This window comes from Pongo pygmaeus, chromosome 20, assembly GCF_028885625.2.
Source record: "Pongo pygmaeus isolate AG05252 chromosome 20, NHGRI_mPonPyg2-v2.0_pri, whole genome shotgun sequence".
Classification (NCBI taxonomy): Eukaryota; Metazoa; Chordata; class Mammalia; order Primates; family Hominidae; genus Pongo; species Pongo pygmaeus.
Window position 1 is genome coordinate 64,139,433 of NC_072393.2, and position 60,211 is coordinate 64,199,643.

At 44.9% G+C, this 60,211-nt stretch overlaps 2 protein-coding genes across 6 annotated transcripts; one reads left to right on the forward strand and one right to left on the reverse strand.

The window, feature by feature from the left end:
• Positions 1-9,256: 9,256 nt before the first annotated feature.
• On the reverse strand, positions 9,257-18,457 carry ZNF416 (zinc finger protein 416). Its single transcript, XM_054464575.2, has 4 exons — positions 16,382-18,457; positions 15,767-15,808; positions 13,489-13,615; positions 9,257-11,391 (listed from the first exon to the last, which is right to left on the reverse strand). Exons 1-4 carry the CDS (start codon positions 16,412-16,414, stop codon positions 9,809-9,811), a joined length of 1,785 nt encoding a protein of 594 aa, XP_054320550.1. The 5' UTR covers positions 16,415-18,457; the 3' UTR covers positions 9,257-9,808.
• A 21,396-nt stretch (positions 18,458-39,853) lies between these two features.
• ZIK1 (zinc finger protein interacting with K protein 1) lies at positions 39,854-47,542 on the forward strand. 5 transcript variants are annotated; one of them, XM_054464579.2, is made up of 4 exons: positions 39,854-40,123; positions 40,689-40,727; positions 44,270-44,396; positions 45,727-47,542. In XM_054464579.2, exons 1-4 carry the CDS (start codon positions 40,091-40,093, stop codon positions 46,989-46,991), a joined length of 1,464 nt encoding a protein of 487 aa, XP_054320554.1. In that variant the 5' UTR covers positions 39,854-40,090; the 3' UTR covers positions 46,992-47,542. The 5 variants fall into 5 exon arrangements, with proteins under 5 accessions (XP_054320554.1, XP_054320555.1, XP_054320556.1 ...); XM_054464581.2 differs by having other exon boundaries at positions 39,882-40,349; XM_054464580.2 differs by lacking the exon at positions 40,689-40,727.
• The last annotated feature ends 12,669 nt before the right edge of the window (positions 47,543-60,211 follow it).

A 60,211-nucleotide genomic window follows, 5' to 3' on the forward strand; every position in this document is an offset into this window, starting at 1 on the left:
GCTAAAGAGTAGATTCGTGCATTGAGTTCTTTGTTGTGCTTTTATTTCAATGCTCAATTTACAGAAAACCATATAATACCCTTTTGAATTTAGTCAATATGTTCACACAGAGTTTCCTTTGCAAGATTAATTCTTACAGTTTTTTCCCCAGTTTGCTTAAACCTTCAGTTGTATTTTATCTACTTTAAGACAATTCTTTATCCCTAGGCAAAATGTACATTGCCATGCCTTCTTATAATTTTTTACGAAAAACACATTTTACTGTTTTTACACACATTGCATGTAAATCTCTTCAGTAGTCTCAATTACGTGTCATAATGGTAACTCTTAGCAATTTTTTTTTTTAAATGGAATCTTGCTCCGTCACGCAAGCTGGAGTGCGGTAGCACAATCTTGGTTCACTGCAACCACCACCTCCCAGGTTCAAGCGATTCTCCTGCCTCAGCCTCCCAAGTAGCTGGGACTACAGGCACATGGCCACCATGCCAGGCTAATTTTTTGTATTGTCAGTAGAGATGAGGTTTCACCGCATTAGCCAGAATGGTCTCAATCTCCTGACCTCGTGATCTGTCCGCCTCAGCTTCCCAAAGTGCTAGGATTACATGTGTGAGCCACCATGTCTGGCCCTACCTCTTAGCAATTTTTAACTTTAATGTAAAACCTGGTAAGTTGTTTTAATTATTTGCTGGTTGCAGATAAAGTTTAACTCCTTCCAGAATAAGTTAGGGGCATGGTTACTTCCATATGTTCCCAGACTTTACCCATTGTGAAGCAGGCAAGTTGAACAGTTCTAAAGGCCAAAGGAGCAGTACAACCTTAAAACATTTAGCAAACCTAGTATCTGACCTGCATAATTTAGACCACATATTTACATCTTGAGTACATTTGTATTTTGCCAATAATCCCTAAGACTGTTTTATTTTTAAAGATTAAAGTCACATGAACTAAGAGAAATTATAATTTTTACTATTCTTTCAAAAAATATTTGATCGGCCAGGTGCGGTGGCTCACGCCTGTAATCCCAACACTTTGGGAGGCTGAGGTGGGTGGATCATAATGTCAGGATATTGAGACCATCTTGGCCAACATGGTGAAACCCGATCTCTACTAAAATACAAAAATTTAGCCAGGCATGGTGGCACATGCCTGTAATCCCAGCTACTTGGGAGGCTGAGGCAGAGCAATTGCTTAAACCTGGGAGGCGGAAGTTGCAGTGAGCCAAGATCGCACTACTGCACTCCAGCCTGGTGACAGAGCAAGACTCCGTCTGGGGAAAAAAAATTTTTTTTTATCTAAGTGCTTATAGGCCAATCAATTACAGCTCTTTTTTATAGACATCACACAACACATATATGACTACACAGACAGACAGAAGAAGATCCAGCAGCTCAGGGTGGAGCCCTTTAAGAATAAGTCTACAAAAGCATGTAGTTTCTGGGGCCTAAAAAACAGGCATAGCTTGAAGGCAAAAACAGATTTTGAGAGGGATTTATCCATCTCTAATTCTTGGGGTTCCATGAGGAAAACAGAGATTTCCCCCAAATTGAGTCTGTGGCACCTTGTCTGTTTTCTCAAAGAGTCCAAGGCCACCAAAAGTCATCCTTGAGCCTTTCATGCATGCACCAAGATTGGCAAGACAGAGTGGAGAAAAGTAATTCAGTTGACTGAGATACAAACCTTTTCCAGAAAACCAAGATGTAAGAAGATAAAAACATAAAGGGGTTTCAAGTACACCTATAACTTGAATATCCACTTTTAATTAAGCTGAGTGCTCTTTCAGAAAATTCTTCTTTATTAATTAAAACTTTACAGATAATATAAACAATGATCCTTATCTTTTTTTAACTGGTTTGCATCACTCTTTGTTCACAATCATGTTCAGGTTCTCCAGTTTACTTTTGGGGAAAGTGGCTGGGTTCAGGCAAGGACAGGTTTTTAACTGGACTATAGATCCCTCTAACAGCAATTGTCTGTTAGCCAGAGACTCCCCTTAGGGGATAGCAGTCCTGCTATATTATGTGGGGTCTAAACAGTTATTTTCCAGCTGGGCGCGGTGGCTCACGCCTGTAATCCCAGCACTTTGGGAGGCCGAGGTGGGTGGATCACAAAGTCAAGAGATCAAGACTATCCTGGTCAACATGGTGAAACCCCATCTCTACTAAAAATACAAAAATTAGCAGGGCGTGGTGGTGCACACCTGTAGTGCCAGCTACTCAGGAGGCTGAGGCAGAAGAATTGCTTGAACCCAGGAGGCAGAGGTTGCAATGAGCCGAGATCACACCATTGCACTCCAGCCTGGTGACAGAGCGAGACTCTGTCTCAAACAAACAAACAAAAACAAACAAACAAGCAGTTATTTCCCATTATTAACTTGGTGGCCTCTGGCACGAGCAAACCACCACTGCAACTTCTTGGAGGAAGGCTGGCCATCCTTTAACCACCAAGTCAAGTTCCTTGCTTAGGTAACCCACTGGCTGTTGAGCTGGACCTTGAGCCTTTGTTAAAATTCCCTGGGCCGTTTCCTTTCTTTCTGATACATACAGATTAAATGCCTTCCCTATGAGAAGACTGAGGGCTGGTGTTTTAAGTAATGCTTGTTTTAACTGGTTAAGGCTTTTGAGTTTTAAGATTCCAAGTGTTAGTTGCTTGAGTTTCTTTTATGAGGTGGTATAAAGGGCAAGGTATTTCACCATATCCAGGTACCCACAGTCTGCAAAATTCAGTAATGCCTAAGAATCCCCTTAACTGTTAAAGGAAATGGGCTTAATCCTTTCCTTACCTGGTGCTCTCATCCCTTCTGATAAGCCTAGACCTAGGAACTTTACTGAAGTCTGACAGAGCTGAGCTTTAGATTTTGAAGTCCTATATCCCCTTTCAGCCAAGAAATTGAAGAGCGCCTCAGTGCTTTCCTGTTACTTCCTCGGTTGGAGCACAGAGGAAAGTGTCATTTATATACTTCAAAGTTTAAACTTGAGGGAGAGAAAAATTAGAAAAACATTTGGACAGGGCCTGTTTCAGCAACTTCCTTTTGATATCAGGGGGTGCCTAAGTAATAAACCTGCTCTTTATTGAAGTGGGAGACAGGGAGGTGTGTTTCACTAAGGCCTCTCTCAGCCTTTCCATAACGGCTGAGGGATTTTCATCTAATTTTTGATTTAACAAGGATTGTTTAGAGTAATTAAGAGGTTTGGTTTTGTTTTTTGCTAGCCTTTTAATATGAACATCAGAAAGCGTATTCCACTCATCTATGCGATAACTAGTCTCCACTTAGGGTTTTCAAGGGGCACTGTTTATCTTCTTATTGGGAATGGGAATCCTGTCTCTTTTTTACGCTCTTTCCCCTTTTGACTGGGTTTCTTTTTTGACTGGCTATAGGATACATGCTGTTTGTTTCTGAATCTCTCTGCTGCCTTAGGGCTGCCTGTTTCTCAACAGCAGTTAGAGTTTGGCTTAGGAGTAATATAACATCTCCCCATGGAAGATCAAACATTTGGGTTAGATTTTAGAAAGCTTTTATGTATCTATCAGGGTCATCAGAAAACTTGCCTAAGACCCCCTTTATTTGTCTAAGGTACTGCAATGATATGGGAACTTGAATTCTAGTAGCACCACGTCCATTGGGCGTTTCCTGCAGGGTCAACAGTGAAGTTGGGGTTTCTTGTGTGGCACAGCTAGAGGAGCTGATACTTGGCTATTGGAGGCCCCAGATAAGGGATGGGGAGGTAGAGCATCCAGAAGCTGCATTTGAGGGGGTTTTCTGACTTTGGGGTGTTGTCCACTGTGGGCTTGTCTGATATGACTGTTAAGAGGGCAGAGTCAATTTTGCAGTGCTTACAAAGAGCTGGGCTGTTTCACAGGGCAAAGAAGGCTTGCATATAGGGGACCTCAGACCATTTGCCCTCCCATGTGCAGAAAAGATCTAGTTGTTGGATATTATTGAAATTAACACTTCCCTCAGCAGTCCAGGCCTACCAATCCTGGAGCTGGTAAGATGGCTATGTCCTTGTACAGAAGAATATAAGCCATTTTTCTTCAGTCTCAGAGTTAAAAGTCTCTGTCTCAGGATGCACTCAAGAGGAGTGCAGACTGAAGATGGTTTGTTACCTGTTTTAAAAACAGTAGGAGAAAAGGCGTCCCTTGGTCTTTTTCCTTTTTTTGGTGTGACCCAGGGTGGAGAGAAAGATCAAAAGTGCATCCCACTTCTCTTTCTTCCCATACTCTGGGTCCTGGCCACCATCATAGGTGTCACCCATGGATGCAAGCATGACCTTCACCCGTGGATCTGGAAGAGCTAGTTGGGTGTAATAGTCATGCTTACCTGTATGAGGACCTAACTCTCCACCCTGCTGGTTTCCTAGTCCCAAGTGGCCCATAAGGCTCCCAGGGTACCCTAGCAGTCTGGGAGATATTGTATTTGGGTGAGACCCTTTAATGGAGGGAGTGTTTTAATACTATCTCTGGCTTCCCTTGCTATGGCCCTAGCAAAACATTGAGATCCCAGAGAATGGGACCGATTGACTTCCAAATATGAAATCTTCTTTTTATTTAAATGCCAATGTAGTTCAATGCAGAACAGGTGACTCAAAAGAACATAAGGATTGAATGGCTGTTCTCCTGACTGTTAAAGGTACAGCTTTGCTGTTAACAGATGGAGCATGGAGATTAGTCCCTAACAGAGGCACACAGGAGGGAGAGGAATTGGGGAACTAAAGGTTTTGCACAAAGGGCAGAAAGGGCTCCTTATGGAGAAAAAATCCTATTTCACTTGGTGGTGCTGTAGGATCTGAAATGTTAAATAAGAACTCTGACCCCAAATTCTTTCCAGGAAGAAGTTAGAAAGAGAGGTTTGGGCTTAATAGTCTGTCCCCATTGTATGCCTCTGAGAAGAAGAAAATTAACCTGTCTCATAATGGAACTGTCTAGATTCATTGGGCAGTCCTGAGCTTTTACATGGAGGAAAAACACAACCCAAATGGAGAGGGACAAGGGTATTCACTCAGCGTGAAATATCCCCCCTATACAGTGCCATGGATGTCTGTCATTAGGGACAAAAAGCTCTCACTAGTTGAAAGTTTAGACAGAAATCCTCTAATTGTTCTAATTAGATCAAACCTCTATAGTAAACAGTTCAAAAATTATAGTGTCAGGGAATCATCTTCATGGTTGCTGGACTTGTCATCAACATGCCCAGGATCTAGAGTTCCATCTTCTGGCCTATCTGGAAAATCTCACAGCCATCTACCCAGTACTTCTAACTAACCATAGCAATCCCAAAGTACCAAAACCCCTACTTATTCAGTGGAACTCTCCTGCACTTGATTCCACCTGAATGTCCCCTTCCACAGTTGCCATTATACCTGGACTTGAAAAGTTGAGTATATCTCCAGTGCATTAATGATTCTTTTGCACCCACTACTGTGTTAATGACACAAAAGCAGACATTTCCCTGTGATGCTCCGATCTAACTATAGTTACCAAGTTTCCAAGGCAACAGCAAGGTAAATGGTATTTCACGTGTAGGCAAGGAGACCATATATAGTGTCTTCTCCCAGACCAGAACACACGGGAAAAAATGACTGCCTAATCTGGGTGGGTGGGAGTACTGTTTGCTTCTGGAAAACAAGGTTTGTTTGACCACCCCCACTGGAACAGGGGAAGAATATCTCTATAGACCCAACTTGGCAGCAAAGGATAGACATTACACCCTGTAGGGCCTCTATTTATGCTTCAACTGGACTCATTTTTGTTTGTGGCCATGAATGAGAAGTCACACACTGTAACTACTACTGGCTCCCCAGGGAGTCATCTGTTCTTTTAGGAGTAGCTTTCCCTTAAATATCAAAACCTTGGAAGAAAGATAAATGTATGTTGACCACCCTTGCCCCTTCAAGGGTCACAGTCTATAACCCAATAAGGCCCAGGAACACCAGAAGTCAACAAACAATAGGATTAATTCTGGTGGGAATCAGGGCAGCCATAGGACAAGCAGCACCCTAGGGTGGCTTTGCCTACCACAAGTCAACCCTAAAGAACTTGACTCAAACTCTAGAATCCTTAGCCACCAACACAGGTCAGGCATTACAAGCAATTCAAGAATCTCTAGACTCTTTGGCAAATGCAGTTCTTGATAACACACTGGCATTGGATTATCTACTAGCGGAACAAGGTAAAGTCTGTGCAGTTAATAAAACCTGCTGCACATATATTAGGCACTCTGGACAGGTTAACATTCAAAAGATCTATGAGCAAGTGACCCTGTTACGTATATTTTCTTTGGCTCTTGCTTGTTTAACCTCTTAGTAAAGTTTGTGTCTTCTAGATCAATAGTCCCCAACCTTTTTGGCATCAGGGACCAGTTTCGTGGAAGGCAATTTTTCCATGGATGGGGTATGTGGGGCTGGGGCTGGGGGCTGGTCTCAGGATGAAACTCTTCCACCTCAGATCATCAGGTACTAGATTTTCATAAGGAGTGTGCAACTCCAGTCCCTTGTGTGCACAGTTTATGATAGGGTTAGCACCCCTATGAGAATCTAATGCTGCCGCTGATCTGACAGGAGGTGGAGCTCAGGCAGTAATGCTCGCTCACCTGCCACTCACCTCCTACTGTGCAGCCCATTTCCTAACAGGACATGGACCAGTATCCACAGGAGAGGGGTTGGGGTATCCTGTTCTAGTTCCAGGTAAAGACAATGCTGGCACAAGGCTTCCAACCCATCCTTGTCTACTATCCCAGAGAATGAAAGTGTCCTTCCTTTGGGGACCTTAGATGTGGTATCCAGGGATTTTTACTCCTTTAGTGCTAGGCAGGGCCTAGGCCCACAAAATCAACAGCAAGCAGTCACAGAGCCCCCTTAAGATTAAAGAGGAGTATCTAATCTCTGATGGGAGAGTGAGATAGGAGGCAGGACTCCATACCAGACTGAAGACTGGCTGAAACAGGGAACAGGCACCGAGAGCATATCTACATAATACACACCCACCATGGCAGTTTACCATCACCATGACAACACCTGGAAATTACCATCCCTTTTCTAGAAATTTCCGAATAACCCACCCTTTACTTTTCATGTAGTTAAAAGCAGGTATAAATATGATTGCAAAACTGCCCCCTGAGCTGATATTCTTGACACAGTGCCTATGGGGTTGCCCTGCTCTGTAGGAGCAGCCACAGAGTTGTAACCCTGCTGCCTCAACAAAGCTATTTTCATCTACCACTAGCTTGCTCTTGAATTCTTTCCTGAGTGAAGCCAAGAACCTTCTTGGACTAAGCCCCAATTTTGGGGCTCACCTGCCCTACAATGACACCTGATGTCATACCTCTGTGCTTTCTAAAACCATCTCCCTTACCACTGGAAGAATATAACTTAGGCCTCAGGAAATGAGGACAATTCATGCTGACACAAGGAGCTCTTTAAAAAATAAAAAAGCAGCTGGGCGCAGTGGCTCATGCCTGTATTCCCAGAACTTTGGGAGGCCGAGGCGGCTGGATCACCTGAGGTCAGGAGTTTGAGACAAGCCTGGCCAATGTGGTGAAACCTCATCTCTACTAAAAATACAAAAATTAGCTGGGTGTGGTGGCACATGCCTATAATCCCAGCTACTCAGGAGACTGAGGCAGGAGAATCGTTTGAACTTGGGAGGTGGAGGTTGTAGTGAGCCAAGATCATGCCACTGCACTCCAGCCTGGGCGAGAGTGAGACTCCATCAAAAAAAAAAAAAAAAAAGGCAGTATTATTTAATAAGATACCTGGGGGATATTGATGGACATGTTACCTTGGAGGCCTGCCTAACTCAGTCCCTTCTTTGAGAACAATCCACCATCCACAGTCCTGTTAACCGATCTCGGGATACCTGACCCAACCAGGCAAGATCAAGTTTTCTTGCCTGAATTCTGGAATAAGGACCTCACACAGAGGGCAGAGTGTGCTGGGCACTAGGGTGAGGATTTGTGTTTAAAGGGCTGCTTCTACCCCAGTGATCCCCAGTGCACACACAGGGAGACCAGGCAAATGCATGTGAGACCAAAACAGAGAATACAGCAGGACCTGTGGGTAGAAGGAGAAGGGCTGGAGATGCCTTTCTCACCAGGCAGGTATGTGCAAGAGGATGGAATCAGAGGACTAGGGTCACCCACATGGGACAGAAATAAAGCTTTACCCAGCAAGACCAAGGGTCCGCAGTTCTCCAGCCTCACATCTTGGTGCAATGTCCTCTGGGCCAGGCCCAAATATCCACATTTCTACCAGACGAAGGTCAGGGCCATGACCTTGAAAGGCACCAATGCCTGGCAAGTCAAACAGAAAGTTAACCTCAGACTGTTGGATATTAGAACCTATTGCTTGGTCACTGGGAAAGGTGCAGAGAACCAGGACATCTGAGGGTTGAGCTCCACATAGGGCACAAGGGTGAGGGACACTGCCTCTGAAACTAGGGTAACTGTGGCAGAGGGTAAATCCTATGATGGGGGATGTCATTTCCAAGTTAAGGTTTCTGCTACCCAGGCTCCTTCCGATTCTCTACCTCCCACATGTCCTCCTGCACTCACATTGAATCGTCCCAAGTAAGCTTCCAGGTTGCTTGCCTGGCTCCATGCTCTGACAATCGTGCTGCAGAATGCAGCTGTTCCTTCTAAGCCAGACTATGCCTACACTGTCACACCTTGTACAAGGAGATTGTGTGTTGTGAAAATAGACACAGCCAGTTACTAGATGTGTAGATGCACTTTTACCACAGGTGCATTTGTTTTGCTACTAGCTCCTCCACTTTCTATTAATCATACCCCAAATTTCTGTACCAATTATGTCCCATGCTTAGCTCTCATCAGCTTGAGTACCACCATCTATGGAATCATGGGCATCAGGGCAAATGGTTCCTTTGCAGAAGCTGGGGAAAAGCTTCGTCTCAACATTGCTGGGCATTACAGCCTGTAGGAACAATGTAACAAATCCATCTTATTCCCCAAAGCACAGGAGCCTGTCATAACAGCCGACTTGTCCTCAGGATGACCTCTGGTCCAGAGAAAGTGTAGGGATCCAGGCCACAAATTAGGACAATCAAATTCTTGCATTGTTTCCTCGGAGGCCTTGAGCAGCAAGGCAAAGTGGACTAAAACCAGAACAAGAACTACTGTCATTTTACTTTTCCTGCACAGGCCAACAACACTGGGGCCCCACAAAAGCTGTCCATTCCTTTATGTAACAGCCCAAATGTGTTTTCCAGCCACCTCACACAGTAAACCAAACCCTAAGACCACACATAGATTTAAAAATAAGGCCTTTATTACCACGCAAACCAGAGAAATGTGAGGCAGCCAGTTACTAGGTGGTGACTTGGAGGCTGGAAAAACTACCAAATGTTGTGTGAGAACAAGAATTTCCACGAAGGGAAGCCTTCCACATCAGCTTCCAGCAGAATCCAGGCTAGGCCCTTCTGGCCAAAACTGGTCAGATGTATGCTGTAATCAGTCAGAAAAGGGAAGGAATTCCCTTTAAAGGCTCAGACTGCTCAAGGAATTTCCTCCAAGGAATGGGAGAACACAGGTTATCTGCCTCACCTTAGTATGCAAGGGTGACTAATGATTTAACTCTGGCAAAGGCCTCCAGCAGTTTAGAACATGCAAAGGAGCTCCTGCAAGACACATATGCCTGGAACTCATGGGAGTCTGACCCATCGGAAGGTCTAGAAGTATGAGGTTTAACTTTAGGCAGATGGCTCCTTCACAAAGGCTCTCTATAGCCATAACACTGAAGAAAGAGATGGCACATTCCCTGCAGGTCTAAGGCTTTTATCAGGTGTGGAGTTTCAAGAGTTAAACAATGTTAGCTCTTGGGCTGTAGGGTTTTCCACATTTGCTGCTGTCACGAGGCCTCTCCACAGTGTGAGATTTTCGGTGGAGAATGAGGCCAGAGTGTTGTGTAAAGGACTTCCCACATTTGCCACACTCATATGGCCTTTCTCCTGTGTGAACCACTTGGTGCTGAATGAGGCTAGACTTTTGGATAAAGGATTTCCCGCACTGTCCACAGTCATAAGGCCTTAATCCAGTGTGAATTTTCTGGTGTTCAACGAGGGTATAGCTTTGTCTAAAAAATTTCCCACATTCACTGCACTCAAAAGGCCTTTCTCCAGTGTGAGTTCTCTGGTGCCTAACAAGTTTAGATTTGAACATAAAAGCTTTCCCACATTCCCCACATACATAAGGCCTTTCTGCAGTATGAACTTTGTGGTGTTTATTGAGGGTGGTTCTTTGGCTAAAGGATTTTCCACACTCATCACACTCAAAGGGCCTAGCTCCACTGTGAATTAACTGGTGCTGAATGAGGCCACACTTTAAGCTAAATGATTTCCCACACTGGCCACACTCATATGGCCTTGCTGTAGTGTGAATTCTCTGGTGTACAACAAGGCTGAAGCTTTGTCTGAATAATTTCCCACATTCACCACACTCATACGGCTTTTCTCCTGTGTGAGTTCTCTGGTGCCGAACAAGAGTGGATTTGGACCCAAAGGCTTTTCCACATTCATCACACTCATAAGGCCTTTCTCCAGTGTGAATTCTGCAATGTTCAATAAGGTTGGAACTTTGGCTAAAAGATTTCCCACATTCACCACACTCATAAGGCCTTTCTCCAGTGTGAACTCTGTGATGTTTAATGAGGGTGGCTCTTTGGCTAAATGATTTCCCACACTGACCACACACATAAGGCCTTTCTCCAGTGTGGATTCTCCTATGATCATTCAGATGAGAGGTTTGGCTAAAAGATTTCCCACATTCACTGCACTCATAAGGCCTTTCTCCAGGGTGGACTCTTTGGAGCTGAACAAGGGAGCACTCACAGCAGCAGGCTTTCCCACATTTGCTACATTCATAAAGCCTTTTTCCAGCGCAGACTCTAGGGTGAAAAAAAGTGTGTTTGTGGTTGGACTCTCTCCTGCATTGACTCCACTTGTAATGACTTATTCCAACATGAAAGGCCTCCTCACATTTGCTGATTTTGTTTGGCTTCTCATAGTTAGCAATAGCCTGAGGCTGAAGAATGCCCAATGGGGCTAGGAAGTCCTTCCCAACCTCACTGCTGGTGAAAGGCATTCCTGACTCATGGAATAGGCAGCACTGCATAAATGAGGCCTTGTCCGTGTCACTTTCCAAGGGTTTCTCTGCCCTATGATGCTTCTGGTCCTGGTGAAAGACTGCACATGCCCCAGTCAAGTATGGTTTCTGCCCAGGCAAATTGGTCAGGTGCAAAATGTCAGTCAGGAATGGGACACACATGTCACAGGATTGAGTCTTCTGGGTGGATGGACTGGCCTCTGGAGTCCTGACCTGAGGTACTCCTTCTACAGAAACACTTTGCTCAGGTGTCTCTTCATCCTCCATCCCATGCCAACAAACTGAAAGCAGAGAAACACTGATGAAATGCATGTTGACTATGATGGGAGTGTATTAATCATTTAAAAAATTATTTTCTGAATAATTGGTGTTCTGACATCTTAAAAACTTTGCTGGCCTGAGCTCAGGAGTTCGAGACCAGCCTGGGCAATATGGTGAAACCCTGGCTCTACTAAAAATACAAAAAATTATGCAGGCGTGGTGGTGGGTGCTACTCAAGAGGCTGAGGCACAAGAATTGCTTGAACCTGGGAGGCAGAGGTTGCAGTGAGCCTAGATCGCACCACTGCACTCCAGCCTGGGAGACAAAGCGAAACTGTCTCAAAAACAAAACAAAACAAAATAAAAAACGTTGCTAGCTGGGGAGAGAATGGTGCTTCCAGAGTGAGCCAACTCTTAAGAGATAGCAAAGGGCTCAGCAAGGAGTGTAACAAATACACAATCAATCCAGAGCCCATACTCCCAATCACATTTTCTATGTGACTTGGATGCTTCAGGAGCTAATATTCCTCTGCTCTAGTCATCCCAAGGTCAGGCAGGAGACAACTACGCCTAGTAAGCCCCTTTGCCCCAAAGCAAACTACTCAAATTACCCAATCCTAAACTGTTTATCATGTCTTGTGTTACCTGCAGAAACCCCAATACAGGCTGTGGCTTATTATTTTCCCTCCTCTCTTGCTTCTACCTTCTGACCACTGAGCACTTCCTCATGTGGCCCTGCATGGCATGGTGTTCACATGCTCTTGCTATTGCAGGTGATAAATTCCTATGTCATTGACATTAACCTCTCTGTATTGGCACTCTACTACCTCCATTAATTAAAATCCTGTGGGTACATAACAGGAAATGGGAAGAACCTTCACATATACATCAAGGAATGAATTCATAGGATTGCTTTGAAGCAATATTGAGGAGCTGAAAGCAGGATAAGAAAGAGGCTGCTTGGCAGTAGTGGGCCTCTAAAGATCACAAAATGGGGAGGCCTCACCAAACACACGACATAAGAATGGGGTGCAGCACATAAGGAGAGGCAGGGTCTCCAATCTATTCTTTTGCCAAATCCTGTGGCAAGATCTTGTCAGCTGGTGGCACATGTATGCTGTGCTGAAGGCTGGCATTATTCAGGCCAAAGATAATGCAATTGGAAGTGAGTGGGAGATTCCAATTGCGATCTTGTGTTCAAGAAATATTTAACTGGCATATGCACAACTCACAACACACTGTGAGTGGGTCAGTGTTGGAAAACATGCTGGGGGGACAATGCAGAGAAACTGGTGACACATGGAGGGCAGAAAAATGGGGGCAGCATGAGGCCAGATGTCCCAGATGAAGCAATAAGCCAGCAAAGTGTCAAGGAAGAGAAAGAAAACATAGAAATGAGGTGTGTCCAGTGGCATTAGCACCAAACTCTGGATGACACAGGGCAAATTCCTGGTAAGATTAGAAAACAGGCTGGATGCCATGTCCTCACCCAGATGCCACTGACTGAGGCCAGGCTTCCTCTGAAGCCATATTCCCATCTTCACCCTTTCCAACAACCAGGGCTTTCCCACCACCTCTAGATGTGCCACTACTTGGGACTTGAATGAAGCAAGTCCTAAGGGAAAGCTGGGACAGGTGAGTATCCTGCAGTGGCCCAGAGCGACTCAGCACCCTTGAGAACACAAGAAAGAAAATTAATATCACACAGATCCTTGAAGGAGGTTCTGGCAACAGCAGCTCATGGTCCATGTAAATACTGACAAGCAAAATTCTGCAAATTCCTAACACAGGTAGTCAAAGGAAATGTCATCTAGGAGGCAGAAATTGAGACACAAAGTACCATGAATATGGACACAGCCACCCAAAGAGGAAGTGAAGAAGTAAACTGAGATGCATTAGGCTGACTCAAGACACCTAACAGCCAGACCCATCCCTGTGCGTTTTGGGACAGCAAATGTCAGGGCTGATTAAGGAGTGCAATGATTTCATTCCTTACACCACAGCACATGTGCCAAGACAGTGGGGAAGTCAACAGAGCCCATGGCCCAGCAGAGCTGCCTCTGAGGAAAAAGAGGATAGACGAAGACCAGGACACGAGAGTGGGTGTGAGGGCCTTACCCAGCGCGGTTATAAGTGCAAAGTTCTCCAGCATCACATCGCGGTACAGGAGCCTCTGAGCCTCATCAAGGAGCCCCCATTCTTCCTGGGAGAAGTAAATGGCCACGTCCTCAAAGGTCACACAGCCCTGCCATGATGGGGATAGATCTTTCCATGATCAGATTCTCTCCTAGGACCCCAAGTTCACACCCCCCACACATCCTTCCCCTGCTTACCCCCATCCCTAAGCCCCACCTCAGAGGAGATACCAAGCCCTGGTGGCACTGATTCCTGCCCTCTCCTCATGGTCCCATCATCACTGTGTCTTCCCATAGCACCAACAGGCAGGTGGGCCAGGAAATGCCATTTAAACTCTGGGTCTAGCATATAGGGCTGGATTTTGTCTTGTCAGACAGTTCTCCTGGGGTTTCCAAAATTATGCCTCTCACATACAAACAATGATGAGGTTTGCCATCATTCTTATACCCTCAATGCCATGGCCATGGGTTGTTCAGTTCACACTTCCTCTCCATATGCACATCACTCTTTGAAGCACGCACTCTCTCAAACAATTTCAATCCCACAGCTATTTCCACCCTGTTGCCCCACACCATAGGCATCTCTCTGGCATCCCCACGATACTTGGAACGCAACATTCAGAAAGTGCTTGGCAAACTGAAAAGAGGTCCAGTGCTACTCAGAGGCTGAATGGTCCCCACTGCCAAAGGCAGCCCTTCAGAGCCCCATCCTGCTCTGAAGGCCTCCCTGCCTGACTCTGTCCCTTTCTACAACCTCAGTCACCCAGAAATACCTGGGGATCTGACACCAATGGCCCTCTTCCACTAGTGCTGCACTTGATGTCCTCTCTGAAGTCACAGCCTTCCTCTCCTGCTAACCCTCATTCAAACTCTGCCCCAGAGGACCCCCACACCTCAGGCCCAGTAACTCTCCCAGATGACCACCTGTGCCCCTCAACTTATCCACCTCCCTGAAATTCCTGACACCTCAAGGGTTACCATAAAACCCTGGTAGATAGATCCAGAGTGCTGAGTAAGCACTAGTTCTGGTCTCAGTGTCATTTTGTCTCAATTACTTCCAAGCATTGATCTCATGCCCACTCTTCTCCTAGATCCTTGGTCACTTGCCAGATCATCCTTGCTCTCACACCCTACCATAGCCACCTCTCTCCCATACCTGTCTTTGTGATTCCCACCATGACCAACCATGTCCCCAAGCAGAAGAGCCAGTAGTGACCCCCAACCTTCCTTCCCTGGGCTGATAATAGCATTACCAGAGTGATCACGATTCCACCTCCTAATTGTGTCCCAAGCTATACCCCTAGGCAAGTAGTGGCCACCACCTTTTAAATGTCTCTATCCTGAATCCCTCACCACAGTTCTAGTCCTGTAAGATAAACTATCCACTTGATATCTAAACTAACTGTTCTTTGAAACGTCTCAGACTCTAAAGATGTCCCATTGGGCCATGTTGAGATGATGATTTTTATAAAAAAATTTTAAAAATAAAGATGTTCCATATCAAAATTTCTGATTATCTCTAGAGATAACTGACTCTACTACCAACTTTACAATCCTCACTAGTGGAGCTTCCATATTTCCAGGTGCTAAACCCAAACACCCTGCTTTTACCCCTAAATCCTACTTTTCTATCTCTTGCCTTCAACATCTCAAAATCCAGGCTTCCCTACTTAAAAAAACTGATCTAGAATCCAACTACCACCTCCACAGCCACCACACAAGTCCAGCCACCAGTAACACTCACCTGGACTACTGCAGCAGCCTTCTTCACTATCTTCCTATCTCATACCTCACACTCAGCCTGTTCTCTCAGCTTGGCCACACACAGGGAACCTGATGAGACCTGGATCAGATCACATACCTCCTCTGCCCCCAAACTGTCATTGCTCATCACACACTCCAGAAGAAACACCCGACAACTGAGAGCCATTTTTTGTCTGATTCCTGCATCCCAGCTTTCAGTTCCCATGAGAAAGAAAAAAGCTGTAGTTTCCTAAACCAGCTCAGCCTGACTCTCAAGCACTTGCTCATCTGGTATCTAAGCCTGAGACAACGTTCCACACCTTACTTTACTGGTTCCCAGCAATAGGAACCGTTCTATACCAGCTTCCAGCCTGGATGTATGACCCTGGGATTGATGTTTGTTGAGGATTCCTAGAACCAAGGACCCAAAGAGTGCCAAGAGAAGACTCCCAGAACACAATCTCAGAGACAAACACTGGGGTCAGCACCAGTGAGGGCCCGAAACACTCTCCACTCACCTGTGTGAAGCCCATAAGTTTAGCTTCTGCAGTCATGGGAACCTGCGGGAAGAGGAAGGCTATGAGAGGCAGGTAACTATGGTGGAAGCTCCATGGGCTCATGCCTCCTTGTTTCCCTGCGCAGCCCTGGAGCGAGGTGACTTGGTGATGACTAAATTATCATTGCTCCTCAGTTCCGTGTGACTCTCACCTGCTCTGGGACCTTGCACAAGGACTCAACTTCCCTGTGCCTCGGTGCTATCCCCCTTCCAGGCTGTTCCAACTCTGAATAACTTTAGGAAAAATTTGAAAAGTCTAACTCAGACCATGTGCCTCATCTGTTCACAACCACCCATGGCTCTCAGCGTCTTGAAAAGAAAGAACCTCCCTTTGCCATTCTGGCGTGAACGCTACTGGCTCAACCGTCCCAACAAGATTCACAGAAACCAGCACCTCCGCCTGCCACACCCTCCACAGCCCACGACACCAGGCTTGTAAATGGGAGCCCCACCCGCGAGGGCCTCATAGTCCTGGACTCTGGGGCGAGGCTGCAGGGACGCAAGCAGGCGTCCCTCACGCAGGGTGTTGGATTTCCGGCGGGGAGGGCAGGTGAGGCCCGGGGGACGCAGCACTCACCGAAGTCGAATCCCTAAGCAGGGCCGCCGCCATCGGATTGTGAGCGGAGCGGGGCCAGGAGCGGCGGGCAACCCGGGGCGGGAACCCAGTCACGGCTGCCACCAGCGCCAGCGACCCACGGGCTGCTGCGCAGCGGGGCGACCCCCGCTCTGTGCCGGAGGCAGCGTTTCTAACTCACGCGGCGTGGGCCAAGGTAGAGAACCACCAAAAGGACCATCTCGGAGCGGTGCCGGAAGTTCCGCCTTACCGTATGCAACAAACGGAGACAAGTCTGGTCCTGAACGTTGATTGGCTCCGCGTCTTTGCAGCTTGGCGCTCGGCATTACGGGTAACGTAGTTCTCAGAAGCCCAGAGTTCCAGTGCCCTCCCTGAGATTCACCCGGAACAAGGGCTAAGCGGCGCGCGGAGGGCGCTACGAAAACGCGCGCACCAAGAGCGAGACAGGGACTTGCCGCTCCTTAAAGGGGCCGCTGGCCGATTTCCGCAGCCCCATACTCAGCTAAGCGCCCACGTGGCTAGAGACGTTGATTCAGGTTCAGAAAGCTAAGGCTCGGGATCCACACGGACGCATCACTCCACGGGGCCGCGTAGACACCGCGGCCGCACCGCGGGAGGGAAGGAGACTCATTCCCCTCACGTGCGGGGCCGAGGCGTTTGAGGCCATTTCGGTGACCTCATTGGTTCCGTAGGCGACAGAAGCGACCTACCGGTCAGGCTCAGGAACGCCGGTCCGGGAGGCCACATGGGGGCCACGCCCCCTGGCCGCTCCTGCCCTAAGCCTCCAATGGTCCCCAGGTGCAGGAGGCTGGGCCGAGAGGTTCCTGAGGCAGGGTTCCTGGGTGGCTTCACCCGGCGGACACTTCCTCCAGGGAGGCCCCCCGGGCGAGCTGGGAAAAGGGTGTTTCCTTGACTAGCAGGCCACATGAAATGCAGAGAATCGAGTGTCACCACGAATGAGCACAAAGGTACTGAACGCTGGGAAACGTCAGGACAAAATCATAGAGGAGTCCACCAGCCACTGACCTGGAATAACAGAGTCATCCAAACGTGCAAAAGAGAGGAGAGTGAGTAAAAGGAAAAAACGGTCCTCAAGGACCAAAATGGCTCTGACCTCTTGAGCTCTGAAGAGATTCTGTTGCTGTGAATGTGTTGGACTCACTGCTTGTGTCTGTGCAGGAAAAGGACCATGGAGCTACTGGCCCAGCCCATGAGGCCCAAACTCATGAAGTCAGTTGCAGAGAATATGAATAAGACTAGAAACGTTAAACATCTAGCTGGTTTGAGCAAAGAACAGTATACATAATTTATTTTCACACTTACATTTTTGCTGTTTATTTGACTAGTTACACTCATTGGAACAAAGATATTTGCCAACAGTTGCAGGATTCAGCAGAGAAAACAACAGAAGCCAATGAACTTTGGGGGATCTCATTCTGAGTTTCAACCACCTAGAGAAACTGGGACAAAGCTTTATGGCCTGGAAGCCACTGAGGAGACAGGTGCTGCTGAGGGGAACCACTCTGGCCACTGTGAAAATAGAAGAGAAGTTTGCATCCAGCCTCATCCAGGAAATAGTTCAATCCAAAAGCTACTATTGTATGAGGGATCCCTCTAGAGAAAAGCACAAACAAATTGGCAAAGGCCAGTTGGTTGAGAATAAGGTCCGTGGGTCTAATCTTGTGTCCAGTAAGCAAGGTGAAGTTACAAAGACAAGGAAGGAGTTTCCAAGGATTCCCACTCCCATCTGAGTGAGAAAGGCAAACCCCATTTGCAGATTGGCAGGAGCCATCACATTAATATCTATAAGACATTGATTTTAATTGGTGCCAGAACAATGAGGAGCTCAACAAACAAAAATATGTTGGCCGGGTATGATGGCTCATGCCTGTAATCCTAGTACGTTGGGAGGCTGAGGCAGGAGGACTGCTTGATGCCAGGCATTCAAGACCAGCTTGGGCAATATAGCAAGACCCCATATCTAAAAATACAAATTGCTGGGCATAGCAACATTGAGGCCAATGAGCTATGATCACACCACTGCACTCTGGCCTGGGTAACAAGGCAAGACCCTGTCTCTTTTTTAAAAAAAAAAAAAAGAAAGAAAGAAATTATCATACCATGCCCAATAACCTCCAGTACTAAACCTAACAAGTATTTTTCTAATTTAAGTGGGCCTTAAGTATGTGTGCTTATGGGTGCAGAAGTTGTCTCTCTTTTAGTTATAAAAATGTCTCTAGCAAGTGGTTGCTCCACAGCCTGCTTGAATTCCTTTCCCAAAAAAAGCTTTTTCTTCCTCTGCCACATGTCAAGGCTGCAAATGTTCTAATTTTTTTCTTTGCTTCCCTTTTAAATATAAATTCTATCTTTTGGTAATTTTTTTGCTCTAGCATCTAGTACAGGCTTTTAGGAGTAGCCAGGCCACATCTTGAAAGCTTTGCTGCTTAGAAATTTCTTCCACCAGCTATCCTTGGTCATTACTCTAAAGTTCAGACTTCCACAGATCTTTAGGGCATAGGCACAATGCAGCCAGCTTCTTTGCTAAGCCATAACACATCTGACCTTTGCTCCAGTTCCCAATACATTTCTCATTTCCATCTGAGACGGCATCATTCTGAACTTCCTGTCCATATCACTATCAGAATTCTGGTCACAACCATTTAACCAGTGTCTAAAAAGTTATGAACTTTCCCTCAACTTCCTGTCTTCTTTTGAACCCTCCAAACTCATTCAACCTCTGCACATTACCCAGTTCCAAAGTTGCTTCCACATTTTCACGTGTCTTTATAGCAATGCTCCACTCCTCCGTACCAATTTTCTGTTAGGCCATTCTTGCATTGCTATGAAGAAATACCTGAGACTGTGTAATTTATAAAGAAAAGAGGTTTAATTGGCTCATGGTTCTGCAAGCTTTACAGAAAGCATGCTGCGGGCATTTGCTTGGCTTCTGGTGAAGCCTCACAGAGCTTTCAATCATAGTGGAAAGTGGAACAGGAGCAGGCACTTCACATGGCAAAAGCAGGTGAGAAAGAGAGAGTGGGGGTGGGTGCTGCAGACTTTTAAATAACCAGATCTCACAATAGGTCACTATCACAAAGAAAGCACCAAGCCATGAAGGATCCACCCCTATGATCCAAACATCTCCCACCAGGCCCCACCTCCAGCATGGGGGATTACAACTCAACATGAGATTTGGGTGGGGGAAAATATCCAAACTGGTTTCCCTGCAAGATATCCAAAAAGTTTAATCATCTGGAAACATTACAGATACAGTGTTTCAGGGTAAACTCTCTCTAACTGTATTTTGTCTCTGCTTTCATACCACCACAACAATCATAGACACAGAAGATGACTTCTGTGACCATATGTGCAGGGTTTTCCCTACACATCAAGCAATGGAAACCAGCTCACTATCCTCCAATTCAATTCTGACACTTTCTACCTGTTGATAGTGTCAGATCCCACAGGTTGGGGGGGTCTCCCCCCAAGACTGCCTCCCACCTTCAGACATTGGGGAGGTCTCCCCAAGACTGCCTCCCACCTTCAGACACCAGTTGCAAGTCTGAACCTCCAGACCTTTTGACCCATCCAGCTTCAAGTTGGGGCCCCCACAGTCCCCTCTTTGGGTTCAATTAATTTGCTGGAATGGGTCAGAGAACTAAGGGAAACACTTATGTTTACCAGTTTATTATAAAGGATATTGCAAAGGATACAGATGAAGAGATGTGTGGGGTGAGGTATTCGGGAATGGGGCTGCGGCAGTGCTCCTCTCGAGGGGGCACCAGCTGTGGGGAGTCTGTCCCTTGCAGACCCTGGAACTGGCAATGGATGAATAAAGTACACTGAAACACAGATATTCTGCTCTGCCAGTCCAGCTGAGGGTCTGAGCCATGTACAGGCTCTCTGCTGAGTCCTGTAAACAGTTGCAACTCAGCCCTGATCAGCTAGTCAGACTCGCATTTATTCAGTAAGATTAATTAACAAAAGCTTGAGTCAACACCATTAGAGGGTAATTGACATTGTGGACTTCCCGAGTAAAAAGCACTTAAGCACCTGCGGTACATCAAAGGTTAGTTTTAAGATCATGTGAGTAAACAAGCTAGCTAGGTAAACTACTCTGCTTTCCTTTATTACTACTTTAATTTGTTTAACTAAAGGTCAAGATCAGGTTGCCTTCAACCGTATCTATTACCGAAGCTAATGCAAACTTCTCACCCTTCTAAGAAGATTTGTATCTGTCTCTGTAACTATCTCTAATATTTTTCCCACCAGCCTGATTGAATCCTAACAGGGCACTGAGCGTCCATGCCCTCCCAGGTGCACCACCCTCCAGGAACCTCCACATGTTCAGCCATCAGGAAGCTCCCCAGACCCTGTCCTCTTGGATTGTTACGGAAGCTTCATGATGTTAGCATTCCTTCCACCATTGTATTGGGTAGGTCTCCCTCTGGGACCACAATCGGAAAGGTGAGCAAAGATTAGAGTCCTGCCTTTGGGCAGGTGAAAGGAGGGAAGGACAGACATTCTTTTTCCTGAATCCAGCCCCTGAGGTCTAACGAACTCAATGTTTTAACAAAAGACTGTAACAATTGCTATAGGAGGTATTAAACAGGAACTGTGTAAGAAAAGCAATATAGGCCGGGTGCGGTGGCTCAAGCCTGTAATCCCAGCACTTTGGGAGGCCAAGGTGGGCTGATCACGAGGTCAGGAGATTGAGACCATCCTGGCTAATCCGGTGAAACCTCATCTCTACTAAAAATACAAAAAAATTAGCCGGGCGTGGTGGCAGGCTCCCGTAGTCCCAGCTACTTGGGAGGCTGAGGCAGGAGAATGGCATGAACCCAGGAGGTGGAGCTTGCAGTGAGCCGAGATTGCACCACTGCACTCCAGCCTGGGCGACACAGCAAGACGCCGTCTCAAAAAAAAAAAAAGAAAAGAAAGAAAAGAAAAGCAATATATAACACCACAGGCCACCCTCTGTTTTTGAACTATGGATCCCTTACAGTAAAACAAATAAATACAAGCTTTTATAATTAGTCCAATCCATTATATTGCATAAATGTCTTGCAGGCTGAGGCCACTCAGGTTTGCAAAATTCCTTTCAGTCTTGTCAGGTTCCAAAAGCAGAAGTGGTCTTGGCAAATATATAGCTTCATCCTTTCAGGCATTTTGTGTAATTAAGCTAAGGGATAATGTCATCTCTTGGTCTGAGACTCTTTTAAAAGAGTTGTTAGTGTAATATAGGATTTCCCTCAATTTATAATTCATTTATTTGTTTTTTTAACCCTCAGCTACTGTTTCTCTTTTTTTCCATTAATACTCAAACTTTTTCATCTTTGAAAGGAACATTAGGTTCAGCCACTAAGCTGGTCCAGATTGTTGGTAGCAATACTAGTCCAGCAAGTGCTTCCCCCTCAGTGCATTCCCACAGTTTGGGAGCTCAGTCCTTCAGACTCCCCCACTGCAGACACCAGTCACAAGTGTAGGACACCACCCTCCAGACCTGAGAATGGTGGTGCGATTGGCAGCTTGCAGCTTGCACAATGGGCCTGGAAAAGTCACAGGCACTCAACTCCATCCTGTGACAGCAACCACAGGGGCTGTTTTCTAAAAAGCCACAGGGGCAGAGCATCCCAAGGCCTTGGGAGCCCACCGCTTGTGATACAGGAGATAGAAAGAAATTATTCAGGCAGATAGTGAAGGTAAAGGAGACCTCAGCAGAATTTCCCTTTTAACAAAAAGCAGCACCCAAATCATTTCTTTTCTAAGATAGAGTGGCGTGAAAAATCGAGCTACAGACATAGATAAGCAAGCTGGAAGCTTGCACGGGTGAATGCCAGCAGCTGTACCAATAGAAAAGGGCCACCTGAGGGCCAGGTATGTTCAACATGGAGGTTCCATCTTCCCTTTTCTTTGTCACCACGTGTACAATAAAGAAAGAGGCAACATGTTGCCAGCCAGGCAGATAAGTAATCTGCATAATAAAATATTAGGGTGGAGATGGCCAGCTTTTTTCACTGTATGCAAGTGGTGCACCTAGCCCTAACAGGTTTCTTATGCCCTATGCAAATGGCACACCTGGTCCAACCAATCTTTTGCACCCTATGTGAATCAGACATCAATTCCTGAAGCTCATCTATAAAATCCCTTGCATGTTGCTGCAGATCAGAAAACATGCTCAGGACCCCTCTCTCTGCAGGAGAGAGCTTTTCTCTTTCTTTTGCCTATTAAAACTCTCCTCTTTTTTTTTTTTTTTGTTTTTTTTTTGAGACGGACCCTCACTCTGTCACCCAGGCTGGAGTGCAGTGACGTGACCTCTGCTCACTGCAACCTCTGCTCATTGCAGCCTCTGCCTCCCAGGTTCAAACAATTCTCCTGCCTCAGCCTCCCGAGTAGCTGGGATTACAGGCGTCCACCACCGCACCCAGCTTATTTTTGTATTTTTAGTAGAGACAGGGTTTCACCATGTTGGCCAGGCTGGTCTTGAACTCCTGACCTCAGGTGATCCACCTGCCTCAGCCTCCCAAAGTGCTAGGATTACAGACATGAGCAACCACATCTGGCCTAAACCTCTGTGCTGAACCTCACTCTTCATGTATCTATGTCCTTGATTTCCTTGATGTGAGACAACAAACCTTGAGTATTTACCCTAGGCAATGACACTGCTTCATTTTGGGAGCCTCACTGGGATCCAAGGTAGATTCATCAGAAGGCTAAGTATAGGAGCAGATCCCAACTATTTTATTTCATTTTGGGACCTTCCGCCCTCCATTTTAAAATCAAGCCAAAGACTCAGGCCCCATCAGCCATTTAAAAATGGTTAGCATAGCTGCCAGCCTTACAAGACTTGGGGGACAGGCTTTCTGGGGAGAACTTAGTGAATCCCCCAGTGCCCTCAGTTTGCTGGGAATGCTGGCTTTCACAGATAGCCTAGTCATCACATGGGGCTGGAAGAGGTCCAGTGGCAACTGAGTGTTCCTGGCCAGGGCCACACCCTGGTGTTACCCAAAGGCTTCTGTACTAACCCCAGCCTTTGAAAGCCTGATGGCTATTGGCAAGAGGATCTCCAAGTTTTTCCTATGGCAATTTTTCTCCTTTCCTGTCCGTGACCACCATGTCTCCTATCCACTCTGTGTATGCAATGCTGTGGGAATTTTTACAGTTCAGGGAAGTAGTCTCATTAGGCAAGATCAGGAAATGACATAGTAACTGGGAATATAGCTGAAAGGATTGCCATTTTTATGACTTTTTAGGAACAGAGGGACATCTCCCCATCCCCCGCTTAGTGTCTTCTCCCTTTACCCTTTGGGCAGCACATGGTATTTCAAGGTCAACAGCACCGCCTAGTGGAATAAAAATCTTCTCCATGAGGCATCTTGTTGGCCCTTTGCCAAAACACTCTGACTTCCCAATTCTCCTTCTTTTTTTCTACTAGAAACCAGGCTTTATGTACCTTCTGTGAATGGGAAAACTCTGCCTTCAACAATGGGGAGAAAAAGGTCCTCTGAAACCAAACTTTAGTCTCGATACTGTCCCATCAGCAGGAAAACCACCATTTGAACCCTACATCCTTTTAAGGTACCTATTCTGCCTCCAATTAAAATGGTACTTAAATTGTAAGGGGATTTTATGTCCAGAAATTAACCAGAGCCACTGCCTAAGAATACTTTAATCCAGGCCATAATAGCAGAATATAGAGCTCAAGCCTGTACACTCCCTCCATTAAGGGGCCTTGCCCAGTGCAACTGTTTCATAGTCTTTCCCAAGATTTATCTGTTGGGGAGCCACACGGATCACACAAGTCTAGGAAGTCAAAGAGAAACCACCAGCGTAGGACTAGAGTCGCATGGGTGAGCGTGACTAATCCAAATCACTTAGTTCCTCCGGTTCCATGGCTGATGGTCATGCCTGCATCCATGTGCAGCACCTTTAATGGATGCCGGGGCTCAGGGAACCAAGGAGGGAGAACAGTTGGCGGGACGTCCCCACTGTCTTCCCCTCCACCCTGGGCCATTCCAAAGGAAAAGAAAAAGACTAAAGGGACTCTTTTTTCTCATTTTTCTTTCTCGATGGGTAACAGACTATCTTTGGCCTGCACTCCTCTGGAGTGCATTTTGAAGCACTGGGACGCCTTTAACCCTGAGACTTTGAAAAAAAAGCAGCTCATTTTCTTTTGCACAGGGCATGACCTTCTTACCATTTTGAACCAGCCTGGCCTGCAGAGGGAAGCCTTGATTTTAATACTATCCAACAATTAGATCTTTTCTGTAGACAGGAGGGCAAATTGCCTGTGGTCCCCTATACACAGGCTTTCTTTGCCCTGTGAGACAACACACACTTTTGCAAGCACTGCACAATCAACTCAGCTCTTTTAGCAGTCATATCAGGCAGGCCCAAAGGGAATGATTCCCTGAAACTAGAGAAGCAACTTCCAAGGGAACCATCTGAGGCAGCTATTGGGTGTCCCAGCCATTCTTGTGCCCTGTATGTGGGTCCCCCTTCAACCATGCCATTAGCTCCTCCAGCACCACCATCTCCAAAACTCTCCACTCTCCCAACTTCACTCTTACCCCTATAGGAAATGCCCAATGGAGGTGATGCCACCAGAGTTCAAGTTCCCTTCTCATTGCAGGACATTAAGCAAATAAAGGGAGACTTAGGCTGATTTTCTGATGACCCTGATAGGTATATAGAAGCTTTCCAAAATTTAACTCAGGTGTTTGACCTCTCATGGAGGGATGTTATGCTGCTCCTAAACCAAACCCTAACCGAAGCTGAAAAACAGGTAGCTCTGCAGGCAGTAGGGAAGGTTGGAGACAAGCAGTATGTCTCCTATAGTAGGCTAAAAAGGAAAAGATAAAATAGGGAAGGTGAAGAAATAGGGGAACCATCATTCCCAATATGAAGAGAGGCAGTAACTCTTGACAACCCTGATTGGAAACCCACTGACAACACTGATTGGAACCCCACCATCCACAGATACATGAAAAAGGAAACACGTTTTAATGGGCATATTGGAGGACCTATGAAGAGCTAGGGCCAAACCTCTTAATTACCCTAAACTGTACACGATAGACCAAAAGCCACATGAGAATCCCACAGCTTTTCTGGAAAGTCTGAGAGAGGCACTAAGAAAACACCCATCCTTATCCTTTGATTCAATCGAGGGACAGCTAATCCTAAAGGACAAGTTTATTACACAGGCAGCTCCTGATATTAGAAGGAAACTGCAAAAGCAGGCTACAGGATGAGATAGCACCTTGGAAAACCTCCTGAGGATGGCCACCTTGGTCTTATATATAGGGACAAGGAGGAGGCCCAAGAGAAAGTGATGAAATTCAAGAGAAGGATGGAGGCTCCAGTTGATGCTTTGCAGGCTTGCAAAGTCCAGGACTTTGGGGTGCATCTGCCAGTTGCTACCAGGGTGGCAAGTCAGGGCACTTTAAGAAGGAGTGCCCAGGCAGCAAGAGGAAGCCACCTCAACCCTGTCCAGCCTGTGGTGGGGACCACTGGGGAACAGACTGTACCCAGAGATGGAGGTCACCAGGTTAAGAACCAGTCTCACAGATGCTCAAACAGGACTGATGGGTCCTGGGGCTCAGACCCCTGGCTCCAGTGGTTCAAGCAGCCATTACTCCAGGAGTCCCAGGTGATTCTAGAAATTGAAGGAAGGATGGTGGACCTCTTTCTAGACACTGGATCCAGCCTCTCTCTTCTCCTCTCTAATCAAGGCCCTCTTCCTGTAGCATGACCATGATGGGCATTTCAGTAAATGTTCTAACCTGATATTTTTCTCAACCCCTTAGCTGTAGTTGGGGGGGAACATATTATTTACACATGCATTCTTAATCATGCCTGAATATCCCACTCCTTTATTAGGTAGAGATTTTATTCTGCATGAGAGCCAGCATCCATATAGCCCCAGGAAAATCTCTTTGTCTCTCAGTGTTGAAAGCTAATATTAATCCAAATGTGTGGGCAACTGAAGGAAGAATAGGTGGAGCTAAAACTGCCAGGCTAGTCTGGATCCATCTTAAGGATCTCACTTCTTTTCCTAACTAGAGACAATATACCCTAAAGCCTAAGGCAAGGAAAGGGCTAGAAGCCATTATTAATAATGACATATGCATGTAAAATGCATGGCCTCCTCAAACCCTATAACAGTCCCTGCAACACTCCAATATTAGGAGTGCAAAAATCCAATGGGGAATGGAGATTATTTCAGGACCTCTGCCTTATTAATGAGGCCATAGTCCCAATCCATCTAGTGGCCCCTAATCCCTATACCCTGCTAACCCAAGTACCTGAGGGAACTAAATGGTTCACAGTCCTAGATACAAAGGATGCCTTTTTCTATATATAGTTAAATCCTGACTCTCAATAACTGTTTGCCTTCTGGCAAAGATCCCTCTGGCCAGACCACCCAGTTAACATGGATGGTGCTGCCTCAGGGATTTTGAGATAGTCCTCACTTGTTTGGGTGGGCGCTGTCAAAGGACCTCTCCAAGTTTTCCCATCCCCAGGAAAGGGTCTTGCAATATGTAGATGACATATTGCTCTGTGCCCCAACTGAGGAAGCTTCTCAGGAGGGCACTGAAGCTCTTCTTTTCTTTTCTTTTCTTTTTTTTTTTTGAGATAGTGTCTCACTCTGTCACCCAGGCTGGAGTGTAGTGGCACTATCTCAGCTCACTGCAACCTCTGCCACCCAGGCTCAAGTGATTCTCCTGCCTCATCCTCCTGAGTAGCTGGGATTACAGGTGCCTGCCACCACACCTGGATAATTTTTGTAGTTTTTAATAGAGACAGGGTTTCACCATCTTGTCCAGGCTGATCTTTAACTCCTGACCTCGTGATCCATCTGCCTCAGCCTCCCAAAGTGCTGGGATTACAGGTGTGAGCCACCATGCCTGGACAGCTCTTCTTAATTTCTTAGCTGACAGAGGATATAAATTTCAAAATTGAAAGCCCAACTTTGGCAAACCTCAGTGAAGTATCTGGGTTTAGCGTTGTCTGAAGCAACTAGAGCATTAGGGGAAGAAAGAATTAAGCTGTTTCTGCTTTCCCTCACATCCCAAACCCTCAAGCAACTAAGAAGATTTGCTGGCATTACAGGATTTTGCTGACTATGGATACCTGCATATGGTAAGATAGCTCATTCTTTATGTCACCTCATAAAAGAAACGCAAGCAGCTAAAACTCATTGCCTGACCTGGGAACCTGAAGATCAGAAGGCCTTTAGCCAGCTAAAACAAGTCTTACTTAAGACTCCAGCTCTCAGCCTTCCCATAGGAAGAGTCTTGAATCTTTATGTATCAGAAAGGAAGATAATGGCCCTGGGAGTTTTAACTCAAGCCTGAGGACCAGCTCAACAGCCAGTGGGCTACCTGAATAAGAAACTTGATTTGGTGCCTAAAAGATGGCCAGCATGCCTCTGAGCCATTGCTGTCATGGCTCTACTGGTACCAGAGGCCACGAAATTAACCCTGGAAAATGGCTTAACTGTTTATACTCCATATAATGTAGCAGGATTGCTGTCTTCTAAGAGGAGCCTTTGACTAACAGACAGCTGGCTCCTTAAATATCAAACTCTACTGTTAGAAGGGTCTACAATTCAATTGAAAAACTTGTTCTCACCTAAACCCAGCCACTTTCCTCCCCAAGGAAACTGGGGAACCTGAACATGACTATGAGAAAGTTGTGGTATGGACAGCCAGGGAGGATCTCAGGGAAACTGTCCTAGACAATCCAGACAGGACCCATTTCAGGGATGGAAGTTCCTTTGTAGAGCAAGGAGTCTGTAAGGTGGGATATGCTGTAGTCACTTTGAATGATGTTATTGAATGTGCTCCCCTCTCTCCAGGCACAAGTGCCCAACTAGGTGAACTGATAGCTCTTACAAGAGCATGTGAATTAAACAAGGGAAAGATGGCTGACATTTACCTTGACTTCAAGTATGCTTTCTTAGTCCTTCATGCTCACACTGCCATCTGAAAGGAAAGACACTTTGTTACTGCTAATGGATTCCCTATAAAATACACCAGGAAATTGATAGGTTATAACCCTGAGTTTTCCTTGCATAAGAGGTAGCAGTGATGCATTGTAAGGGACATCAGAAGGGAACAGATGAAATAGCCAAAGAAAACAAGTTAGCTAATCAGGCAGCCAAGTCCGCAGCAGGAAAACCTCAGGGTATCAACACATTTGAAGCCCCTCTAATCTGGGAAGGCTCCATAAGAAAAATTTAGCCTCAGTACTCCCCTGCAGAGATAGAATGGGCCATCTCTTGAGGATACACTTTCCAGCCCTCAGGATGGCTACAGTCAGAGGCAAGCTCCACTTGCCAGCCTCCAGCCAATGGAAAGTTCTTAAGATCCTCCACCATGCTTTTCACTTGGGAAAGGACAACACTCATCAGTGTGCCCAGAGATTGTCTTCAGGAGATAACTTATTAAAAACAGTGAAATAGGTTGTTAATGCTTGTGAATCCTGTCTTAAAAATAATTCCCTCAACAGGCAGCTCCTTCGTCCTCAAACCCAAAGGATGGGAAGTTATCCAGGAAAGGACTGGCATATAGACTTCACCCACATGCCAAAGACAAAGGGCATCCAATACCTCCTGGTATGGATACTTTCACTAACTGGGTAGATGCATTTCCATGCTGTACAGAAAAGGCCTCTGAGGTAATAAAAGTGTTAGGCCAGGCACGGTGGCTCACACCTGTAATCCCAGCACTTTGGGAGGCCCAAGGTGGGTGGATCACCTGAGGTCAGGAGTTTGAGACCAGTCTGGCCAACATGATAAAACCCTGTCTCTACTAAAAATACAAAAAAATTAGCGAGGTGTGGTGGTGTGCACCTGTAAACCCAGCTGTTTGTGAGGCTGAGCCAGAGGAATTGCTTAAACCACGGAGGTGGAGGTTGCAGTGAGCCGAGATCATGCCGCTGCAATCCAGCCTGGGTGACAGAGCGAGACTCGAGACTCTCAAAAAAAAAAAAAGTGTTAGTTAATGAAATAACTCCCTGCTTTTGTCTACCTAAGTGTCTACTGCCAAAGTGACAACAGACCCTTGTTTAAGGCAGCTGTCACATAGGGGATCTCAAAGGCACTAGGCATACAGTATCATCTCTATTAATACTGGAGACTCCAGTCCTCTGGAAAAATAGAGAAGATAAATGATAGTATGTTATTATTATTATTATTATTATTATTATTTGAGATGGAGTCTTGGTCTGTCACCCAGGCTGGAGTGCAGTGCTGCAATTTCAGCTCACTGCAACCTCCATCTTCCAGGTTCAAGCAATTCTCCTGCCTCAGCTTCCCAAGTAGCTGGGATTACAGTTGCATGCCACCATGCCCGGCCAATTTTTATATTTTTAGTAGAGACAGGGTTTCACTATGTTGGCCAGGCTGGTGTTGAACTCCTGATCTCAGGTGATCTGCCCACCTTGGCCTCCCAAAGTGCTGGGATTACAGGCATGAGCCACTGAACCTGGACAGATAAGCAATATTATCAAAAGACACCTCAGAAAACTGTCCTAAGAACTCACCTTCCTTGGGTCACTCTTCCCATGGCTTTACTGCGGGTAAGAAATATCCCTTCAAAGTTAGGTCTGAGCCCTTTTGAAATGGTGTATGGATGGCCTTTCCTTACCAATGACTTCCTATTAGACCAGGAGACTTCTGAATTGATTAAACATGTAACCTCTCTGGTCACTTTCAACAGGAATTAACACAACTAGCAGAAGCCCAGCTCTAAGAAATAGGACCAACTTTATTTAATCCAGGAGATTTTGTATTGGTGAAAGCTCTCCCTTCTCTCTCTCCTTCCCTAAGACCAAGCTGGGAAGGCCCTTATACCATTCTCCTTTCAACCCCCTCAGTGGTAAAAGTTACAGGTATTGACTCCTGGATACATTACACTCTAGTCAAGCCTGGAAAGCTCAGAGAGCAACCCCTGATAGCCCAGAGGAACATTCTGGATATCAATGTGAAGAAATAGGAGATCTTAGGCTGAAAATCATAAAAGATAAGTATATGAGTGAGGGCTACTCATCCTATTCAGTCCCACCGCCACCTTACCAGATACTTTCGGTCATTTCTACTTTTCCTCTTGAGATTTGCCATCAGATATTAGAATTTTTTTTTTTTTTTTTTTGAGACGGAGTCTCGCTCTGTCGCCCAGGCTGGAGTGCAGTGGCATGAACTCAGCTCACTGCAGACTCTGCCTCCTGGGTTCATGCCATTCTCCTGCCTCAGCCTCCCGAGTAGCTGGGACTACAGGCACCAGCCACCACGCCCAGCTAATTTTTTGTATTTTTAGTAGAGATGGGATTTCACTATGTTAGCCAGGATGGTCTCGATCTCCTGACCTCATGATCCACCCACCTCGGCCTCCCAGAGTGCTGAGATTATAGGCGTGAGCCACTGCACCCAGCCTAGAACTTCTTTTTGATGCATATTTGGAGGGAGATTTTGTTTATCCATGGGATTACATTTGTAACTTCATAGACCTCCAAAAGAAAATTCTATATCTTGGTAAGTAAAATTTTAGATGGAAATTATCTACTACACCAGCCTTGCAGGAATTGTTATACTCACTCAACTGTTTGCAGTAGGACTATATACTGTAGCACCCCCAGAGTGGAATATCAAAGAATCTAAATCACTCTAGTACTTTGCTTAATTATTATCCTTATAACATGGATAATAGTTACCAAGCAAAAAGTAAACATGAAAGTTTTACTATCACTGAGTCTGCTAGGACTTTTTATTGGATTTAGTAATATTTCACACCCTTTAGCTCCTACGATATCACCCATGGCACATTTGTACAACAAGACTAATTTCTGGGTCTGCCCTGAACACTCTGCTCAGTTCAATAACACTAATGAACTTCTCAATGACCCAGAACTTACCATCTTAGGATTCCCTTTGTTAGCTTTACCTTTAACCCTTAAAGACTTATCAGGCCTAAATGGGACATGGTATGGGAGCACTTTCCATGGAATAACTAACTCCTCCCAGAAAACCACCTCCCCCCTGGTGCCAGCAAATACTACCCCCCAAAGATAAGCTTCACACTCTCAGATTAGGAAAAGTTGACTAGGTAATAGCAAATGCTTCCCTCTGTTTCAGAAGCAGGGGAAGTGGACCATACCTGGGAGATCCCAAATATTGTAACACCACACTCATAATTGCTGAAAGCTCAGAAATTTGGAAAAGAAAATGCTGCAGGGACAATCTAAGAAAATTAGAAGCCCCATGGGAGTGCTTTCAGAATCTTGCCTCTCCTCCTGGTTGGAAGTCTCGATGGGAATGGCAGGCTGTAGGTAGCCACCTTGACATATGGTACTATGATATAAAAAATAACACATGGGCCTTCCTAAACATGCCCCCTCATGGAATTCCTGACCCCTGTATATGGCTTGCTAATAGTGGTGGCCTGCAAATCTGTGGGTGAACAGAGGACATCTGGACCAACAGCCCCTGCCATAGGATTATCCAAGATATTGGCGAGGACATATCATGTCCCTGATCTTTGAAAACTCCATTTGTCAGGTGGACCCTTCTATTCAGCATGTAAAATTCCAAATGGCATTGTGAATGACTATCCTGAGTGTGGATATCCCTATCCCAAAGATGCTTCTATTATATATAAAGAGGGAAAGCTTCTAAGATATGAGAAAAATCTGCCTGTGTCTCTCACAAGCCACAACTTAGAACTGTCCCTTTAAGGGACAAAGCTATATTTCTTTTGTGGCTCCTGGCTACACTTAATCCTCCTTAGGCACTGGAAAGGAACCTACACTATAGTAGCTGTGTTCTCTGACCTATTATTTTTAAATTCCACTGACATGGCAGCATCATCTGGAGACATCCCTAACCTAGGCTCCTTTTTAGAGTGTGCACTATCTTGATTAGGCCGAACAAAGAGATCTATCATTTCCATGCCCTCATATGCAGATTTAACCAAAGAGAAGACTGGGGAGCATATGCACATGACAATCCCATCTTAGAAAAATCATGGATGGGGGATTCTATAGCCAGAAGCCTATTCTAGATTGTTGGAATTCCTCTCCTTGAAAGAAAGATCAGTACTTAATGTTTCCATTATGATGCAGTGAGGGTGGAAGGCAACACCTCCTGGGAGGCATAGAAGCATAAGCAAAGCAACAATCCATAGACTCTTTAGCTTCTGGAGTGGCACAAAATAGATGGGCCTTAGATGTCCTTATGGCTGAAGTAGGAGGTACCTGTGTACTTTTAAATGAAACATGCTGCTTCTGGGTCAACACCTCTAGTCAAGTAGAAGAGAACCTATAGGTGCTTAAAGATCAAATTAGGCCAGGTTTGGTGGCTCACACCTGTAATTCCAGCACTTTGGGGGGCCGAGGCGGGTGGATCACGAGGTCAGGAGTTCAAGACCAGCCTGGCAAAGATAGTGAAACCCCATTTCTACTAAAAATACAAAAATTAGCCAGGTGTGAGGGCAGGTGCCTGTAATCCCAGCTACTCAGCAGGCTGAGGCAGAGAACTGCTTGAACCTGGGAGGCGGAGGTTGCAGTGAGCCGAGATCATGCCACTGCACTCCAGCCTGGGTGACAGAGCGTGACTCCATCTCAAAAAAACAAAAAACAAAAAACAAACAAACAAAACAAAAACAAAAACAAAAAAACCCCACAAAGATCAAATTAAAATCATTGACAGGTTAAGAGAAAATGTGGGCCCCAACCCTGTCTGGCTACAATCTGTCTTTAATGAACTCCAGTCTTCTCTATGGAATTGGTTAGCTCCTTTATTAAGTCCCTCTTGCTTAAGCGTTTTATACTAATATTTGGACCTTGCATACTCAATGCTATAACTCGAATTATTTCCTCTCACCTAGAAGCTATTAAACTCCAAATGGTGTTGCAGATGGAACCATGTGTGGACATGCCATTTTTCTGAGGACCCTTAGATCGACCCCAGGAGAAGCCCTTGCTGCTGTCCCTGACACAATGCCACTCTTCACCAGGAAGTAGCCAGAAACAGCTGTTGCCCAACTCCCCCTAACAGCAGTTAGGGTTTCCACTCCTGAGGGGGACATATGACACAGAAGATAAAAAGAAGTTATTTAGGCAGATAGTGAGGGTAAAAGAGTCCTCAGCAGAATTTCTCTTTTAGTAAAAAGCAACCCCCAAATCATTTCTTTTCTTAAAAAGAATGGCCTGAAAAATCAAGCTACAGACATAGATAAGCAAGCTGGATACTTGCACAGGTGAATGCCGGCAGCTGTACCAATAGAAAAGGGCTACCTGAGGGCCAGGTATGTTCAACGTGGAGGTTCCATCTTCCCTTTTCTTTGTCACCACATGTACAGTAAAGAAACAGGTAACATGGTGTTGGCAAATCAGAGAACCCATCAGCGTAATAAAAGATTAGGGTGGGGACGGCCAGCTTTTCACAGCCTATGCAAATGACATACATAGCCCTAACTGGTTTTTTGTGCCCTATCCAAATTGCATGCCTGATCCAAACAATCTTTTGTGCCCTGTGTGAATCAGACACCACCTCCTCAAGCTCATCTGTAAAACCCCTTGCATTTTGCTGCAGACTGAAAAACCCACTTGGGACCCCTCTCTCTGCAGGAGAGAGGGGGCTCTCTCTCTTTCTTTTGCCTATTAAACCTCCGCTGTTAACCTCACTCCTTGTGTTTCTGCATCCTTTATTTCCTTGGCATGAGACAACAAACCTCAGGTATTTACCCCAGACAACGACACCACCTCACCTGCACCAGTGTGCCATCGATGCAGGACATAGAGTCAAAGATTATTTTGGAGCTTTAAGGTTAAATTTCTGCCCTGCTGGGTTTCAGACTTGTGTGGGGCCTATTGTCCCTTTCTTTTTGGCTGATTTCTCCTTTTTGGAATGGGAATATTTACCCACTGCCTGTGCAACTATTGTATCTTGGAAGTAAATGGTTTTTTAATTTTACAGGTTAATAGGTGGAAGGAATGTGGCTGGAGTCTCAGATAAGACCATGGACTTTTGAATGGTGCAGGAGTGAGTTAAGACTTTTGAGAACTATTGGGATGATTGTATTTTGCAATGCGGGAAGGACATGAGATTTTGGGAGCCATGGGCAAAATGATATAGTTTGGATGTTTTGTCCCCTCCAAATCTCATGTCAAAATGTGATCTTCAATGTTAAAGGTGGGCCTAGTTTGTGTTTGGGTCAGGAGAGTGGATACCTCATGAATGGCTTGGTGCTATCCTTGCAGTAATTAGTAGGTCCTCATTCTATGAGTTCACATGAGATTTTGTTGTTTAAAGAGCCTGGCACCTCCCCCATCTCTCTCTGTTGCTCCTGCTCTTACCATGTAGCAAGCCAGCCTGAGTGGAAGCAGCTTGAGGCCCACACCAGAAGAAGATGCTGGCACCATGCTTCTTGTAGAGCTTGTACAACCATGAGAAGTGGGGAGTGGAGGAGGGCTTCTAGGTCATAGGCAGACACAAAGATTTTCTGATTCGCAGTTGATCGAAAGAGTTTATCTAAAGACCTGGAACCCATTGAAGGGAGTGTCTGGGTTAAGATAAGAGGTTGTAGAGACCAACGTTCTTATTAAGCAGATGAAGTTTTCACATAGCAGGCTTCAGAGGGAATAGACTGTAAGTGTTTCTTATCAGACTTTGAAAGGTGCCAGACTCTTTGTTAATTCTTTCCTGGATCATGAAAATAAAAAAGCCCTGGAGAGGAAAGGGGATTCTCTGCAGAATGCAGACTCCACAAGACACACCTTTGCAGGGCCTCTTCAAAATATGTCAAATAAATAAAGTTTAGAGTAAAATACTTCAATTCCTTTCAGGGCCTGCTATCTGTCATGTGATGCTATACTACAATCAGGCTGGAATTCACTGTCTTATTCCTACAAAAAGTCTTAAAATCTCTGTTTTAATGTTAATGCTGGTCAGTTGTGCCTGAATTCCAAGGGAAGGAGGGCAAGTCTGACCCTCACTTCCCATCACGTCCTGAACTAGTTTTTCAGACTAACTTTGGAATGCCCTTGGCCAAGAGAAAGGTTGCATTCAGATGGTTGGGGGGCTGGGAATTTTATTTTTGGTTTACACTTCTCATGCCTCTTGGAATCGCTGAACCACACACAATGGCCATTTGTTGAGTAAAAGCTTCTGATGCAGGAAACTGTCTCTTTCAGCCTCATGCTATACACCATTAAAACTAATTACTGGCAATAAGGCTGGGCTTTCTTAAACATACAGGATCTCACAGACCATAAGGCTATGATCCTTCATACCAGCTGCCCATAATACTTTTGGTTTTGGAAGCAGCACCCCATAACCTCAGCATGGCTACCAAGGCCTCCTTAAGACAGGGTAGAATGGATAAGATCTAGTATTTGATAGTGCAGCAGGGAGACTACAGTCAACAGTAATTTATTGTACATTAAAAATAACGAAAAGAGTATTATAACTAAAATGTTTGTAACACAAAGAAATGATAAATGCTTGTGTACCCTGATATGATTATTACACATTGTATGCCTGTATCACAATATCTCGTGTATCCCATAAATATACATACACACTATGTACTCATAAAACTACAAATTTTAAAAGACAGATAAATGGCAAGCAGGTAGATGAAAACGTGCTTAACATCATTGATCACCAGAAAAATGCAAATCAAAACTACAATGAGATATCATCTCACTCTAGTTAAAATGACTTTTATGCAAAAGACAGGCAATAATGAATGCTGGCCAGGACAGAGAGGAAAGGGAACCTTCATACGCTGTTGGTGGGAGTGTAAATTAGTAAAGCCACTATGGAGAACAGTTTGGAGGTTCCCCAGAAAAGTAAAAATAGAATTACCATATGATACAGTTTACACCACCCAGAAAAGAAATCAGTATATCTAATAGAGATCTGTACTCTCATGTTTATTGCATCACTATTCACAACAGCCAAGATTTGGAAGCTACCTAACTGTCCATAGATAAATGGATAAAGAAAATGTGGTGCATATACACAATAGAGTAGTATTTAGCCATAAAAAAAGAATGAGATCCCATCATCTGCAAGAAGATGGGTGAAATTGGAGGAAATTATGTTAAGTAAAATAAGCCAGGCACAGAAAGACAAACTTCACAAGTTCTCACTTATTTGTGGGAGCTAAAAATTTAAACAATTGAACTCCTGGAGATTGAGCTTAGAAGGATGGCTACTACAGGCTAAGAAGGGTAGCAGGAATGGAAGGGAAAGTGGGGATATTTAATGGGTGCAAAAATATAGTCAGATAGAAGGAATAAGACATAGTAATTGATAGCACAACAAGGTGACTACAGTCAACAATAATCTATTGTAGAATTAAACATAACTCACCGGGCACGGTGGCTCACGCCTGTAATCCCAGCACTTTGGGAGGCCGAAGCGGGCAGATCACAAGGTCAGGAGATCAAGACTATCTTGGCTAACATGGTGAAACCCCATCTCTACTAAAAACACAAAAAATTAGCCAGGCGTGGTGGCGGGCACCTGTAGTCCCAGCTACTAAGGAGGCTGAGGCAGGAGAATGGCGTTAACCCGGGAGGCGGAGCTTGCAGAGAGCTGAGATCGTGCCACTGCACTCCAGCCTGGGCAACAGAGCAAGACTCCATCTCAAAAAAAAAAAAAAAAAAAAAGAATTAAACATAACTAAGAGTATAACTGGAATGCTTATAACACAAAGAAATGATAAATGCTTGAGGTGATGGATACCATTTATTCCAATGTGATTATTACACACTGTGTGCCTGTATCAAACTACGCCATGTAACTTATAAATATATACACCTACTATGTACCCCTAAAGATTAAAGATAAGAAATCAAAAAAACAAAGACAGGATGGAGCTAAACCTGGGCCCTCTGGAATGTTCTAACTGCAGATGGAGCTGGCCTCCGCTATCTTCAGTCCATTGCTAGATGTCATGGTCCTTGAGGTCAACACTCCTCCACACCATTTGGTACCTGCGGAATCCCTTGGGATTAACTGGGTGAACAGTAATAGAAGTTAGTGGACTATATGAATGACACTGCCAAGCTATACTTGAATAGCTGTGCCAAATAGACAAACACAGAAAGAAAACACAAAACAACTCATCCACATCCTAAGGGCTTCACACTTTCTTGCACTCTATCTTCAATGTTTTTTCAGCTTTCTCTTTAGGTATTTATTGACTGTTGGTCTCACATAAGTTTAGCCATAGATGGAACTTATTACTGCTTTGTGACCACTGGCAGCCTCCCTCATCTCTGGCTGGGCTTCTCCCTGAAGGACTGGGCCTCAGGAGTAGGTGGGTCATTTGTCCCCTGGGCATGCCACACAGAGCAGGTTTTCCAAGCTAGGCTATCCCTCCTCCCCAACTTATCCAGGCAATTCCGCTAGTTCTATGCCTAGATGGACACACATGCTTGAAGTTTGGGGAGCCATGTTTGATCTGATGTGGCAACTCTGAGAGGACAGTGAGGGTGAGGGCAGGTGTTAGGTGGCCATTGTGGGGGCTGCTGGCCTCTGGGACCAGAGGGTAGTGAGGTGCAGAACCGTGGCACCTAGAGGGTGCCAGTGTTAATAAGGAAAAGGGTTGCTGTCCGATGCACACAGAAGCCAATGCCATGGCACCAGGTTTTTGAGAAAAGCAAACCTTTATTGCAAGTGGACAAACAAGAAGACAGGAGTCCAGCTCAAATCTGTCTCCCCAATATGGGGTTTGGGGCAGCTTTTAAGGATTAGGAAGGACAGGTTGGTAAGCACTGGAAGGGTGGATTTTGACTGGAAGGACTTCAAACAAATCTATTGATAGCAAGGCGGGGACAGGGGTGTTATCACCCAACATTCAGAGACAACAGACCTCTTGCTTTCGGAAATGTTTCAGCACTTGGGTTCCGGCCATAGCCCAATATTTTGGTTTCCTGTGGTGACAGGGTAGAGTCTGGTAGGTGAGACTTCAGCTCCGAGTGTTGGGTCAATGTTTTCTTTCTTTTCTCTTATTTATTTATTTATTTATTTATTGAGACAGGGTCTGGCTCCGTTGCCCAGGCTGGAGTGCAGTGGCATAATCATAACTCACTGTAACCGTGATCTCCTGGGCTCAAGCGATCCTCCCACCTCAGCATCCTGAGTAGCTAGGATTACAGGTGCACCACCATACCCGGGTAATTTTTTAGTTTTTGTAGAGACGGGGCCTGGCTATGTTGCCCAAGTGATCCTTCCACCTCAGCCTCCCAATGTGCTTGGATTACAGGTGTGAGCCACCGCACTGGGCCTGACATTTTCTTTTCTGCACATTCTCTAGCTGTGTAACTTGCAACTCTTTAGCTCTGTGCCTGCAAAATAGCTGGACATTATGTTACCAACAGAGGATGGCCAAATGAGACTGGTCCAGTGGTTAAACCTGCACCTTCATGGAGGCCATTATGAGTATCCCTATAGGCCGAGTCTCAGGGTGCCCCCAGACGCCCATACCAGCCGCTGTAAGGCAGAGACATCCCCTCGGGGACTAAATCCCATTCTTGGGCTCCAGAGGCCTCGTTCCTACCACTGTACGCCACTGCGTGGGGTGCCCTAGGAACCCGCCTACCTCCCTACTGCCCTGAGGGCGGTTGGAGATGGTCTCAGCAGGTGTGGGAGATGAGGTAGGAGACGTCTTCAACGGGGTCCAAGGCTCATCTGGACCCAGTTCTCAGCCGAGAGACGGTGGAGAGGGCGTCAGAAAACGCAGGAGTGGCTCCCAGACCCAGGAGGGGACTCAGGGAAGCAGAGGCGCTTTCCTCGGCGGCTCTGGGGCCTTCCCAGCTCGCCCGGCCTCCCTGGAGGAGACGTCCCCCGGGGTGGAGCTGCCCAGGACCCCTTCCCAAGGGACGTCTCGGCCCCGCCTCCCGCATCTGGGGACAGTCAAAGGGCTCAGGTCAGAGGAGGAGCAGCCGGGGGCGCGGCCCCCACGTGGCCTCCTGGAACACCTGCCCACAGCGCGACACCTACGTCGCTCCTGACTTTCACAGAACAGCCTTGGCCCCGGCACGGCCTCGAACGCCTTGACCCCGCAGGGGAGGGGGACGAGGCTCCTTCGCTCCCACAGCAGCGTCGAATATGTGTGGAATACGCGTCGGTGTGGATCCGGCCTCAGCTTCCTGAGCCTGAATCAATGCCTCTAATCACGCGGGCGCTCAGCCGCGACGGGACCACAGAAATCTACCAGCAGCCCGTTTAAGGAGCGAAAAGGCCCAGCCCTCTCCTGCACTGTGGCGACGCCATTTCCCTGCGCCCCTAGCGCGGCCGCTTGGCTTTTGTTTGATGTGACGCTGGGCGGCAGCATCCTTCCCTGAGCCCTGGGGACCAGCGGGGACTACAGTACCCAGAAGGTTTTGGCTCCAGCCGCAGGGATGCTGAGCCAATCCGCGCTGAGAAAAGGGTCGTTTCCGCTTTGGGACCAACGGGTCGGGGAGGGACTTCCGGTATCACTTCAGTGGCGGTCATTTTTGCAGCGCTTGGGTGCATCCAGACCGTCAGAGCTTTGGGAGCGCTTTGTTTGGCGAGAGTCGGAAGGCGCGAGGGGAGGGGTCCTCCCGCTGAACAGTGGGGGATCTAAGGGTCGGCGGCGGCGGGGTTGACGGCTTTGCCTAGGTCCCCGCGCCTGTAGCTGTCGGGTCCCGGCCCCGCTCTGCCCACAGACTCCGATGGCTGCGGCCGCGCTGAGGGCCCCGACTCAGGTGAGCGCTGCCTCTACTGGGCCTCACCCTCCTTCATCCCCAAATTAGTGCCTTCTTGGGTCGCTACGGTCGAGATCCTCATGTCCAGTACAGTGGGGGCTCGTGGGTGGGGTCCCTATTTCCAGAACTTGGGTGATGAGGCACGGAAGAGGGTGACAGGCAAAGGGACCAGCGTTTCTAAACTCTTGGAGATACAGTGAAGAAGGTTCATACCTGGAGTGCCAAGGTGAGGAGTTTTCCCTCAATTCTTAGGATGCTAGGAGCCGTGGAGGGTTGTGTACAGAAGCGGCATATGTTCTGAGTTAGGTCTTTCGAAGTTTTCCAAAAACCTCATGGAGTTAGACTAGAATAGAATGGAATAACACAGAGGCACAGGGAGGTTGAGTTCTTGTGCAAGGTCCCACAGTTGCTAAGAGTTAGCACTGAGGACTGGAACGCTGAGGCTCAGAAATAATGCAGGCATCCTCAGTCCACCTGGCTCTGGCCTGGACAGGAATCCAGGGAAGCCTGAATTGGTAGAGCCCTGTATGGTCACCTGCCTTTCATGATCTTTGGCTTTCCACAGGTTACTGTGTCTCCAGAAACACATATGGACCTCACAAAGGTGAGTGGAGGGTGTCCCAGGCCCTCACTGGTCCTGGCCCCATCCTGGGGTTTTTTCATGGATCTTTTTGCCACCATCCAATTCTTTGACCTAAGGACTCTTTACAAACCCCAAGCTTGACATCCTGATTCTAGACTGGTGGTTATTTGTAGAAGTTCTTATTGCTGGCAGACAATGGAATGAGGTGTGAAAGGTTGCCCTGCCTACGTACAATAATGTGTAAGGTTGGCAGTGAAGCTGAGCTGGTTCAGGGAAACACAACTCTCCTTTCTTTCTCATGGGAACTCAGAGCAGCAGGGCAGGACTCAGGCCTGGAATGGCTCTGAGAAATTGGGTGTTTTTTCTGGAGGTGATGAGAACAATGGGAGGTTTACAGAAGAGAAGGGAGGTTATCTGACACTGGTCTCATCAGGTTCACTGTTAATGCAGCATAGAGAATACTCTGTGGGTGTGATGGAGGCGATAGAAAGACCAGGGAGGAGGCTACTGCGGTGGCCAAGGCGAGTTTTGATAGTGGCTTCACCAGTGTAGTGGCTGTGAAGGTAGAAGAAGTGGCTGGATTCTGGGTCAGATTTTTAATTAGGCCTGCTTGCATTTTCAGATTTTGAGCGTAAGAGATACTGGTCAAGCATTACTCCAGGCATTTTGAGTTTAGCATCTGGAAGGATGGAAGCTCCATCAAATAGCATGTAATAGGATTGATTTTATTTTTATTTTATTTATTTATTTGTCCATTTTTAGACAGAGTCTCACTCTGTCACTCAGGCTGGAGTGCAGTGGCTCGATCTCGGCTCATTGCAACCTCCACCTCCCGGGTTCAAGCGATCCTGCCTCAACCTCCTAAGTAGTTGGGACTACAGGCACATGCTACCGTGCCTGGCGAATTTTTTTTTTTTTTTTTTTTTTGTATTTTTAGTAGAGACAGGGTTTCACCATGTTGGCCAGGCTGGTCTCAAACTCCTGACCTCAAGTGATGCACCTGTCTTGGCCTGCCAAAGTGCTGGGATTACAGGCATGAGCCACCATGCCCAGCCAATTAATTTTCATTAAGGATAACAGGAGATTTGTCTTTAGCTATTATCATAGTCTGAGATATTCCAAAGAATGATATATGGAGACATCAAGTGAGTAGCTGTCCATGTACATCTAGAATTCTGGAAGTGGTATAAGATGGAGAAATCCAAAAGGTGGTGGCCAGTGTTTGGCCCAGAGTAGCTATGGGTCACAATTAGGAGTGGGTAATCCTGGTCATGAAGATAATGCTATTTATAATGCAGGAAAGGGCTGGGTGTGGTGGCTCATACCTGTAATCCTAGCACTTTGGGAGGCTGAGGCAGGCAGATCACTTGAGGTCAGGAGTTCTAGACCAGCTTGGCCAACATGGTGAAACTCCGTCTCTACTAAAAATACAAAAATTAGCCAGGTGTGGTGGCAGGCACCTGTAATCCCAGCTACTAGGGAGGCTGAGGCAGGAGAATTGCTTGAGCCCAGGAGGCGGAGGTTGCAGTGAGCCAAGATCATGCCACTGCACTCCAGCTTGGGTGACAGAGTGAGACTCCATCTCAAAAACAAAACAAAACAAAAAAACAGAAAAGGAAAGGTTGGGGCTATGACTGTGTCTCGTGCTTGGACACGTGGTAGAGGTGGTGAGCATCACAAACAGTTGTGAGAGAAAAGTGGTCATGGGAAGATTGTAGGAAAGAGGATGATCTGGTGTATTAGTCCATTTTCACACTGCTGATAAAGACAGCAAGTCTCTAGGAAGTTCCAGACTTTCCCATATTTTCCTGTCTTCTTCTGAGCCCTCCAAACTGTTCCAACTTCTGCCTGTTCCCCAGTTCCAAAATTGCTTCCACATTTTCAGTTATCTTTACAGCAGAGCCCCACTTTACTCATACTGATTTACTGTATTAGTCCATTTTCACGCTGCTGATAAAGATGTTTGAGACTAGATAATGTGTAAGGAAAAAGAGGTTTAATGGACTCACAATCCCATGTGGCTGGGGAGGCCTCATAATCATGGTGGAGGGTGATAGGCATGTCTTGCATGGCAGCAGACAAGAGAGAACTTGTTCAGGGGAACTCCCCCCTTATAAAACCATCAAATCTTGTGAGACTTATTTACTATCATGAGAACAGCATGGGAAAGGCCTGCTCGCATGATTCGATTACCTCCCACCAGGTCCCTCCCATGACATGGGAATTGTGGGAACTACAATTCAAGATGAGATTTGGGTGGGGACACAGCCAAATCATATCGTCTGATAAGTGGTCAAGGCTTCCAAGGCATTAGGGACATAAGACAGACATGGAGATAAAGAAATAATTGGTAGAAGATGACACTGAAGCCAGGTACAGTGGACTCTGTCCCTGCAAAATTCGTATGCTTAAACCCGAATTCCAGTGTGATGGTATTTGGAGGTCGGGCCTTTGGGAGATAATTAGGTCATGAGGGTGGAGCCCTAATGAATGGGATTAGTGAGTGCTCTTAAACAAAGAGGCCAGAGAGCTACTACCTAGTGCTCTTTCCAACAAGTGAGGATACAAAAAGTCAGCAGTCTGCAACCTGGAAAGAGCCCCTACCAGAACCTGACCATGCTGGCACTCTGATCTCAGGCTTCTTGCCTGCAGATCTGTGAGAAATAAATTTCTGTTGTTGATAAGCCACCCAGTTTGTGGTATTATGCTAGCAGCCCAAACTGACTAAAACACTAGGACTAGTGCTTATTCACCATGGTAAAAACTCACCAGGAATTTGTTGTGACCCTTGGTGAGTCTGGGGAGGGTGTCAGTCAAGCAGTTGAATAAGTTTAGGAGTACAAGTGTTCATCTGTATGAGTCATTAGGTTGGAGGTAGAGAGCCACTGAGAGTCTGTGCCACTGAGGCCACTGATTTTGAATGAGGGTTAAGAGGTGAGAGGAAGGTTGTTGATTGAAGAGGGGACATCAAGTGCAGCACAAGTGGAGGACGGCCATTGGTGTCTGACATCAGGTGATTCTTGGTGGCTGAGGTTGAAGCAAGGAACAGAGTCAGGAAGATAGCCCTTCAGAGCAGGATGGGGGCTGTCTATGACAGTAGGAACCATCAGAGGTCTGTGTAGCACTGGATGCTGTCTCAATTTGGCAGGCAGAGGGGTGGAGGTGGCCGTGGGAGTGAGACTGAGTGAGTATGGTTCAAAGAATGATGTGCACATGGAGAGGGAGTGTGAACTGAAGGACCCAGGCCCTGGCATTGAGGACTTAAGGGTCAAAGGTGAACCCACATTTGATTGTGTCTAGGAGGCACTATCTGAAAGACTCTTGGGGAACTGCCTGACAAGAAGGGATACACCCCTACATACTGGGCCCAAAGTTTAGATGTGGTGCATCCTGCCCACCTCCTGGTTGGTGCTATAGAAGGATACAGTGATCATTGGGACCATGAAGAGAGAGTAGGCATCTGTTTCTCCAGGGCCTGTATTTCCTTAAGGTGGGGATGATTGTGTGGGTGGATGAACTTGTGGAGGCATTGATTGTGGAGTGACCTGTCCCCATCATGACAGGGCTGTGTGACCTTTGAGGACATCGCCATTTACTTCTCACAGGACGAGTGGGGACTTCTTGATGAGGCTCAGAGACTCCTGTACCTTGAAGTGATGCTGGAGAACTTTGCCCTTGTAGCCTCACTGGGTAAGGCCCTAATACCAACTCCAGTGTCCTGGTCTGTCTATGATCTTTTGCTGACTTCCCCACTTTCTTGGGATATGTGCTATGGGATCCAGCACTGTGCACTGCCTGAGCAGCCCTAACACCTGCTGCCCAGTGGTCTGGGAACACCTGCTGCCCAGTGGTCCGGGAACACCTGCCACTGGGCAGCAGGTATTCTTCAGTCAGCCAAATAGATCTCTGTTGCTTGCTGTCTTCTTGGCTGGGTGTCTGTGTTCAGATCCATGACACCTTGTGTCCCAAGTTCCCTGCACCCCCATCTGCTAGCTGACATTTTCTTGTGGCTACCTGTGTCATGATTGTAGTCACTGTCATTGTCTATACTTATGGGGACAATGGGCTCTTCTTACTCCTTCTAGTTTGTTTGTTTGTTTAATATTAACTTTCTTGCCCATGGGCTGTTGTGTGCTGAGTCGTTCTGCATCAGTGCTGATCACTCACATGTTCTGTCTTTCTGGTAGGACTTGGCTTCATGAAGGTCCCACATAGCTAGACAACTGAGGGTGTGCAGAGAAACCTGGTTGCTTTATAGGGTGAACATGGTCTCAGAGAAGGCCTGGGCTTGTTGAGTGGCAACTGGTTGGGGGCATGATATCCGGGCTGTTTTCAGATCACATAAGGAGCCTGTCCTGTTTTCACCACTGTTTGGGTGCACATGCCACTAGCCAAACCTCATTTCTATATTTTCTTCCCAGTACTTGACACTTTTCTGTCTTATTATTTTTATCTATGACTTCTAGCACCTGGCTGCCTCCACCTTTCTGATCTTCATGCGTCATCTGCTTCTCTGCACTGCTCCCTCTGCAGTGTTTTCCAACATTGACACACACATAATGTCTCATGAAGTATGTATATAAGATCACATGAAGATATGTGATCATATCACTTGCTACTCAGTTTCAGTTGTATTTTCCTGGGCTTGGGCACAGTCAACCTTCTGCACAGCATGCAGGTGTCACCAGCAGACAAGGTCCTCCTGAAGACTATGTGGTGAGTTTTAGGAATTGGAAGGCTACTCAAGGATAACTTTTGAGGCTGTTGGTAGAGGAATGGTTTGAAGAAAATGCCATTCCCTATCCTTCATCCCATCCTTGTGTCCTTTATTTGGTGAGGCCTCCCTCATTCTGTGATCTTTAGACATCCAGTATTGCAAAGCAACCCCTTCCTCAACTTGCCCCCAGCTCCATTATCCTCAAAACAAACCTGGTGAATCATTTGTTTGGTATGTGTGTAATGGGGCTTCTTGCTCTCAGCATAGTCAATGTATATTTCATCAGCAGTTCTCTGCTTTCAGGTTGTGGCCATGGAACAGAGGATGAAGAGACACCTTCTGACCAGAATGTTTCTGTAGGAGTGTCACAGTCAAAGGCAGGTTCATCCACACAGAAGACTCAATCCTGTGAAATGTGTGTCCCAGTCCTGAAAGATATTTTGCATCTAGCTGATCTCCCTGGGCGGAAACCATACTTGGTTGGAGAATGTACAAACCATCACCAGCACCAGAAGCATCACAGTGCAAAGAAATCCTTGAAGAGGGACATGGACAGAGCCTCATATATGGAGTGCTGCCTATTCCGTATGTCATTGAAGCCCTTTCGCAAATGGGAGGTTGGAAAGGACCTCCCAGCCATGTTGGGGCTTCTGAAGTCCCTGGTCTTTCCTGGAGGCAAGAAACCCAGCACAATTACTGAATGTGGAGAGGACATTCGCAGTCAAAAAAGTCATTACAAGTCAGGTGAATGTGGGAAGGCTTCCAGGCACAAACACACTCCTGTTTACCATCCAAGAGTCTACACTGGAAAAAAGCTTTATGAGTGTAGCAAATGTGGGAAAGCCTTCCGTGGCAAGTACTCACTTGTTCAGCACCAGAGAGTCCATACTGGAGAAAGGCCTTGGGAGTGCAATGAATGTGGAAAATTCTTTAGCCAAACCTCCCACCTGAATGACCATCGGAGAATCCACACCGGAGAAAGGCCTTATGAGTGCAGCGAATGTGGAAAATTATTTAGACAAAACTCCAGCCTTGTTGACCACCAGAAAATACACACTGGAGCAAGGCCTTATGAGTGTAGCCAGTGTGGGAAATCCTTTAGCCAAAAAGCCACCCTTGTTAAACACCAAAGAGTTCACACTGGAGAAAGGCCTTATAAGTGTAGTGAATGTGGGAATTCCTTTAGTCAAAGTGCCATTCTTAATCAACACCGAAGAATTCACACTGGAGCAAAGCCTTATGAGTGTGGCCAATGTGGGAAATCCTTTAGTCAAAAAGCTACCCTCATTAAACACCAGAGAGTTCACACTGGAGAAAGGCCTTATAAGTGTGGTGACTGTGGGAAATCCTTTAGTCAAAGCTCCATCCTTATTCAACACCGGAGAATTCATACTGGAGCAAGGCCTTATGAGTGTGGCCAGTGTGGAAAGTCCTTTAGCCAAAAGTCTGGTCTCATTCAACACCAAGTGGTTCACACTGGAGAAAGGCCTTATGAGTGCGACAAATGTGGGAATTCCTTTAGCCAATGCTCCAGCCTCATACATCACCAAAAATGTCATAACACATAGAGGCATCATGAATGCAGCAAATGTGGAAGCGCCTTCAACTCAAGATCTATCATCATTTAGCTCCTGAAAGTCCACACTTAAGTAGAGCCTTAGACCTACAGGGAATGTGCTGTCCCTGTAGTATTGTAGCAGTAGAGAGCCTTTGTGAGGGAGCCATCTGCCTGAAATTGAACCTCATTCTTCCTTGTTTCTCTGGTAGAAACCGTCTACCCTCTACCACCTTGCACAGTGGGCAATGGTCACCCCTATGTGCTAAGACAAGGCAGACATCTGTGTGTTCTCTTGTCTTTGGAGGAAATCTTGAGCAATCTAAGCCATTAGAGAAAATTCATTCTTTTTTCTGACTGATCACAGCATACATGTGACCCAGTTTTGGTCAGGAGGGCCCAGCCTTGGTTCTGCTGGACACATGTGCAAGGATTCCCTTCATGTAAATTCTTGGTCTCACATGACACTTGGTCATCCTTCCAGCCTCCAAGTCACCATGTGGTGAATGGCTGCCTCACATTGCTCCAGTTTGTGCACTAATAAAAGCCTTATATTTGAATCTACCTGTAGTCTTGGGGTTTTGTTTACTGTGTGGGGTGGCTGGGAAACAGACTTCAACTCTATATGAAGGAATGGATGGCTTTTGTGGGCCTCTGCAGGAAAAGTAAGATGACAGAGTAATTCTAATTCTGGTTTTGGTCATACTTGCTTTGCTACCTAAAATCTCCTAGGAAAAAATGCAAGGTTTTGGTCATTCTAATTTGTGGCCTGGATCCCTATTCTTTCTGTGAGACTAGAGGTCATCCTGAGGAGAGGCCAGCTGTTATGACAAGCATGTGTGCCTCCGGGAATAGGACGATTTTATTCCATTGTTTCCAGAGGATGTTATATGATGTCCAGTGCTGCTGAGAAGCTTTTCATGGGGTTCTATAAGGAGACACGCCCTGATATCAAACATTCCGTAGGCTGATGTCACGCAGAAGACAATGGGAGTCACATGTGAACTGTAATTGGTACAGAAATACCTGGGTATTTCTGTACTATGTGTTCTGTAGCAAACTAGTTGGAATGTGCCTCTTGTAAAAGTACATTTACAAATCGTCCCGTGACTGTGGCTTTGAGCAGTCATAGGACCTAGAAATCTGTGTATGTCCAATAGCTGAGGTTATTGTCAGCAAAAATAAAGGGTTTTTAAAAAAAAATTCTTGTTGGTTTTCTAGGTTGTTCACCTCAAGTGCATTGCTGTAGAGGCAGAAAAAGGAGGATAAAGATAATAGAAGTCCTATAGGCCAGGGATGTATTGATAGCTCTTGTGATTTCCACCAGTGTTGCTGTTGTCTCAAATTGCCACAGCCTTCATTGCTTGCCAACATTTCCTGCATGGAGGGATGCATGGTTGCCCTTCCCCAGGCCTGAAGAGAGAGTGCAGTCAGCATGAGATTGCTAGGCATTCTGGTTTCTGAAAGGTGGGTGATCAGATACTTTATTTTGAAACATGTTTTACACACTTTCTTCATGTGTAATTGACATGCCATAGTTTACATCCATTTATGGTGTATAATTTGAAGAGTTTGTCATACAAGCCTGTGAAACCATCATAATCATGATCATGAACATATTCATGATTTACCTCTTGCTGTTTTACAATCTCTGCGTACACTTTCCAGGCCTTCAGGAGTCCCGTCATTTACTTTCCCTACAGGAGAATAGTTTGTGTTTTCTAGGATTTTATGTGAATTGAATCATAAAATACTTACTCCATTTTTCCTGATGATGCACAATTTTTTTTTTGAGATGGAGTCTCACTCTGTCACCAGGCTGGAGTGCAGTGGCGCAATCTTGGCTCACTCCAACCTCCTCCTCCTGGGTTCCAGCGATTCTTCTGCCTCAGCGTCCTGAGAAGCTAGGACTACAGGCACGCACTACCATGCCCAACTAATTTTTTTTTTTGATATTTACATTTTTATTTTTATTTATTATTATTATTATACTTTAAGTTTTAGGGTACATGTGCACAATGTGCAGGTTAGTTACATATGTATACATGTGCCATGCTGGTGTGCTGCACCCATTAACTCATCATTTAGCATTAGGTATATCTCCTAATGCTATCCCTCCCCCCTCCCCCAACCCCACAACGGTCCCCAGAGTGTTATGTTCCCCTTCCTGTGTCCATGTGTTCTCATTGTTCAATTCCCATCTATGAGTGAGAACATGTGGTGTTTGGTTTTTTGTCCTTGCGATAGTTTACTGAGAATGATGATTTCCAATTTCATCCATGTCCCTACAAAGGACATGAACTCATCATGTTTTATGGCTACATAGTATTCCATAGTGTATATATGCCACATTTTCTTAATCCAGTCTATCCTTGTTGGACATTTGGGTTGGTTCCAAGTCTTTACTATTGTGAATAGTGCGGCAATAAACATATGTGTGCATGTGTCTTTATAGCAGCATGATTTATAGTCCTTTGGGTGTATACCCAGTAATGGGATGGCTGGGTCAAATGGTATTTCTAGTTCTAGATCCCTGAGGAATTGCCACACTGACTTCCACAATGGTTGAACTAGTTTACAGTCACACCAACAGTGTAAAAGTGTTCCTATTTCTCCACATCCTCTCCAGCACCTGTTGTTTCCTGACTTTTTAATGATTGCCATTCTAACTGGTGTGAGATGGTATCTCATTGTGGTTTTGATTTGCATTTCTCTGATGGCCAGTGATGATGAGCATTTTTTCATGTGTCTTTTGGATGCATAAATGTCTTCTTTTGAGAAATGTCTGTTCATATCCTTTGCCCACTTTTTGATGGGGTTGTTTGTTTTTTTCTTGTAAATTTGTTGGAGTTCATTGTAGATTCTGGATATTAGCCCTTTGTCAGATGAGTAGGTTGCAAAAATTTTCTCCCATTTTGTAGGTTGCCTGTTCACTCTGATGGTAGTTTCTTTTGCTGTGCAGAAGCTCTTCAGTTTAATTAGATCCCATTTGTCAATTTTGGCTTTTGTTGCCATTGCTTTTGGTGTTTTAGACATGAAGTCCTTGCCCATGCCTATGTCCTGAATGGTAATGCCTAGGTTTTCTTCTAGAGTTTTTATGGTTTTAGGTCTAACGTTTAAGTCTTTAATCCATCTTGAATTAATTTCTGTTTAAGGTGTAAGGAAGGGATCCAGATTCAGCTTTCTACGTATGGCTAGCCAGTTTTCCCAGCACCATTTATTAAATAGGGAATCCTTTCCCCATTGCTTATTTTTCTCAGGTTTGTCAAAGATCAGATAGTTGTAGATATGTGGCATTATTTCTGAGGGCTCTGTTCTGTTCCATTGATCTATATCTCTGTTTGGTACCAGTACCATGCTGTTTTGGTTACTGTAGCCTTGTAGTATAGTTTGAAGTCAGGTAGCGTGATGCCTACAGCTTTGTTCTTTTGGCTTAGGATTGACTTGGTGATGCGGGCTCTTTTTTGGTTCCATATGAACTTTAAAATAGTTTTTTCCAATTCTGTGAAGAAAGTCATTGGTAGCTTGATGGGGATGGCATTGAATCTATAAATTACCTTGGGCAGTATGGCCATTTTCACGATATTGATTCTTCCTACCCATGAGCATGGAATGTTCTTCCATTTGTTTGTATCCTCTTTTATTTCCCTGAGCAGTGGTTTGTAGTTCTCCTTGAAGAGGTCCTTCACGTCCCTTGTAAGTTGGATTCCTAAGTATTTTATTCTCTTTGAACCAATTGTGAATGGGAGTTCACTCATGATTTGGCTCTCTGTTTGTCTGTTATTGGTGTATAAGAATGCTTGTGATTTTTGTACATTGATTTTGTACCCTGAGACTTTGCTGAAGTTGCTTATCAGCTTAAGGAGATTTTGGGCTGAGACCATGGGGTTTTCTAGATATACAATCATGTCATCTGCAAACAGGGACAATTTGACTTTCTCTTTTCCTAATTGAATACCCTTTATTTCCTTCTCCTGCCTGATTGCCCTGGCCAGAACTTCCAACACTATGTTGAATAGGAGTGGTGAAAGAGGTCATCCCTGTCTTGTGCCAGTTTTCAAAGGGAATGCTTCCAGTTTTTGCCCATTCAGTATGATATTGGCTGTGGGTTTGTCATAGATAGCTCTTATTATTTTGAGATACGTTCCCATCAGTACCTAATTTATTGAGAGTTTTTAGCATGAAGTGTTGTTGAATTCTGTCAAAGGCCTTTTCTGCATCTATTGAGATAATCATGTGGTTTTTCTCTTTGGTTCTGTTTATATGCTGGATTACATTTATTGATTTTCATATGTTGAACCAGCCTTGCATCCCAGGGATGAAGCCCACTTGATCATGGTGGATAAGCTTTTAGATGTGCTGCTGGATTTGGTTTGCCAGTATTTTATTGAGGATTTTTGCATCAATGTTCATCAAGGATATTGGTCTAAAATTCTCCTTTTTGGTTGTGTCTCTGCCTGGCTTTGGTATCAGGATGCTGCTGGCCTCATAAAATGAGTTAGGGAGGATTCCCTCTTTTTCTATTGATTGGAATAGTTTCAGAAGGAATGGTACCAGTTCCTCCTTGTACCTCTGGTAGAATTCAGCTGTGAATCCATCTGGTCCTGGACTCTTTTTGGTTGGTAAGCTATTGATTATTGCCACAATTTCAGATCCTGTTATTGGTCTATTCAGAGATTCAACTTCTTCCTGGTTTAGTCTTAGGAGAGTGTATGTGTCAAGGAATTTATCCATTTCTTCTAGATTTTCTAGTTTATTTGCGTAGAGGTGTTTGTAGTATTCTCTGATGGTAGTTTGTATTTCTGTGGGATCGGTGGTGATATCCCCTTTATCATATTTTATTGTGTCTATTTGATTCTTCTCTCTTTTTTTCTTTATTAGTCTGGCTAGCGGTCTATCAATTTTGATCCTTTCAAAAAACCAGCTCATGGATTCATTAATTTTTTGAAGGGTTTTTTTTGTCTCTGTTTCCTTCAGTTCTGCTCTGATTTTAGTTATTTCTTGCCTTCTGCTAGCTTTTGAATGTATTTGCTCTTGTTTTTCTAGTTCTTTTAATTGTGATGTTAGGGTGTCAATTTTGGATCTTTTCTGCTTTCTCTTGTGGGCATTTAGTGCTATAAATTTCCCTCTACACACTGCTTTGAATGTGTCCCAGAGATTCTGGTATGTTGTGTCTTTTTTCTCATTGGTTTCAAAGAACATCTTTATTTCTGCCTTCATTTTGTTATGTACCCAGTAGTCATTCAGGAGCAGGTTGTTCAGTTTCCATGTAGTTGAGCGGTTTTGAGTGAGTTTCTTAATCCTGAGTTCTAGTTTGATTGCACTGTGGTCTGAGAGACAGTTTGTTATAATTTCTGTTCTTTTACATTTGCTGAGGAGAGCTTTCCTTCCAACTACGTGGTCAATTTTGGAATAGGTGTGGTGTGGTGCTGAAAAAAATGTATATTCTGTTGATTTGGGGCAGAGAGTTCTGTAGATGTCTATTAGGTCCGCTTGGTGCAGAGCTGAGTTCAATTCCTGGGTATCCTTGTTAACTTTCTGTCTTGTTGATCTGTCTAATGTTGACAGTGGGGTGTTAAAGTCTCCCATTATTATTGTGTGGGAGTCTAAGTCTCTTTGTAGGTCACTCAGGACTTGCTTTATGAATCTGCGTGCTCCTCTACTGGGTGCATATATATTTAGGATAGTTAGCTCTTCTTGTTGAATTGATCCCTTTACCATTATGTAATGGCCTTCTTTGTCTCTTTTGATCTTTGTTGGTTTAAAGTTTGTTTTATCAGAGACTAGGATTGCAACCCCTGCCTTTCTTTGTTTTCCATTTGCTTGGTAGATCTTCCTCCATCCTTTTATTTTGAGCCTATGTGTGTCTCTGCACGTGAGATGGGTTTCCTGAATACAGCACACTGATGGGTCTTGACTCTTATCCAATTTGCCAGTCTGTGTCTTTTAATTGGAGCATTTCATCCATTTACATTTAAAGTTAATATTGTTATGTGTGAATTTGATCCTGTCATTATGATGTTAGCTGGTTATTTTGCTCGTTAGTTGATGCAGTTTCTTCCTAGTCTCGATAGTCTTTACATTTTGGCATGATTTTGCAGCGGCTGGTACCGGTTGTTCCTTTCCATGTTTAGCGCTTCCTTCAGGAGCTCTTTTAGGGCAGGCCTGGTGGTGACAAAATCTCTCAGCATTTGCTTGTCTGTAAAGTATTTTATTTCTCCTTCACTTATGAAGCTTAGTTTGGCTGGATATGAAATTCTGGGTTGAAAATTCTTTTCTTTAAGAATGTTGAATATTGGCCCCCACTCTCTTCTGGCTTGTAGAGTTTCTGCCGAGAGATCCGCTGTTAGTCTGATGGGCTTCCCTTTGTGGGTAACCCAACCTTTCTCTCTGGCTGCCCTTAACATTTTTTCCTTCATTTCAACTTTGGTGAATCTGACAATTATGTGTCTTAGAGTTGCTCTTCTTGAGCAGTATCTTTTTGGCATTCTCTGTATTTCCTGAATCTGAATGTTGGCCTGCCTTGCTAGATTGGGGACGTTCTCCTGGATAATATCCTGCAGAGTGTTTTCCAACTTGGTTCCATTCTCCCCGTCACTTTCAGGTACACCAATCAGACGCAGATTTGGTCTTTTCACATAGTCCCATATTTCTTGGAGGCTTTGTTTGTTTCTTTTTATTCTTTTTTGTCAAAACTTCCCTTCTCGCTTCATTTCATTCATTTCATCTTCCAACACTGATACCCTTTCTTCCACTTGATCGCATCGGCTCCTGAGGCTTCTGCATTCTTCATGTAGTTCTCGAGCCTTGGCTTTCAGCTCCATCAGCTCCTTTAAGCACTTATCTGTATTGGTTATTCTAGTTACACATTCATCTAAATTTTTTTCAAAGTTTTCAACTTCTTTGCCTTTGGTTTGAATTTCCTCCTGTAGCTCGGAGTAGTTTGATCGTCTGAAGCCTTCTTCTCTCAACTCGTCAAAGTCATTCTCCATCCAGCTTTGTTCCGTTGCTGGTGAGGAACTGCATTCCTTTGGAGGAGGAGAGGTGCTCTGCTTTTTAGAGTTTCCACTTTTTCTGCTCTGTTTTTTCCCCATCTTTGTGGTTTATCTACTTTTGGTCTTTGATGATGGTGATGTACAGATGGGTTTTTGGTGTGGATGTCCTTTCTGTTTGTTAGTTTTCCTTCTAACAGACAGGACCCTCAGCTGCAGGTCTTTTGGAGTTTGCTAGAGGTCCACTCCAGACCCTGTTTGCCTGGGTATCAGCAGCGGTGTCTGCAGAACCGCGGATTTTTGTGATCCGCGAATGCTGCTGTCTGATCGTTCCTCTGGAAGTTTTGTCTCAGAGGAGTACCCGGCCATGTGAGGTGTCAGTCTACCCCTACTGGGGGGTGCCTCCCAGTTAGACTGCTCAGGGGTCAGGGGTCAGAGACCCACTTGAGGAGGCAGTCTGCCTGTTCTCAGATCTCCAGCTGCATGCTGGGAGAACCACTGCTCTCCTCAAAGCTGTCAGACGGGACATTTAAGTCTGCAGAGGTTACTGCTGTCTTTTTGTTTGTCTGTGCCCTGCCCCCAGAGGTGGAGCCTACAGAGGCAGGCAGGCCTCCTTGAGCTGTGGTGGGCTCCACCCAGTTGGAGCTTCCCACCTGCTTTGTTTACCTAAGCGAGCCTGGGCAATGGTGGGTGCCCCTCCCCCAGCCTCGCTGCCACCTTGCAGTTTGATCTCAGACTGCTGTGCTAGCAATCAATAAGACTCTGTGGGTGTAGGACCCTCTGAGCCAGGTGTGGGACATAATCTCCTGGTGTGCCATTTTTTTTTGTTTCCTAAGCCCGTCGGAAAAGCACAGTATTCGGGTGGGAGTGGCCCGATTTTCCAGGTGCCCCAACTAATTTCTGTGTTTTTAGTAGAGATGTGGTTTTACCATGTTTGCCAGGATGGTCTTGATCTCTTGACCTCGTGATCTGCCCACCTTAGCCTCCTGAAGTGCTGGGATTACAGGCGTAAGCCACCACACCAGCCGATGCACAATTATTTTTAAGATTTATCAATATTGCTTATGTGAATAGTTCATTTGCATTGCTGAGAAATAGTCTGTGGATATGTCACAATTTGGATAAACAGTTGGATGCTTTCCAGTTTTGGGCTGTTGCAAATAATGCTACTATGAACATAGGCATATAACTCTTAATATGCAGAAATGCTTTATTTCTCCTGTGTCAGTAGTACAGTGTACATGAATGCTTCACTTTTAAAGACACGGCCAGACTATAACCTAACGCTACCATTTACATTCTCATCAACCGTATGTGAACCTTCTTGTTTCTCTACATTCTCGCCATACTTGGTATGGTTAGTCATTTTAATTCTAGTTGTTTTAATAGCTGTATAATAGCATCTGTCTGTGATTTTATTGCATTTTTCTGGTATTTTATGGTATTGAACATTTGAACATCTTGTATCTAGTTGCCACCTGTATATCCTCTTTGGAAGAATGTTTATTAATGTCTTTTGCTTATTTTTAAATGGATGTTGGTGATATTTTCTTTTTCATTAATAAATAGACATGTATAACAAAGACTTATGTTGAAACTTTACTCATTCTTCAGTAATGCAATGCACTTCTTTGCTAAATGATAAAATTGTTTTCAAATACTGGGAAAATATTTTCTCAATTTTTTGATCTATTCACAGTGTAACAACTACAGACACTATATACCTGAAACACTACCTTCATTGACAAATTCTCCCTCACTTTCTTAGGTCTAACCATTCAATGAAACAAATAAGCCCTTGTTTTTAATATTTGCCAATTTCCCTGGTAAAATACTCCCACCATGGCCAATTACAAGTTGTCAAAATAATGTCATTGAACATGAATTGAGAAGAAGTGGGTAGCATCACACCATTGTATTCTACTTTCACCTTGCCAATACAGTAGCCACAGATAACCTCAAGAACATGTATGTAGGAACCATACAGCCTGTGGTGTGGCAAGACTGATGCCATCTTGAAGTGAAGCTGTCATGGTCACCTATGTTCTGAAGCAGTAGCATAGGTATCATCAAAATGCTTCTCTCCCATAATGGTCACGAGTCTTGGCAAGAAAGTCTGAAGACGTGAACAGCTGCACATGTTTTACCCTAAAAACTCCAGGCCGGGCGTGTTGGCTCATGCCTGTAATCCCAACATTTGGGAGGCCAAGGTGGGCAGATCACGAGGTCAGGAGATGCAGACCATCCTGGCTAACATAGTGAAACCCCATCTCTACTAAAAATAGAAAAATTAGCCGGTTGTGGTGGCCCACGGGTGCCTGTAATCCCAGCTACTTGGGAGGCTGAGGCAGGAGAATCACTTGAACCCAGGAGGTGGAGGTTGCAGTGAGCCGAGATCACGCCATTGCACTCCAGCCTGGCAACAGAGCAAGACTCCGTCTCAAAAAAACAAAAAAACAAAACAAAACAAAACAAAATACTCCAGCCTTGTTGACCACTACAAAAAGGGTCCTATAAAGGATGTAAAGGAAACTGCCTTCTGGAGGGCAGATATAGGGATCCATTGTCTCACAGCTGCACAAGACATCACTTCTGTTCATGAGTCCCTATGAAATGTTTCTGAAAACAATTTGGCCTGTTTCTCCTTCTTTGGCCTTTCAGTTTCGTTGGCCTTTGGGATAGATTTTCATACACCTGCTCACTATAGAACAATGTATATATAAGAGTAAAACAGTAAAATGATTAAGAAGTGACAACTTTGGGTATTTATTACTTGTGTTTTTAAAAGTGGCTTAAGTGAAATCTAGTTGTCTTAAATTCTGCATATTTAAAGTATATAATTTCTATTTTAATATATACTTAAACCCCTGAAACCATAAGTTTCCACCTGCCCTTTTTAGTCCATCCCTCTTAACAAGTAATGGGTAGAAAAACATATTTTTCCTCTTTTAATGGATATTTTCAAGTATATACACAAATGGAAAGGACTGTGTTCAGAAGCACTATGAAACCTTCCTAAATCTTCCATTATTACTTATCATTTAGTTGCCATTCTTGTTTCAACTCTTTTCACACATATTTATTTTACTTACCATTCCCACATCTTGTCATTCAATGCTGCATCTCTTCAGAATGCATTTCCAAGCATAAGAGCTCTTTCATAATTCCTATAACTTTATCAATCATTATTTAAGGCATCATAAAATATATCATCGGTGCTCAGTCGCCTTGAATTGTCTCCAAAATTGATTAAGACAAATTCATTGCAATCAGATCCAAAATGAATCTATATGGCTATTAGTAGTTTTGTCTGGTGAGTCTATAATAATACACAGCTACCACTTTTTATTATTATTCTTGAAGTTAATGAGACATTTGTCCAGAATTTGCCACATTCTGGAATGGGGCATGTTTTTGTTTTGTGTCTCTCTGATGTCATTTAACATGCTGACCCTTTCTCCATATTCCTGTGCACTAGATATTAAGGAAATGGGTAACTGAACTCTGGTCCTGCAGATAGGTGTGCAATAGTAACACACTTATGCAGTGTGACTGTGTTGTGTGTATGTGTATGTCTATTCAAAGGGTGACATTCACAGACATCTGGAGGCTTAGAGATCATTGAAAAAGGAAAAAAGGAAGAAGCACTTTGTTTTTGCTTCCTCTAAGATACCTGAGAAGGTTTCTCAACTGATTCAAAATGTGAAACAATGCCAAAACAATTACCATAGATACAGTAATACAGCTTCTTGGTTTTACTCAAATGAGTTAAACATTTATGTCCACACAAAATCTTGTACATGAATATTTATAGCACCTTTGTTCATAATTGGTAAAATTTGGTAGCAGCCAAAATGTCCTTCAGTAAGTGAATAGATAAGTGTGGTACATCTAGAAAATGGTGTATTTATCTACATTAAAATAAATAATAAAAGATATGGAAGAACCTTAAATACATATTTCTAAGTGAAAGGATCTGATATGGTTTGGCTGTGTCCCCACTCAAATCTCATCTTGAATTATAAGTCCCCCATGTCATGGGAGGAACCCAGTGGGAGGTGATTGAATTATAGGGGTGGGTTTTTCCCACGCTGTTCTCATGACAGTAAATTAGTCTCATGAGATCTGATGGCTTTAAAATCGGGAGTTTACCTGCACAAGCTTATTCTCTTTGCCTGCTGCCATCCACCTAGGATGTGACTTGCTCCTCCTTGCCTTCTGCAATAATTGTGAGGCTTCCCCAGCCACGTGGAACTGTGAGTTCTCCATTAAACCTCTTACCTTTGTAAATTGCCCAGTCTCGGGTATGTCTTCATCAGCAGCGTGAAAACAGACTATTACAGGATCCAAACTAAAAGGACTACATACTGTGATTTGAACTATATGACATTCCAGAAAAAGCAAAACTATGGAGACAGTGAAAAATGAGTGGTTGCCAGGGGTTTGGGGGAAGGGAGGAAGGGATGAACAGGTGGAGCACGGAGGACTTTTAGGGTAATGAAACTACTCTGATACTACCATGGTGTGTATACAAGTCACTATACCTTTGTCAAAACCCATATAACGTCCAGCTAGAGTAAATCCTAATGTAAACTATGGATTTGGGATGATAATGATATGCCAACATACTATCAATTGTAACAAATATACTATTCTAGTGGGGAATGTTTATAGTGGAGTGGCTGTACATGCGTGGGGCAACGGATATGTGGAAGCTCTGTAATTTTTTGCTCAATTTTCCTATGAACCAAAGCTGCTCTAAAAAATAATCTATTAAAACTTTACCAGCCTGAGCAACATTGCGTGACCCAGTGCGTATAAAAAATCAAAAAATTATCGGGGCATAGTGGTGCAGGTGCATGCTTGTTACCAGCTACTCTGGAGGCTGAGGCAGGAGGATTGCTTGAACCCAGGAATTCAAAGCTACAGTGAGCTCTGATTGTGCCACTGCACTCCAGCCTGGATGAGAGAGTGAGACCCTGTCTCTAAAAAAATTAAAATTAACTAATTTGTAAATTAGTTTAAAATATGTATTTTGCAATGTTTGTGCTGTGTATGTATTTGTATAACTCAAGGGAGATTAATTTTAACAAATTGAATTTGGAAAGCCAGTTATTTCCATGAGCAGCCTTGTTAATTTATCTACTTAAACAACAAAAACAAGTAGATATACAGATTTTCTGGCACTTTCCAAGCTTATTTCCCTATTTTGACTATTGGCCTAAGAAATTGCCATAAGAGCTGTGTGTACCTGTAGCCCCAACTACTTGGGACGCTGAGGTGGGAGGATCACTTGAGACCAGGAGTTTTAAACCAGCCTGGGCAACATAGCAAGAACCCTGTCTGTAAAAATATATATATATATATATATATATATATATTTTAAAAATTAGCTGGGCACAGTAGTGAGTGCCTGCAATCCCATACACTCAGGAAGCTGACACAGAAATGTCGCTGAAGCCCAAGAGTTTGAGGCTGCAGTAATCTATGATCCTGCCACTGCACTCCAGCCTGGGCAACAGAGCAAGACTCTTCCTCAAAAAAAAAAAAAAAATTACCATTAGACACTCAAATATGCAGGCAAAATGAGTCCTTTGTGGAGTCACTCAGAAGGGCTCCCCACTTACTTTTCTATATGAAATCATGCTGGAGTCAGACCCTCTCCCTTTCCTTTTCAGACAGGACTTAAATTCAGCAACTGAAGAGCTATCTGCTCTATGTGTCTTTAGGGTAAACATTTCCAGAGTCAAGCCAAATGTACTTATAGATTTATATATGAGTGCACTAAAAAAAGCAAAGTAAGTCTATGTTCAGTTCAATTAATTATGTTCAATATTCTTTTTTTTTTTTTCTCTTCTGAGATGGAGTCTTACTCTGTCACCAGGCTGGACTGCAGTAGTGTGATCTCGGCTCACTGCAACCGCCACCTCCTGGGTTCAGGCGATTCTCCTGCCTCAGCCTCCCAAGTAGCTGGGACTATACGCGCACGCCACCACACCCGACTAATTTTTGTATTTTTAGTAGAGACAGGGCTTCACCATGTTGGCCAAGCTGTTCTTGATCTCTTGACCTCATGATGTGCCTGCCTTGGCCTCCTAAAGTGCTGGGATTACAGGCATGAGCCACCGCACTTGGCCTAGCCACAAGATTATTAATTGTTGTGATGTATAATGTTTTGTGTCAACTTGCCTGCATTAAGGGCTACCCAAATAGTTGGGAAAACCTTAGTACAGCATATGTC

Bases quoted from the DNA above. Each gene is read 5' to 3' on its own strand.
- ZNF416 (XM_054464575.2), bottom strand. From the start codon at position 16,414: ATGGCGGCGGCCCTGCTTAGGGATTCGACTTCG. The intron at 13,616-15,766 runs GTGAGTGGAGAG...CCATCATGGCAG, and splicing joins AACTTATGGGCTTCACACAG to GGCTGTGTGACCTTTGAGGA. The intron at 11,392-13,488 runs GTAAGGCCCTCA...CTCTGCTTTCAG, and splicing joins TGCACTTATAACCGCGCTGG to TTTGTTGGCATGGGATGGAG.
- ZIK1 (XM_054464579.2), top strand. From the start codon at position 40,091: ATGGCTGCGGCCGCGCTGAGGGCCCCGACTCAG. The intron at 40,728-44,269 runs GTGAGTGGAGGG...CCATCATGACAG, and splicing joins CACATATGGACCTCACAAAG to GGCTGTGTGACCTTTGAGGA. The intron at 44,397-45,726 runs GTAAGGCCCTAA...CTCTGCTTTCAG, and splicing joins TGCCCTTGTAGCCTCACTGG to GTTGTGGCCATGGAACAGAG.